Genomic DNA, 72,089 nt, shown 5'->3' with positions numbered 1-72,089 from the left:
AGCTTTAAATGGGGCAGTGAGTTTTCTGTGACTCTAGTAAGAACACTCCTTCAATGCCGCTGGGCATAAAAGTTGAGAGTTTGCATGCATGTTTTTTGAGCATTCACTTTAAGCACCACAGCTTAGGCTGTTCAACACTTTAAGTGGTGCTTAAAATGAATGTTCAAAAAACATGCGTGCAAACTCTCAACTTTTGTGCCCAGTGGCACTGGAGGAGCATTCTTACTAGAGGAATATGAAGGATGCATGTTCTAGCCCTTTGTTCCTTTGATGCCAAATTCTGCTGTTAGGATTGGGAGTGTGTGGTTAAATTACTGGTCTTGTAATTCGGACACCTGGATTAAAAAAAAGGCTAGCCTCAATAATGATAAACATAAAGCTATCAGATTGTTATAAAAACACATCTGGTTCCCTAATAACTAGTCTACATGTCTTATCTACCCTCTGGAATGGCCTGGAAAGACATAAGAATAAACCAGAACTAACTGACCAAGGCGCCAGATTTGGACAGAGCAGTTGCCTCCACCCAGTTCTCCTCAGAAGTCCTCCTCACAATCACCCAGGGTTTGGAGTCTAAATTGGAAGAGCTATCCAATAGACTGGTCAACAAAATCCTAATCTAGTCCTACTGATGTATCATACTAATACCTTTTAGCCAATGTCCCCAGGTTCTCAGTAATAATCCCTGTTCCATAGCAGACTGATCCACCAGAGATGGTGGCAGAGTGGTATACAATCGAGGATGAAAGCTCTTGGAAATCTTCAACATTGCTTCTGGACTCCATGAGGTTTCATGGGATCAGGTCAAACACTGCCAAGGAAACCTCCAGTTGATTACCACCAACCATAACTCCCTTAGCTTTTGATGTTTCTCCATATTGAAGAAACACTGAACAACAAAGACACAGAATGTATTCTGAACAGGGAACTTCAATGACCACCACCAAGAGTGGTTTGGTAGGACCACTATGGACTGAATTAGCTGAATCCTGCAGGACACAGCTGCCAGACTGGGCCTATCATAGGTCTGTGACAGGTGGTCAATGAACCAACATGAGGGATAAACCTAATTGACCTCATCCTCACCAATCTACATGTTACAGTTAGGTCTGCCCATGACATCTTTTAGAAGTGACCACCATACAGTTCTTGTAGAGGCAAAGTCTCATCTGCACACCAATGACACCATTCTATTGAGGGTAGGATGTTAGAAGATAAGAAATAAAAGCAGGACTAGGCTCTTCTAGACTCTCATGCCCACTCCATTTAATGAGATCGTGTCTGATCCTGTACCTCAGTGTTTCTTTCCCGCACTGACTTCAAGCACCTTGATTCTCTTAACATCTAAAATTGTATTGATTTCTGTATTAAATATTCTCAGACTGAACTTCCGTAGTCCCCTTGTGCAGAGAATTGCAAAGATTCATCAACCTGTGAATTAAAAACTTCCAGGATTTACATCCAGCAACAATGAAGGACTGGTGATGTATTTCCAAATCAGGTTGGGGTGTGATTTGGAGGGGAACCTACAAGTGGTGGTGTACCCTTGAACCTGCTCCCTTGGCCTTGTTGGTGGTGGATATGACAGTTATGAGGTGCTGTTGGAGTAGCCTGGCTGAGTGACTGCAGAGCAGTGCATTTTGTAAATGGAACACAGCAGTCACAGTGCCAGTGGTGGAGGGAACAAATGTTTAGTGTGGCCAATGGGGTGCCAATCAAATGGGCCACTTTATCCTGATGGTGTTGATCTTCTTGAGAGCTGTTGGTGCTGCACTGATCCAGGCATGTGGAGAGTGTTCCATCACACTCCTGACATGTGCCTTGTTGATGGTGGAAAGCTGCTTTAGTGCCAGGAGGTGAGCCACTTGCCACAGGGTATCCAGCCTCTGACTTGCTCTTGTAGACACAGTACTTATGTTGCTGGTTCAGTTTAGTTTCTGATTAATGGTGACCCTCAGTGTATTGATGGTGAGAGACCTGGTGATGGTAATGCCATTAAATGTCAACGGTGGGTAGTTAGACTCTCTCTTGTGGGAGATGGTCAGTGCCTGGCCCTTTTATGGTGTGAATGTTACTTGCCACATATCCTAAATATTGTCTGGGTTTGCTGCATACAGTTATAGATTACCTCGTGTGTTGAGGAGTTGTGAATTGTGAAATCATCAGGAACGTCCCCACTTCTGAAGGTTACCGATGAAGCAGATGAAGATGGTTGAACCTAGGAACTGCCCTGATGAACTGCTGCAGAGATGTCCTGAGTTGGGCTGACCTACAACCACCAAACTACAACCATTTTTCTTTATGTGAGGTATATCTCCAACCACATGAGTGTTTTACCCCAGTGCCCAGTGACTTCATTTTTACCAGGTATTCTTGAGGCTACACTCTGTTAAATGCTGCCTTTAAAGTAAGGGCAGTCGCTCAGCTTGCGTCTGGAATTCAGCAGCTTGGCCCATGTTTGGACCAAGGTTGTAATGAGGTCTGGAACTGAATGGTCTTGGCAGGACCCAAACTGGGTATCGGTTGATAGGTTGCTGGTGAATAAGTGGACTTGACAGCACTCTTGATGACAGTTTTCATCACATTTATGATGACTGAGTGCAGGCTATCTGGGTGATAATTAGCTGGGTTGGATTTTTGTGACCAGAGAAATACCTTGACAATTTTTCACATTGCTGCATAGATGCCAGTGTTGTAACTGTACTGGAACAGCTTATCCAGAGATACAGCTACTTTTGAAGCATAGGTCTTCAGTATTACAGCTGGGATGTTGACTGGTCCCATAGCCTTTGCTGTATCTGGTGCTCTCAGCCATTTCTGGAGACTGGCTTCAGGTGGGGATCTCAGGAGGAAGGCAAGATCAATCATCTCTTCAACACCACTCGCTGAATTTCATTGTGATTTTTCTTTTTGCAACCTTTTTCTCGTTGCAACCTTTCCTTTAGTACATGCTGGGTCATGCCATTGTTGAAGATGTGGATGTTTTTGGAGTCTCCTTCTCCAGTCAGCTGTTGAATGGACTAGATGTGTTGGATTGCAGAGCTTTGATCTCATCCATTGGTTGTGAGATTGCTCAGCTTTGTCCATTGTATGCTGGTTGTGCTGGGGCTGGGTTGAATGACCTCCAACAGTGACAACCACCTTCATGGAAGATATGACTTCAACCACTGGATTGTTTTTCCTGTGATGCCCACTGACCATTTTTATCAGGGTTCCCTGATGCCACACTTAATCAAATGCTTTCAATATCATTAGGCTGGCACCTCATCGTTTCTGGGTTTGCCTGGTGCTGCTCGTGGCATGCTCTCAGCACTTCTCACTGAACCAGGGTTGATCCGCTGGCTTAATAGTAATGGTAGAGTGAGGGATCTGCCAGGCCATAATGCTAAAAACTGTGTTGATGTACATTTCTGCTGCTGCTGATGGTCCACTGCACCACGTGATGCCCACTTCTGAGCTGCCAGACCTAGAACATAGGACATAGAACAGTACAGCACAGTAAGGGCCCTTTGGCCCATGATGATGTACCAAACTATATGAACACCTCCTTCATGATCAACCTAACCCTTCCCTCCTGCACAGCCCATAACCCTCCATTTTTCTTACTTCCATGTGCCTGTCTAAGAGCCTTTTAAATGTCCCTATTGTATCAGCCTCTACAACCACCTCTGGCAGTGTGTTCCAGGCACTCTCTGTGTAAAGAACCTATCTCTGATATCTCTGCCTGAACATTCCTCCTCTGACCTTAACTGGATGTCCTCTGGTATTTACTATTACATCCCTGGGGAAAAGGTTCTGGCTGTCCACTCTATCTATGCCCCTCATAATCTTATACACCTCTATCAAGTCGTCTCTCATCTTGTATCGCTCCAAAGAGAAAAGCCCTAGTTCACTCAGCCTTTCCTCATAAGACATGTTCTCTAATCCAGGCAGCATCCTAGTAAATCTCCCCTGCTCCCTCTCTAAAGCTTCCACATCCTTCCTCTAATGAGGTAACCAGAACTGAACACAATAAGTGTGATCTAACCAGAGTTTTATAGAGCTGCAACATTACCTCGCGGCTCTTGAACTCAATCTCCCAACTAGTGAAGGCCAACACACCATACTCCTTCTTAAACACCCTATCAACTTGCATGGATGCTAAGATCCCTCTGTTCCTGCACACTGCTCAGAATCCTGCCATTAACCTTGTACTCTGCCTTCATGTTCGTTCTTCCAAAGTGTATCACTTCACACCTTTCCAGACTGAACTCCATCTGCCAATTCTCCCTACAACTTTGCATCCTGTCTATATCCTGTTGTAACCCACGACAACCTTCTACACTATCCACAACCCCTCCAACCTTCGTGTTATCCACAAACTTACCAACCCATCCCTCCACTTCCTCATCCAAGTCATTTATAAAAATCACAATAAGTAGGGGTCCCAGAACAGATCCCCGCAGAACACCACTAGTCACCAACCTCCAGGCAGAATATTCTCCATTTACTATCACGTCTGCCTTCTGTGGGCAAACCAATTCCGAATCCACGCAGCCAAGTCTCCATGCCTCATGACTTTCTGGATGAGCCTACCGTGAGGAACCTTGTCAAAGGATTTACTAAAGTCCATGTACTCCACATCCACCCCTTTACCTTCATCTATAAGTTTTGTCACCTCCTCAAAAAACTCAATTAGGCTTGTGAGGCATAACCTGCCCCTCACAAAGCCATGCTGACTATCTCAGACTACTGAGTCTATCTCGTTTAGCATGTTCGTAGTGCTGCATAGCACGATAGGGGGTGTCCTAACAGTGAAGGTGGGACTTTGATCTTGGGGTTGCCCATTGGAATCCCCCACCTGGATAATATTTTGTGCCCTTGCTGCTTCCAAGTATTGCTTCTTCCAAGTATTGTTCAATATATGGGGAGGGGTAGGGGTGGGGGCTGACTCATCATACTGAGTGAGGACAGTAGGTAGTAATCAGCAAGAAGTTTCCAAACCAAATTTGAGATTTCATGGGGTCTGAAACTGATGTTGAGGACTCCAAGGGCTATTCCCTCCCACCTGTCCTGCCACCTCTGACGAGTCTGTCCTGCTGGTGGGATGTGACATAGCCAAAACTTGTGAGGGAGGGTTCTGGCACACTGTCTGTAAATGTGTCCTGCAGTTGTTTGATTAGTCTGACATAGTCTCCCAATCTAGTCACCAGTTCCCACCTGTTTGCGAGCAGGACTTTGTAGCGCTGACCAGGCTAGGCGTGAATTTGTTGTATCTGTATTTAGTACACAGGTTGACATCAGGTATACCTCTTGCTGCCTTGGTGAAGCAGCCAGCATAATCAAAGACTCCACCCAGCCAGGTTATTCTCTCTTCTCCCCTCTCCCATCAGGCAGAAGATACAGGAACCTGAGGGCACATACCACCAGGCTCAAGGACAGCTATCCCACTGTGATAAGACTATTGAACGGTTCCCTTGTACAATGAGATGGACTCTTGACCTCACAATCTGCCTTGTTGTGACCTTGCACCTTATTATCTACCTGCAATGCAGTTCCCTGTAGCTGTGACACTTTACTCTGTATTCTGTTATTGTTTTACCCTGTACTACCTCAATGCACTGTGTAATGAATTGACCTGTACAAATGGAATGCAAGACAAGTTTTTCACTGTCCCTCGGTACAAGTGATAATAATAAACCAATATCAATACCAATAATCTAGCCAGTATCATTCTTTCCCTGCTCGAATGCAAAGATAATGGTACAAATAGTACTTACTAAGCCACTTCAGAGGGCATTTAAGAGTTACATGTAAGCCAGACTGGGTAAGGATGGCAGATTTCCTCCCTTGGAAGTGGGTTTTTACAACAATCCAGTAGTTTCCATGGTCATCATTACTAAGATTAGTTGCTCTTTATTTTCCTCTGGATTTCAGATTGTTAATCTGAATTTAAATTTCACAGTTACCTTGGTGATATTTGAACTCAGGTCTCTGGTAGTTTCATCACTGCAATTACTGGTCTGGCAGTTTAATCACTGCGAGCCACCGTACCCTGTTGAGGCTAGGTTCAGAACAGATTTGGCAGCTCACACTTGAGCAAAAATGTTGCACACAAAATTGGAGGTGCAAGTGAATTGTTGCCTGGAAGGAGTGTTTGGATCCCTGGACGTTGGGAAGGGTAGAAGTGAAATGACAGGAATTCCATCGCCTGCAGTTGCATGGGAAGATGCCACGAGAAGGGGAGTGTCATTTGCCTGTCATTTTAATTCTCCAATCCACTCCCACTCTGACCTATCTGTCAGTGGCCGACTGCTTTGTCATAGTGAGGATGAATGTAAGTTTGAGGACCGCGCCTCATTTTCTGCTTATGCACATCGCAGTCTTCTAGACACAACATTGAATTCAATAACTTTAGGTACGTTGCTTTCTCTGTTTCAAACTGGCCTCTTTTGCTGTAGGTCATCCACCTGTAATATTTACTCAGGTTTTCTCTCTCCACTTTCATGGCTTGATTTACTGGGCATTTCCTAAAGTTCTGCATCTCATTGTGTTTATGTTCCTTTGCTTGTTTTTCTCCCCCTAACAGTTATTGATAACCCATCAATTGATAACTTCATCAACAGCTCATCAGCATGGCAACCCTGGCCTCTCCCTGTCAGAGATATTTTCTTTGTCCAATTTATCCCTTTCCATCTGTAACTTAAAATCAACTTGTTATCTCTCCTTCCCAGTTCTGATGAAGTTTTTTGGCCTAAAATGTTTACTCTATTTCTTTCTCTGGATGTGCTTGACCCAGCTCAGTGTTTTCAGCAGTATTTTCCATTTGTGCAACAGGATTCACAAAACAAAAGCAATAGCAAAAAATAAATCCTTTTTACTGAAACAAAGAAACAAGTTGTTAAAATAACTATTGTACATCTCTTTTTTTTAAAAAGCATCAGTTTAGTCTTTTACAATTGCATTAGATTCTTAAGGCACAGCTGGCAGCTTGCAATACTTCTGTGTCGCTAAGCATTTGCTGCAAGTTGTCAGAACCACAAACAGAATGTTCACAGTCACAACTCTGTGTGGAGCTGTGCAGTTTTCAAGGATATGTTCGTTCAATGTCTACGCTGTTGGGCTTATGTCTGTTTGAGGCTTTTGGGGCTGGTTTTGTGTGATGGGATCAGATTGGGGTAGGACCTTGATCTCCCAGTCTTTACTATAAAGCCATCATCTTGTATACTTCAGTGAATAATTTGGAGCTCAGCCTTGAGTTGTTATGGCCTTGAAATAAGAACAGAAAATGCTGGAAATACTCAACAACCAGGCAGCATCTATAGGGAGAGAAACAGAGTTAGTGTTTCAATTTATCAGAACTTTATCACAACAGGGTTTTCATCTGCTCACAGAGCTTGTTATTTTTCACCCCTTCAACCTCTTGTTAGGCTGAAATAACACTGAGGTTGTAATGAATGGCCTGCAGTGGAATGGAGGCAAGGACATTCACATCAAAGGCAAAGCCTTGGTTGAAGAGGTCTTCAAATTTCTTCTTTCAGCACTTGCTGATTGTCTCTGTCCATAATGATCCCTCCTCTTTTCTTGCCTCTGGTGGCGTTGGGTCCTTGGGCTAAAGATTGTCTTGACATGGCATGGTTGACAGTTACTTAATGGACCTTTTGTGCTTTTCTACACATTTTCTGTTCATTAAATTGCAAGATTTTTGTTGGACTTCTAGATCCAAGCTTGTCCAATATATTGTGCATGTACAGAAGTTTCCTCTAAGTAAATATTGGGAAGTTTGAATGCTTGGTCCCCTCTCTATGCTCTGTTCTTTAACTACCGACTCCATCCCTCTCCTGGAATTATATTCAAATCAAATTTCTGACCACTTCCCTGCTTCCCACTCTCAGTTGCTCTACTGCTGAAACCCTTATTCATAGTTCTCTTATGACTTGACCATTGCAATGCATCTTGATCATCTTAGTCCATTATGTCTGTGCTCATTGAATGTCGCGAGTTAAAAATGATCATAGATCACAAAATCACAAGACAAGGGAGCAGAATTAGACCATTCGGCCCATCGAGTCTGCTCCAAAGAAAAGAAAGGGAAAAAGAAAAAGAAAAAAGAAATGAGAAATTGGGGGAAATGTCTGCTCCATGAGCTAAAGGAAAAGAAACACTATTCCTTTCTAGCCGCAATTTCCGGCCTTATCCCCATATTCCTTGATACTTTGACTAATTAGATACCTATCTATCTCCTCCTTAAGTGCCTCCAATGATTGGGCCTCCGCTGCTGTACGTGACAAAGAATTCCATAAATTCACTGCCATCTGGCTAAAGAAATTTCTCCTCATCTCTGTTTTAAACCTGTACCCTCTAATTCTAACATTGTGCTCTCTGGTCCTGGACTCACCCACCAAGGGAAACAGCTTGGCCACATCTACTCTGTCCAGTCCTTTCAACATTCTAAATGTTTCTATGAAGTCCCCTCTCAATCTTCTGTACTCCAGGGAGTACAGTCCAAGAGCTGACAAATGGTCATCATATGTAAGTCCTTTCATTCCGGGAATCATCCTCGTAAATCTCCTCTGAACCCTCTCCAACATCAGCACATCCTTCCTAAGATATCGGGCCCAAATTCATCATTAGTAATCATCTAATGATTAGTAATCATCATTACTCTCAAATCCTTCCCCACTATAATGCTTCAAAATATCTGGGCTTTTGCAAATCCCCAGAATTAATCCCACCCCAATATGTTGGAATGTCTTCATCTGCCAAGTCTCGTGGCTCTGGAACTCACTCCCTAAACCTCTTCACATCTTCTCATTGTTGTCTACTTGTCACCTTCCAAATCTTTATAGATTATGGAATGGCTCCAATAGATTAGAGAATGGCAAGTGTGCACCACTGCATTATAACATGGAAAAATGTGAAGTTATTCACTTTGGTAGGATAAACAGAAAGGCAGATTACTAGTTAAATAGATTGGGAAGTCTTGATGTGCACAGGGTTCTGTAGATCTTGTACACCTGTCACTGAGAGCAAATATGCAGGTGTAGCAAGTAGTTAAGAAGACAAGTGGTATGTTGGCTTTCACTGGCGTTGAGGTTTTGTGTACAGGAACAAGGACATCTAGCTACAATTGTACAGGGCCTTGGTGAGACAACACCTGGAGCACTGCATACAGTTTTTTTCTCTTTACCTAAGAAATGATATAGAGGGAGCATAGCAAAGGTTCACTAGACTTATTCCTGGGATGGTGGGACTGTTGTATGAAGAAAAATTGGGTCGATTAGGTCTACATTCAATAGAGTTTAGAAGAACGAGAGGAGATCTCATTGACGTTGACAGGGCTTGACAAATGGAATGCAGGGAGGATGCTTCCCATGGCTCAGGGAAGAGGTCTGAAACTAGGGGTCACAGTCTCAAAATACCTGATAAATGATTTAGGATTGAGATGGGAAACTTCTTCACTCAGAGGCTGGAGAACCTGAGGTATTTTCCTCCACAGAAGGCTACGACACATATCATTGCTGAGTATATATGTATAAGAAGAAGGCAGATAGATTTCTAGACACAAAAGGCATCAAAGGAATGGAGCAAGAGCAGGAATATGGTAGTGAGATAGAGAATTGGGTAAATGGGATTAGTGTAGATGGGCAAAAACGTTGGTATGGATGTGTTGGGCTGAAGGGCCCATTTCTGTTCTGTACAATTCTATGATTCTATGAATCACTCATGATTGTACTGAAGGTAGAGCAGGCTTGACTGAATGGCCAACTCTTGCTCCTACTTTTATATAAATATATATTTCTATATACCCTCTCTTTCTTCAAGTTGCTTGTTAAGACCTAGCTTTTTGACCAAGCTTTTAGTCTTCCTGCCTGACATCTCTTTCTGTGGCTTGGTGTCAGTTTTTTTTGGAATAAGACTGGTATGTTAATAGTGTTGTATTATTTCAGATATTTGTTACGATTGTATAAGAGGAAATTGTTTTCAACCACAAGACAAACAACATTAATTAAATTAAATGTCCCAAACTGTTTCATAGAAAAGCTTCTAATAACAAAGGCTAATTGGTTGGGAGACCACAGATTGGCAGAAAAAGTCATGGAGGGAATTCAAGATCTCAAAAGCAAGGCTGCCAATGAAGGAAGAACTTTAAGAATGCACAAAGTCTTTGGGGATCTTTGGAATGTTGTATTGTTGGGGGGGGAGGGGTAGAGGGGTTGCAGGATTAGGGGAGATGCAGCCAAGGAGAGATTTGGAAGCTAAGATCAGAAATTTAAAATTGAATGTTTGCTGGACCACGAGCCAAAGTAGATCAGCGATTGCACGTGGTAGGTGAATGTGACTTGGTCCAAGTTAGGATTTGGCACCAGAGTTTGGTATTATGCAAGAATGACATTGGATTGTAGGGGTATGGCACCTGCTTGCCAGTATTGTGACTGGCAATACTAAGCACGTGAAAATGCCTAGAGAATATTTAAAAAATTGTAACACCATGGCAGGCACAGTAGTGTAGCGGTTAGCACAATGCTATTACAGTGCCAGCGATCCGGGTTCATTTCCGTCCGCTATCTGTAAGGAGTTTGTACATTCTCCCTGTATCTGTGTGGGTCTCCTCCGGGTGTTCCGGTTTCCTCCCACATTCCAAAGACATATGGGTTAGGAATTTGTGGCCATGTTATGTTGGCACCGGAAGCGTGGCGACACTTGCGGGCTGCCCCCAGAACACTCTATGCAAAAAGATGTATTTCACTGTGTGTTTCCATGTACTGTACATGTGACTAATAAAGATATCTTAAAGAAATAAAGATATCTTAAAACTGGAAACTATTAGAAAAGAATCTTCAGGACATATCTCCAAGACAAATGGGGCATGGAAATGAACACAAATGTTGAGATTCATCATATTCCTGCAGATCACTGCTTTCTTGGCTTTATGTTACCTTACAATCTCCATAGAATCCTATATATCAGAGCTTGCAATGAATGAAATTTATTGTGCAGGTCTCAAGAAGTCTCAATTCAAGCATGATTATCATTTTTATTTCTTTACTACATTAGCACCACAGAAGTAAATTTAATAATCATTGTCTTAACAAGCAGAGCAACAAAATTAAATTTGCAATCAGTTTCTTTAAAAATCCATTTGAGCATCAAACATTGCATTCAAGGTTATAACACCAAAGAAACCCTAAAGCTAACATTACAAGATAGTTTATGATCAAACAACAAATACTTCCCATTTTTACACACATCATTTAAATGTTGGATCCCATTACACAATAGGTTTAATTGCATTTTAATGTGTTTTACTGTGTTATATTGTATTCTGAGAACCTTTTGCAATTTACAGTTTAGTAGTCACATTTGATTAAATGGTACTTTTTGTTAAATCAAATAATTTATACTTATGTTCAACAAGAAAGAATTTACACATTGTTATCAGTAAATGATAAAAAGCTAATCCAGTGTTGGCTTTGGTCTGCTGGTTGCTGCATTTCTTTTATCTTTGCACAGTAATAAACCTAAGATAAGCTAAAAATCAGAAAGCTGAGATGTCAGCATTTAAAATGTTGCATTGTTTATAATTTTCCACATGCGGAATTACTGTTATAAATCTTACAACTTCAATCAAACAGTCTCTTCAGAAAGCTCTTCTTCATTGGTGTCCTTTTCAGTGTTGCTGGTGACTTCTTACGTGGGGATTTTATTGGTGTTCGCTTTATCTGCTTTATCTTGTGTGGAGTTTTAATTCCCCTGTCAATATAATGTTCATTGCAAAAGTACTTTATGTTCTCCTGAGAAAACTGAATTAGCTGCGTTTCTGTGAGATTCATGCACTGAGCATGTACCCAGTGTCCATCATCACCTGCATTCGAGCAGAAGATCATTGCAGGTTTATTGAATTCTGTGGAGTAATAAGGCACCCAGATCTTAATATTCACACTGCAGGTGGCACTGCATTTAATCCAGTATCCTTCTTCATCAGCATCATCCAAGTTTTCCACATCATCAGAGGGATCTGCTTCCACTTCAAAGTGAAATTCTTCTGAATCTTCAAATGTGCTGCATTCCTCAGGATCAATAAAGGACTCCTGGCTAGCAGACACTTGGCTTTCTTCTTTTGGCTGTCCAAAATTTGCGATATAGAAGTAGTTTGCATCTGGTGAATCCTGTTTTGTTTCTCCAGGAATTCCTATTAACACTGCACTACTTCCCATGTCACTGCCAAACCAGGTTTTGCTTGCTATGATATCATTAGTCCATGCTGGGGGTTCTTTTTCCAAAATCTGAATGTTATCATCCTCCAAAATGACGGTGTTACAAATCATTCGCTTCTGGCTCTCAGATTCATAACCACCAACAATGATGAATTCATCCTTGCCAGCTTGGGTCATGATTGCACTTGATACAGAGATACCTTCTTGCAGTATTGTACATTTCACACTTGGCTGGATGTCTGAAAGATCTACTTTTAGACTAAGCAATCTTGCAGGACGATTATTGTTTTTAATGGAATGACCACCTAATATGTAGATGGTGTCAATTTTTGAAATGGCAACATGGAATGAAAAGCCTTCTTCTACTTCTGGAAGCACGTGGGATGTGCAATGGCCAGTATTCATATCAATCAGGAAAACCTCAGGCAAACAATCCACTAAGCTGTTCCAGTTTTCTGTAGTTCTTTGTCCAGGAGGTTGGTAAGACCTACCACCAAACAAGACACATATAGTTTGTCCCTTGTTCTGAATCACATTGATGGTGTGGCCATATCTTCCTTTGGGAACATCTCCTTTTAGATTCTTTTCAGTGCAATGAAGAGATGTTCTCTTTTTGGCAGCATTGTCATAAACCATCATGATGTAGAGTGAATTAGGCAGTTCATTATTTGGAGTTCTCCCACCGTGAATTAAATAAAAAAGGCTTCCTGTTTCTGATGGATCTGAGTAATGAGTTATTGCAGGCCGACGCAATGGTGGGAGATAGCATGATTTAGATGAAAATGAAACAGGTTTAAGTTTCAGCTGGTGACCCTTGAGATGAAGAAGGAAAACACCTGTGCTGCAGGATCTCTTAGGCCAGCCTTTCTGTCCAAAAAGAAAGACTTCACTATGAAAATTCAGTAAGGAGAATCCTGGGTGTATAAGGTTAGTACTGCTGTTCTCTGAAACCATTTCCAGGGACATTGCTGCAGTAGATAGATGGCTGGACCTTTGAAGAGAAACTAAATGTAAAATCATGTTAGAAATGAAAAGAAAATGAAGGCATATTAATTATCAAGACTGTGATGACGCAGAACTGACTATGCTACAAAATTATGTGTACGGATACTGCTCTTTGGCTATCATTTTAATAATAAGCCAATAATTACTAACACATATTTTAAAATTGAATTATTTGGGGTTCATGCTTTCTTCATGTTAATTCATGAAAGCATCATACAAATTGACTTTTTAACAAATAGTCATTGCATACCACATTGTTACAACAATTCAGTTTCAATAAATCTTCATTCAGCCAACTCCAGACCTTTGGAATTCTAGCTCAGGATATTTTTTTCTGTTTTTGTGTATTATTCTTTTTTTGGAACATCACTGGGAAAAGATATAAAGGAATTTTCAATCTTTAGAGCCCAGTATGATTTGAAAGTCCATCAGCTGGAGATAATGGCCTAGAATTCATGGTCGCAACGAAGGCTGGAACAGGGAGAAGGGGCTGTTACGTAGAGATCATTGCTCGGCATTCCCAGGCATTACAGGAAGCAGCCCTTAGGCAAGTCCTGGGAGAGGAGTAAAAAGAACTGAGGTTGGTTTGATCAAGAGAAAGGAGAATTGATTGCAGGATGGTAAATCAGGAAGAAATTTTCTGGAAGGAAAAGTTAATTGGTGTCTGGCCTTAATCCAGAACTATCTCATGGTCTTAATCTGGAGCCAGGAGGAGCTGCATATTTATTGTCTGCTTGGGACTGAAAAGCTGGCAGGGCACCAGTAAATTTCTAGACCCATTTGTCACCTACTTATGTGAAAAGTAAAATCAGCTTGTTTGTATTAAAAATTGTCTAAACTTTGGAAAATCCATAAATTCAGATTGGTTTTACTTTAACATCTGCAGCCCTTTTCTCTTCAAAGTTCTTGAATATGCTGTTGCCTTACAAATGCCTCACTTAGCAACCTTAATATCGCTTCAATCAAGTTTAGCATGCCATAGTTGACAATTTCACAATTAACATCACAAATGACATTTTCTATGACTGCACCCATTTTACTCAAACCTTACCAGGGCACTGTTGGTATCAGTTCTTTTGGCCTCTGACGGTTGGTTATGAGTTTTTTTTTGTATTTAAACCTAATATGAACATTTAAACATCCACCAGCCAATACCTGAAGGCAGAACCTAGCTTCAAAACCTGGACATATCAGTTTTAACATTGTGCAACTAATCAACGTATGATGGAAGAAAAAGACTGTGATCCCAGTACTCTGTCATCCTTTAGGGTTATTTTGCAGTTTCTGTCATGGAACTGTACCATTCTCCTTCAATGACTTTCCATCCTAGCCTAAATGAGATGGATTACCTTCCCTTCTTTCCACTGTTAACTATCCAATCTACAAGAAAGGTTCCATTCTTGCCTTCACCTCAGTTTCTGAGGTCCCTTGAGGATCCATTTAGGATCCTCTGCTCTTCTTCAATATGCTACCCTTGATGGCAATTTTGCTGATGATGCAGGTTTACCTCTCCAGCATCTGGCTCAACCCATGCTCTGCGTTGTCAGCCTGCTTGTCTGACATCCGATTCTATTAGCTATAATTGTGACCGGATAAACAGTGGGAAAACCAAAACTATTGTCTTTATTTCCTACTACAAACTCCATTCCTGGCCAGCTGATTCTACCTCCCTCTCTAGGGCTGAATCCAGTTTTCCTAGTTTCATTTTCCTATTTCACCCTGAACTGAGTTTCTGATTTCATACTCCTCCATCTTTGAGGATATTTGCATCCTTCTCTGCAGTGTCAATGCTCTCTTCTCTGGGCCCTAGGCTCTAAAATTCCTACTCATCTCTCTATCTCTCTGGCTATCTCTTTCTCCACCTTTAAGAAAGGAAAAACTTATATTTACATATCACTGTTCATGAACTCAGAACATTCCATCCTGTTTTATTACCAATATAGTCCAGTTATACTTGTCTTTTCCTGGGAAAGTGGAACATGCTTAGTTTTAATCTTTTTTAAGTTTCCTCCCTTACAGAACTTTTTGAATCGTAGATGACTCCATTCATGTTTTTTTACTAATATTGTCCTGAATTGGAAAATTTTATCGACTTTGCTCAAGTTGTGCCTTTTTGTCATGTTCACATGATTCAGTTCCATCTCTTTTCTTCCCTTCCTCAAGTTCTCTATCTGCATGTCTCTGAAAAGGTAGTTGATTAGTATGTACTCTTTCCTGTAGCTACAAGGGCAATATTTGCTCTTGATCTGCTACTTGAAAGCTCCCTAGTTCATTTTTCTAGGTTTTCCTTCTCTAATGCATGTATTCTGATGACATAATTTTCCATGCTTTCTATATGATTTCCTTATCCCTCAGCTGAGGATTCCATTCAACATGATGGACAGGATCCCCACTTACGCCAATTATAATTTCCTATGTTTCTGTTTTCACTGCTTCTTCTCCTACCTAGAGCCACTATAGTTTCACATCCATTGCAGGTTGCTTCACTTTCAACAGATTACCATGTAACAACACTGCCATTTCCAGCAAAACGCTACCTTCTTCTTAGATTGTCCCTTAGGATTGAGGGTGATTTATTTCCACTCTGATTTATGGTTCTGAAGTGGTTAATGAGGCCTATTTTGGAACTGCAGACTCATTCACAGATGGGACAAGTGGTGGCTGATGGTGTAGATAGGTGGCTATGCTCTGTAATCCTATTTAAATGATTCATCTCTCCTACCTTCCCCATCACAGGCCCTTCCTTTTGTTCCTTCCACCCTCCTCTTCATTTTTCTCACCTTCATTAGTTGCTTAAAGCTGATGCCATTTATATCTTTTTTTCTAGTTATTACAAATATCAATTCGAAATGTTAATTTTGTTTCTCCCTTCATTCGTGGAAAAACAAGACCTGGTGATCATTTCCAGTATTTTCCGTTGTTATTTTTAACTTCACTTTTCTGTTACTCCTTTTACAAATACTGCAGGTACTGGAATTTGGAAATCTGAGAAAGCAAACAATACTGGAAATACTCGGTAGGCCAGATGACATTTCTGGAGAGCGTTTCAGGACGACTTCCAGGGCTTTCTGTTCTCATTTTTCATTTAGTCTCTATAGAGTATTTTTACAAATGGTTTTGGATACAAATAATGTCACATGGACTCAAAATGACACCTCAAGTTTCCTTCTCTTCCACACATTTGCTTCTGGAACTAAGCCTGATGGTGTATTTTTCTTGGCGGACCCATTTCTAACGAAAGGAAGGACCACGATACCTGATGGGACTTGCAGTTTCTGCTCTGTTGCTTCAGTGGGGAGGGCGGGGGAGAATAGACTACATCTCCCAGCGGGCACTGCGCCACGATTTGGCGTTGCCAGGGCCACGGGGCAGGAAAGGGACGCCGTGATTATCGGACGAGTGAGTAAAACTTGGTTAGAGTGGCGGCGCTGACGTTGGTCGGCACTGTTTAAGCAGTTTTGAATGCTTAAGATTGACCGTTTGATTCACTCTAGGAACGCAATTTAGTTTGGTTGATTTTCTGACGCGGGCCAACTTCTCGTCAATGTTAAGTCTGCAAAGGTTGAGCGACTTGCGCCTGTGATGCTGCCTAACCTCGCGTCTCCTCGTCCACCCCAACCCATGCACACTGACCCACAGCATGTATCGGTCGCACTCTGCTAGTTTAACCGCACTGTGCTCTGCAGAGGGGAGGATGAAGTGTGATTACAACCAAACGCACTACTTTTCATATATTTGCACAAAAAACGACGGATTCCTTAATATTTTGAAAGTGCTTAGAGTAATGGAAAAATCAATGACAGAAGTACAATGAGGATTTTGACAGCTTTAAAAGACATTACTATTACCTCAAAACAATGTTTGTTTATTTACATGGTTTTAAAAAAAGGACTGTTAGAAAGCCTGAAATGCTGAAAGATTTTAGTTGAATAGATGTACTTTGTAAAAGTCAATAATGAGAAGCCTGCAGGAGTTTTAATGAGATTGGCAATATGGCTTTTCTGTGTGTGTCTTTTTATTAGGCCCCTGTCTTGGTTGAGCTGCGGCATGGTCCTTTCTGAATCAGGGTGGTGAGTTCAAGTGCCTCACCTGACACTTGAGCACGTGGTCTGGGCTGGAACCTCAATGTTGCCCTCTCAGTTTTAATATTTGGATTTGTAGGATCCAGCTGGCTGAATCACTTATATGTTCCACTTTCAGCTGTTACTGACCTTTGAGCAATTTTGTTTACTTTCTGCTTATAAATCCTTCAGTAATTTGAAGTTGGGACAGAAAGTAGTGGAAATTAATGTTTTTCATTCAGTATTTACATATAATATCCAATAGTTGTTTAGTGCATTGGAAGCAAAAGCATTCAATGTTGCCCCCTCAATATTGGCACTAGATTTATGTGATATTAAAATAGTTCTAACCTTAAATCAAACATGAATACTTAAGCAGAGTTATATCACAATGCATATTGCTAATTTTAGTTTCACAGTTAACTTTATGCTGTTAAAGCAGAATTTACAATTTTTTTTACATGATTCTTGTGTTCAATGAAGTTGATATGCAGTGCCTTCAAAGTAATTCTGTTCAGTGTGTTACAGACTCAGTGAAAGTCCCTTTAAGATAGAGAGTGTGTGTGTATGTGTGTGTGGGGCGTGCTTACGTCAATAGAAGATAAAGGACGTAATGACGTTGTTGAAGAAGTTAGAAGAAGAAAGAGAGAGAGAGAAGGGAGAGAGACACCAGCCTGCTTGTTTTCTCTATCGATGGATGAGAAACAATAACTGTGTTTGCCACTGAAATCCATGTATGGAAGTTGGAAGTAATCCGGTGGAGTTCACTTTGTTGCTGACCTGTAGAAGGAAACAGGTATTTGTATGTGGACGACCACGGTTCGGATGCTTTTCGGGGTGAGGAAGTCACTACCGAGTAAACACTGAAGTGTCGTTTGGGTTCCATCGTGGAACATTTGGATTTCGTATGTACTCTCTCTATGTTTTTCTACATCTACATCTTATCTTCAGACAACGGTGGTTGTTGAAGAAGCCCTTGCTCATGTTTCACCTTATGGCTTGCGGAACTGAACTTTAAGAACCATTCCGGAACTGGGAGTTTTGGACTTTGTCACACACACACACGAAGAGTTTAGTTTTGGGGTTAACGTTCGAGGTTTAACATTTTTGAATTCTAACATACTACCATTTTTACTTTTATTTTACGTATTACCATAAGTAGTGATTAATAAAATAGTTTTTAACGCTGAATCATGCTCAGTGTGTTTCTTTTGTTGCTGGTTTGTGACAAAATTGGGGGCTCGTCCGGGATAGTTCCCAAGGTTAACGAGTGTCGTCTGGGATTGTACCCCAGATTGACAAGATTTGTTCGGGATTCAATCCAAAGATTTTTGAGGGAGGTCTGATAAATTCTTTTTAATTGGCTTGTGTGTGTGGAAACCAGCAGCAATGGATATTAAGGCATTTTTGGAGTCACCAACCCAAAAGGGATTGGAGGTGGCGAAAAAGGATGATTTGATAAAGATTGCTACAAGGCTAAACCTTACAGAAGTAAAGCAGTCTATGAGAAAGGCAGATATTCAGAGACTGATAGCTGGCCATTATGTGGAAAAGAAGGTGTTTGAGAAGGAAGTGTTAAAACAGTTTCCTGGCAGTGAAATAGCAATTTCTGAGGCACAGGTGCAGCTGGCAAAGATAGAAGCTGAACGAGAGCAAACCCAGTTAAAGATAGAAGCTGAACGAGAACAAACCCAGTTAAAGATAGAGGCTGAACGAGAACAAAAGAAACACACTGAGCATGATTCAGCGTTAAAAACTATTTTATTAATCACTACTTATGGTAATACGTAAAATAAAAGTAAAAATGGTAGTATGTTAGAATTCAAAAATGTTAAACCTCGAACGTTAACCCCAAAACTAAACTCTTCGTGTGTGTGTGTGACAAAGTCCAAAACTCCCAGTTCCGGAATGGTTCTTAAAGTTCAGTTCCGCAAGCCATAAGGTGAAACATGAGCAAGGGCTTCTTCAACAACCACCGTTGTCTGAAGATAAGATGTAGATGTAGAAAAACATAGAGAGAGTACATACGAAATCCAAATGTTCCACGATGGAACCCAAACGACACTTCAGTGTTTACTCGGTAGTGACTTCCTCACCCCGAAAAGCATCCGAACCGTGGTCGTCCACATACAAATACCTGTTTCCTTCTACAGGTCAGCAACAAAGTGAACTCCACCGGATTACTTCCAACTTCCATACATGGATTTCAGTGGCAAACACAGTTATTGTTTCTCATCCATCGATAGAGAAAACAAGCAGGCTGGTGTCTCTCTCCCTTCTCTCTCTCTCTTTCTTCTTCTAACTTCTTCAACAACGTCATTACGTCCTTTATCTTCTATTGACGTAAGCACGCCCCACACACACATACACACACACTCTCTATCTTAAAGGGACTTTCACTGAGTCTGTAACAAGTGACACCTGATATCTTATTATGCCAAATTGAGACTTGCTCTGGAGTCAACAATGAGAAATTACTGCAGCATAAAGATATTATTTTTATTTAAATTTCAGTCAGCATTTTGTCCTGTGGTTTTGGATGGGGCCTTCAGTCCTAATTGTATCTATTTGTTATTTTTTAACGTCAAATTTGAACAAAGTAGCACTATATTGATAATCAAAGAACCAGTGAAATTGTTTTTCCTCATTTTTATGGTTATTGATAAATGAGGCAAATTTAATATCATTTTCACCCGGTTAAATTGTAATGCTTATTTTGATGTGAAAATAGAATTTGACATTAACATTTAATCTTAACATTATTTATGCTTAGAATAGTCTTTACTTAAATTTATATCTAATTTGGTTTCTACTTACAGAGAGTTTGGTTACTTTTTATAAGAAATCTTTCAGGGTCTTTGTTTTTTCCTTACAGAAAATCAACTGCTAGTTAGTCGTAACTGTGGTTGTGATATAAACCAATGTAAGTTTTGGGCATGACCTCTCTATTCTTGCTAGATGTCTTTGTTTTGCCTCGATTTAGATGCAGATTAATGTTCAAGTTGTCCATTAGCCCAATGTATCCTGTTTGTTTGACCATTCTTTGTATAATTGATCTGTACAAAATTAAGAGAGGGTTCGACAGGGTAAGAAGGTCAATTTCTTTGCGCAGACGGTTCAGCCAGGGGACATAGATTTAAAGTAATTGGGCAAAGGATTAGAAATGAATTGGAGAAAGGTTTTTCCATCCAAAGAATTGTGATGACAAAAACTTCAATTACATTAAAAAAAATACCTGGAAGAACACTTAAAAAATGTATACCTACAGCCACAAGAAGTAAGATTACAGACTGAACTGGAAGCTGAGATTGAAGTAATTAACCTTTTTTGGCTGGCCTGGACATATTGAGCCCATTTCTGATTTGTTAATTTCTATGTTTCAATGAGCAATGACTGCATTGCCCAAGTAATACTCCAGGTGTAAATAACTTTTGGACTTAATAAAAGGAATGTGAAAAGCCTTGCCGAAATGCATTTAGTTCTTTTCTTTTACCTTTTGTCTGTTTCATCTTTACTAAATGTATTTCAAGTTACCATCAGCTTTTTATCAATAAGATGACAATTGGGACTTTCATTCTGCACTTTCTTACAATAAAACTACTACCGGTCCATTTGCACTTTGTTATTATTATAACCTATTATATTTTTAACATGTAGACCTTCATTGTCTTTAGATGTAGATATACTGAATACATACTGTTACTATAATATTCAACTTTAATTGCCTGCAAAGGAAATTACTTCTCCACAACACGTGATAATTATTTGAATTGTCTAATTTTCTTTTCAGTTTATACCTTTGCAGATGTACAATATAACATTAGCAATGTCATTTAACCTTAAAATTAATGGATATAATTAATTAGTATTTTTCTTTATTGTAGTCAGTTAACCTTAAAGAGACAGGCTGTTAATTTAAATTACTTGGCATCACTTAGCACCTTTTCTAAACCTCAAACGGTTGTAACAAATAAGTCAACAAGAATTAGGTTCCTTGAAAATATTTGTTCTGCATTAAGTACTGTAAATCTATTTTACGTGCAAGACAGCTGTTAATTAGAACAACCACCGTGACGATAATGTATGCTTGCCTTTAATACGAGCATAATACTGAAATAATATTACCTGTACAGTGCAAAGAATTGAAGAGACTGGAATTGCTTGCAGAATTCGAAGTTGCAGAACACTTGGTAAATAGGTAGTATACAGTCAATGGAGGATGTTTCTGAGAGCATTTACAGCTGGCGCAGATGATACCGAGCACTTCCTTGATGAGAGCAAATGGTGGTGCACAGCAGATGCTTCAATGACGTGGTGTGTTTCAAATGTGTAAGATATTGAATACGTTTATGTATACATTACTGTATAACTAATATTTAATTTTGTTCATTATTAGCACTTGTTATCTCCTGTAGAGTTATGAATTCCTCCAAAACAAATTCCCTTTGTGCAACTGTCTTAGTCTTAATTCAGAATGAGATTTAACATTGAGTCTTAAACATTGGGTGTTGAAGTTCTGTGTGTTTATGCCTATAACACCAGTACAAACTGTGAAGAATTAGCTAAATCAGCACAACACAACTGATGACTTTTAAAAGTGAATTATGGCCATGAACGTTTACACTGGTTTAATACTCAATTTGCCCAGTTCAGGTGTCACCCACAACAGTAGTTCTGCTCCCTTCAATGCTGACTCTGGTTTAGCAGCCTCATTAAATAGAAGGCATATTTTGAAAGTTTTTTTATTTTCAGTGATCTTAATTCTGCTTACTCAAAGATGGAGGACAGAAAAGCCTTATAATACTTATTTTTGGTAATAAAGCAAATTTCAGCAATGTACTCTGTTCCAAGCTACTGCTGCTGAAAAGGTCAGGAAATACGTTTTATAGGAAAAAAAATGCTGCTTACTTGTGCTATGGTTTGTGATTATTGCAAATTAAGAATTACTTGAACTGAAAGGTTAGTTGCACAGTATGGAACAAATTGTGCACCATTTTCTTGGTTATGACCAAAGCCAAATCTCTCTGCTAATTTAAAATGGTTTTTGCAAAATACTTCCCCCACCTCCTTCCAAAATGGTCTGTCGGTGTTGTATTTTACAGCAACTACAGCTGGCTTGCTACAGATCTCAGTAGTATTTGTAACAAACTTAACTTGGATGATCCTCCCAGCATTAGCTTGAGGAAACTGCTGGGAGGATTTACGACACTGAGGGCCTAAATGTTTAAGGGTCTTCTGTGTCATCAGCATCATGTGGGGCAAGCTCTGCCCACAAATTTAATATTTAAGGCAAACAGCTGGTATGTCACACCCCCAGACTTAGCCAGAACTTTCAAATTCAAATCTTTTAAAACATCCTGACTGTCTTTAAGACATTTTTGCATGTTGAACTTCAAGAGGAATCCAGTATTGGAGCACAGTCAACTTCCCAGTAATGAATTACTGATGATCCTTTGGGATTTCCACATTTGTACATGATTTTTGGCAATCCCGAAGTTCCTCTGTTATGCATGTAATGATGTCAGATGCTGACAGTTTTGCTGTTATAATCCTTAAAAATTGAGGCCATATTTTAACCGACAAAAATGTGGAGTAATAATTTTTAATATGTTTAGCAAAAATCTTTTCCTCATGGTTGGTATTACAGGTGCATCCAGTTTTAATATGTTCAGGTCCAATTTTAATATGTTCAGGTAGCAACGGGCGAAATTCTGAAGAAGGAATGATGGGTGAGTGAAACACTTATAATTAGACCTTGCTCTGTTTTTACTGTTGGAATCACTACTCTGTACCCACCATTGTTTCTGGCTTTTGTAGTACTGTGATAAGTCTATCAGCCCTTAGTTAACAGTTGCACTGTGGTTAATTATAATAGAAATAAAAATGACCCTCCTGTACAGCAGTTCCAAAATTACCATTTGCATGAAATGAAGCATTGAGATGTAATATGGATTCTTCAAATTATGAAGTAATTGGATGAGAAAATATAAAACAGGAGTGGGAGAAGGCTGTATGGGCCCCTCATTCTTGCTCAGCCATTCCATAACATCATGGCTAATCTGCTTTCTGGCCTCAACTCCGCCTTCCTGTCTGACTTTCCCCATTGCTGTTTTTTTCCATGTGGCTAAATACGCATCTGTCACAAGCTTTGAATGCATTTAATAACTCAGCATTTACAGCTCTTTGAAGTAGAAAATTCCAAAAGCTTTCAACTGTTCAGAAGAAATTCAGCTTCATTTCAAGGGTGTTCGTTACCCTGAGGCTGTGCCCCCTAATTCTAGATTCCCCTTGAAGGGAAACAACTTAGCGGTTCCCACCTCCCCCGCCCCCCCCCCGAATCTTATATTTCCTTTCTAAGGAAAAGATGATGAATTGGTGCTTGCTGCTTAATGAAAGAAAATAGGGCAGAATATTTCTGGGATCTTCACCCTACATTGCAGCTTGTTGTGCTTTTTTGAGAATCCTGTATATTTAAAAAAAAGTAGACTAGCATAATAGAGGAGGAGCATGTGAGTAAGGACAGAGGCAGAACTCCTATCACAATTTCCTCTGACTGCTATCATTGCCGAACCAATGGAGAGATGTTTGAAGAAGCATGACATAAGGACTTCTTTCAAAACTCCACCTCACTGAAGATTTTATGAGATTCAAGGGATTATGTGGAATAGTCGAAAGGTGTTGCAGCAAGATAATTTTTTCTTTCAAGCTCTAACCAGCCTCTCAGTTCTGCAAATGTTTAGTGCTTGATTTTCAGGTATAGGGTTCAACCATAGGTTAGGCTTGTGCTGAGCATCCTGGGCTTGAGCCCATTGGCTTTTTGGGGAGGGAAGTTGGGCTGTACTTCTACAGACTGCTACATCAGTATGAGTGATCAATTCAAAACTGTTTGGAGAGTGAGGACAAAGGTTGGAAGAAATTGTTTCAGGAAAGGGTTGCTGAAACATGCAGTTTTTAAGCATGGGAAATATCTGTGACACAGGATATTGCAAACTTTACAGAAAACTTGATAAACATTTGAAGCAGGTGAAAATGTACAAGTATGGAAAGAGAGAAAGTAGGGAAGTGAACTGGCACAACATAGTTGTCTAAAATCTTTCTGCCTAGGATTCAAAGATTTTAAAAAAGAGACAAAAGCAAAGATAATTTAAATTGCTTACCTTTTTTCCTTACGATGTCTTACAATTATTCAAAATGATTTTTTTTAGTAGAATGTTGTTTCTCTAGCTCATTTAAAAATGAACATACCTAGTTTGATCTGGTGGCTTGTATACTGTCCTTACAGGCTAGAGTTTCTAATCCACTCTGGGTTTGCAGAAAGTATCAGAACTGCCTACTGCTGTAGCGAAGAATTTGACATTGCACCACACAGAACTTGCTTCTGTGAATTACCTCAAATGTACCTACAAAAAATGAAGAAATACAATTTTAAATCTCCTGGTTTGTACTATACAATATTTGTGAACTAATCACTAGGTTGAGGAATAGAATATTTACTATTCTGTGATATTATTAATGTAAAGAACATGCACTGACTTTTTTCTAATCACCCCACCTTCTGTGTATTGTACTTTGCCAAACATTTCATCTTATTGTGGTTGTCACTGTGTAAAACTTTTTCCAAGAAAAGGAGTTGACAGATGCCTATGTTTCATCAGTTCAAACCACAGAATAAAGAGAAGCTCTATGATCTCTTTAATTTATCACTTACTAAGCCCCTTTCCAGAGATTTTATTTAGTATGCTTGTTGCTTATAATTGCTTTATTAGGTTTTTAATATTATTTCTATCACAAATGAAGTCCTTATATATTAAAGGTAATATGATTGCTGTTCAAGTGTATGTTACAATGTGAGATAAGTTCATTGTAAGAAATATTTTGTTCCCAGAATAATCCAAAGGATCACCATAGGCTAAGGGACAAAAAGGGCTAGAAATATATCCCTGCTGGAAACCACTTGCTAAAATGGTGATGTGCTGATTTGACTTAATGCTGCTTTTACCTTCTGTAATAACAATCATTAGCATTAGTTCATAACAGAGAGCAGTATAGTTTTTAAGAGAAAGGTGGTTAAGCAAGCAGAGGAAGGTATCAATTAACGAAAGGAGATTGGCCACGGCTTTGTATTCACTGTGCCAGAATTTGATGAAAAAGTAATGATGCACATGCTATTAATGAATTTGGTTGAACATGACCTGTATTTTTTAACAACGTGCTCATGTTGATTGCAATCCACTGGTAAGGAATTGATACATAAGACTGATCAAATAAAAAGGCAGAGTTCTGAGGTGTAAAACTTAGAGTGTCATAGTAAGTGAAGATCCAAATTAAAATTACCTTGATATTTATCAAGGTGACAAAGTGGTCATGCCATTTGTAAAATAGATTTTAAAAAATGTTGTCGGTGGTAGGGAAGATATTGACCTTGATTTCGCTGTTTTTTGTCAGCAGTTCAAACTCAAATACAATCCTTGAATTTGCAAACTTGCTGGCCAGACTCTGAAGGCTATTTCCTGGCTGCACTCTGCTGTTAGACTCCCATGAAATCAATTGATGGGGAAATCTGCATTTGGATCATGCCCAGCCTAGATCGGGTACAGGATCTGTAAGTCTGTTCATTTGAATGGGGATTTTAGGGCTGTAAGAAAGAAAGGAAGGAATAAAGTTTTTTTTGGAAATAGTTAAAATAATTTCTGAATTCCAGTGATATTTGAAGCCATTGAAAATCTTGGCATCCTTGACAGTTGACAGATCTGTGTGCAAGGGTTCCGAAGGAGCTTTCTGACCAGGGTTGTTCTGGTACTCCAATATCATTCCATTAGGTCGTTTGAGGCCCGTTCATCACTGTGGGCTTCACTGCTCAGTCCGGGACCAGGGGATTTGGCTTTCCAGATGCAGTGAAGGTACGTTTTGTGTAATGAAGAAAGCAGACAGTGAGTTCGGGCTGCAGACACTATTTAGAAAAACCCAGATCATTGGTTGATACAGTAGCACAAAGTTGATTTATTATTATGGCATTATAGGGAAAAATTAGCTATGTAGACACAATTAGCTTAGTGACAGGAAGCAAAGCTTGAAGGCAGATGGATGTTTTTCAGAAAGGGAGATAATTTGCAATGGTGTTCTTTAGTGGTCCGTTTTGTATGTACTGGATGATGCATTATTGTTTTAAGTGACTTTGTGTTGACTATAGCAAAAGTTACAAAACTTGGCCACATATTTTTTGATTTAAAATTTCTTGAAGAAAGTGGAAACTTTAGGATGACATTGACAAAATAGTGAAATGGATAGAAATATGGCAGAGAGTGTAGAGAAATGGGAAGATGATATAAGAAGATGGTTCAATGTTGTAGCATGATTTTAAAAACCATAAATGTTAGAGACCTTTATGACATATACATAGATTCTTAGAAGTGGCAGGATAAAATGATATGGGGCAAAAAAAGCATGTGGGTTATTTAGGTTTAAAAACATCAATCACTTATTTAGTTTCAGTTTATGGGTAGTTCTGGGCATCACCAAGAAACTTGGAAAAGCCCTTAAAAGCCTACAGAGCAGGCTTATCATTGTGTTTTGCAGTGAGGGAGATAACAGAGATGGAAATGTTGATTGGAATTTAGTGTATGCTACTTGGAAAAAGTAACGTTGATGACCATAATCTGTTTCCAAAATTATAATAAGAGTAACCAGCACAGACTTCAAAATGGAGAATCATGCTTGAATAATCTTGAAGAAGCAATAAAATAAGTGGACGAGAGTAGCAGATGTTATTGGGTCAGTTAGGTCCTGGCCTGTTGCATGCCATGGTCTCAGTGTAGTTCACTGATGTAATTTGCTATTGATCTAATTGCACTTTAGTGAGCGAAGTGCAATATGCAGCATTCTTGTGCGTAATCATACAAAACTGATGTTTGCCTTGGTTCACTAGTTGCCTTTGAGTTAGAAGATCAAAAGTTCAAGTAACATTGCTGATATTACATTGATAGTACCATGCAATTCTAAAGAAATGATACATATTTATACCCTCTCAGGTTGACACAAGATTCAATGCCACTATTTGATGGGGAGAAAGTTGTGCTGATATGTGCATTGTCATTAAAACTGTTTACCTGTTGCTATTCATGGAATCTGGTTGCATATGAGATCCTCATCCTGTGTGTAGGAGTGGCACAAACAGACAGGAAAGTATTGTGGGTGTAAAGGTGACTGAGGACTTGATGAAGGGAAAAATGTATTCATATTTTCCAAATCATAATATGTTCTTTTATATTCAAGGGATATGGGCTTTGCAGGCTCAGCCAGAATTTAATTGCCCATCCCTAGTTGCTGTTGAAAAAGTGGTGGTGAGCTGCCTTCTTGAACTGCTGTAGTCCTTGAGGTGTGGGTATACCCACAATGCTGTTAAGGAGAGAGTTCCAGAATTTTGACCCTGTGATAATGAAGAAACAGAGATATATTTCCAAGTCAGGATGGTGTGTGGCTTGGAGGGCAACTTCCAGGTTCCCATGCTTTTGCTGCCCTTGTCCTTCTAGCTGATGTTGGGAATTAAGAGGAATTGTGGGTCAATAAGATCCCACCTTTGTGGGTGGCACAGCTGGTAGAGCTGCTGCCTTGCAGTTTCAGCGACCCAGGTTCAATCCTGATTCCCAGTGCTGTCTGTATGGAGTTTGCACGTTTTCCATGTGACTGTGTGGGTTTCCTCCAGGTGCTCCAGTTTCCTCCCACATCCCAAAGATGCTCATGCTGGTAGGTTAATTGGCCCAAGTTTATAGTGAGTGGTAGATTCTGGTGGGAGTTGATGGGGCGGGGAGGGCAAATCAAAGCAGGGTTTGAGTAGGATTAGTGTCAATGGGTACTTGATGGTTGATGTGGACTCAGTGGGCCACCTGAAAGTTACCATGGTGCTTTTTTGAAGAGGAGTAATGAGTTCTCCCAGTTTCCTGACCAGTATTTTTCCTCCTCAATGAGTAGAACTAAAGCAGGTTACTGCACCTCAATTGCTGTTTGTGGCATCTCTTCCTTGGTAGAGACACATTTTAGGATATCATAGAGGATGAAAAGCACAATTATAACTGCAAGTTCTTCATTCCTTTAGAGGAAAATTGCTTTTGTATAAAAATAGCACAATAAAACATCATCAAATAAGCTGATTTAGCTTAGTTTGCATTCCCACACAATTACAGTCACACTGCAAAAAATAATTTGATCACTTACTTGATAACATATGTGTTCTCCGGGGGATCATTTTCACTTCTGGATGTCAGTTACTACATCAACAAATAAATTGTGTAATTAATCAAAAGGTATTACCTACAACTTTTTCAGACAAGTTTTAAAAATACTGCAGCAGTTCGTATGTATCCCAACTTAGTTATCAATGGTAGAAGTCAGAACAATAGATATGAATGTTTCCTGTTGCCAAACCACCAAGTTTTGCATAAATCATTGAGATCGCCTTGTGTAAACATTCTGTACTGGTTCATTCACGATCCCCCAGAGAACACATTTGCAGAAGTTGGATACCTGCACTGTTACAGATTTTAACTGTTTTGTTTTTAAATGCTTTGTGATGTAGCATCCTGGTTTCATTGTTAAAAAGCAATTAATTTTGAAAACATCAGCTGTATTCAAATTCATGACTTTCTTTGTGAGTTTTTTTCCAATTAAAACACTGAAAATTTGTTTTATTAACTATTTGATTTTATCTCTTTTAGGAAATCATAATTACAAAACCGGACAACAAATAATATTTTCAATAAAAATTCTGTAAGATTTTCAGCAAGATGATAAATTGGTTTATTATTGTCACATGTACCGAGGTACAGTGAAAAACTGGTCTTGCGTACTGTTCATACAGATCAATTCATTACAACAGTGCATTGAAGTAGTAAAAGGTTAAACAATAACAGAATACAGAATAAAATGTTACAGGTACAGAGAAAGTGCAGCACAGATAGACAATAAGGTGCAAGGTCATAGTGAAGTTGATTGTGAGGTCAAGAGTTCATCTTATTGGACTAGGGGACTGTTCAATAGTCTAATAACAGCAGGATAGAAGCTGTCCTTGAGCCTGGTGGTACATGATTTCAGGCTGTTGTATCTTCTGCCTGATGGGAGAGAGGAGAAGAGAGAATGTCTGGGTTGGGTGAGGTCTTTGATTATGCTGGCTGCTTTACTGAGGCAGTGAGAAGTGAAGACAGAGTCCATGGAGGGGAGGCTAGTTTCTGTGATGTGCTGAGCTGTGTCCACAATTCTCTACAATTTCTTGCGGTAATGGGCAGAGCAGTTACCATACCAAGCGGTGATGCATCCAGATAGGATGCTTTCTATGGTTCATTGATAAAAATTGATGAGGGTCAAAGGGGACATGCCAAATTTCTTTAGCCTCCCGAGGAAGTAGAAATGCTAGTGAGCTTTCTTGGCTGTGACATCTATGTGGCTAGACCAGGATAGGCTATTGGTGGTGTTCACTAACGGGAGCATGTGCACTGCCCCATGAAGTCAATGACCAGTCTTTTGTTTTGCTGACATTGAGGGCAAGGTTGTTGTCATGTCAGCATGTCAGTAAGTTCTCTATCTCCTTCCTGTACTCTGACTCATCATTTGAGATGTTGCCTACTACAGTGGTATCATCTGCAAACTTGTAGGTAGAGTTAGAGCAGAATCTGGCCACACAGTTGTGAGTGTATAAGGAGTAGAGTAGGGGGCTGAGGACCCAGCATTGTGGGGCACCAGTGTTGAGAATAATCGTGGTAGAGGTGTTGCTGCCTATCCTCACTGATTGTGGTCTGTTGGTCAGCAAGTCGAAGATCCAATTGCAAAGGGAGGTGTTGAGTCCCAGGTCTCGGAGTTTGGAGATGAGTTTGCTTGGAATTACAGTATTGAAGGCGGAGCTGCAATTAAACAATAGTCTAATGTAGGTGTCTTCATTGTTCAGATGTTCCAGAGCTGGGTGTAGGGCCAGGGAGATGGCATCTGCCGTAGACCTGTTTCAGTGGTAAGTGAATTGCAGTGGGTCGAGGTTGTCTGGGAGGCTGGAGTTAATGTGTGCCGTGACCAGCCTCTCGAAGTACTTCATGATGGTGGATGTCAGAGCCGCCGGGCAGTAGTCATTAAGGCACGTAACCTTGTTTTTCTTAGGTACTGGGAGAGTGGTGGTCTTAAAGTAGGTGGGAACTTCAGATTGAAGCAAGAAGAGGTTAAAAACGTCTGCAAATACCCCCCTCAGCTGATCTGCACGGGGATCTAAGGACATGACTAGCAACGCCATCTGGGCCAGATGCTTTCCACAGGTTCACTCTCTGGAAGACTGAACTTGCATCTGCATCGGTGACCGTGGGTTTAGGTGCATTGGAGGCTGTCAGGGCAGGTGGTGACATTCCAATCCCCTTCTGTTCAAAACGGGATAGAATGTGTTAAACTCATTGGGAAGGAATGTGCTGTTGTCGGCGATACTGCCCGACTTTGTTTTGTAGCCCGTTATAGCATGTAAGCTCTGCCACGACTGACGGCTGGTCTGGGACTCTATTTTGGATTGGTGTTGTCTAATGGCATATTTGATAGCTTTATGGAGGTCATATCACAATTTCTTGTAAAGGTCAGAGTCACCTGATTTGAATGCCACAGTCCTAGTCTTCAGTAGGGAGTGGATCTCCCGGTTCTTCCTTAATAGATGAGACTGGGGAATTAATAATGGAAAATAGAGACATTTCAGAGATTCTGAATAATTATTTTGGATCGCTCTTCACGGTAGAACAATAAAATCATCCCAATAACAATGGATAATCAGGGGGCTTTAGGGACAGAGGAACTTCAACAACCTTTGTCACTAGAGAGAAAAGTACTAGGCAGGCTAATGGGGCTAAAGGTTACCAAGTCTCTGGACTGGATGGTTTGTATCCTGGGGACCTTAAGGAAGTAGTTGCAGAGAGATATGATGTGTTGGTTGTAATATACCAAAACACCCTGGATTCTGGACAGGTCCAAGAGGATTAGAAAACTGCAAATCTGATGCCACTATTTCAAGAAAGGAGGGAGGCAGAAAGCAGGAAAGCCAGTTAGCCTATAGTTTACTAACATCTGTCTTTGAGAAAATATTGGAATCCATTATCAAGGATAACGGCAGGGCATTTAGAAAATCATAAGACCATCAATCAGCTATTATGGTTTTATGAAAGGGAAATTGTGCTTGATAAACTTGCTGGATTTCTTTGAAATTGTAATAAGCAGAGTGGATGAATGGGAATCAGAAGATATATTTATATTTTCAGAATGCATTCAATAAAGTACTACTTAAGATGTTACAGAACAAGATAAAGAGTGCATAGGGTTAAGGATAATATTATTGGCCTGGATAGGGATTAACAATGAACAGAAAACAGAGAGTGGGATAAGTGGATCATTTTGGGGTTGATAATCCGCAACTAGTTGGATGCCACAGGGATCAGATGTGAAACCTCAACTATTTACAATCTATGTTAATGATTTAGATGAAGGGACCAAGTGTAGCCAAATTTGCTGATGATTCAAAGATAGGTTAGTTAGCAAATTGTGAGGATGACACACCAGAGCTTGCAAAATAGTGTATATACAGTATAGGTTAAGTGAGTGGGCAAGAAGTTAGCAGATGGAATATAACGTGGAGAATTGTGAGGTTATCCACTTTGGAAGAAAGAATGAAAATAATCAAATAATTACTTAAATGGACTGAGACTACAAAATGTCATGGTACTAAGGGATCTGGGGGTCCTAATGCATGTAACACAAAGGCAAACAGGTGCAGGAAGTAGTTAGGAAGGCTAATGGTGTGTTGGGTCATTGAAATAATGGAAAATGGAGTTTTGATGCCAGCTTATAAGATCCCACTGCTATTTCACACTGCACTCGGAGCACTGCATATATATTTGGTATCCTTATTTAAGGAAAGACATACATGCATTAGAGACAGTAAAGAGAATGTTCACTAGGTTGATTCCTGGAAATGTGGGGTTGGTGTATGAAAAGAGGTTAAGCAGGTTGGGCCTATGCTCATTGGAATTTGGAGAATGAGTGGAAAGCTGTTGAAATATATCAAATTTTTAAGGGGGATTAACAGGGTAGATTCTGAGAGGTTGTTCCTTTTAGCACAGATATCAAGAACTGGGGGCACAGTTTCAGATAAGGCATCACCCATTTAAGATCAAGAGGAATTTCTTCTTAAAGTGTTGTGAATCTTTGGAATCCTGTACCACAGAGAGCTGTAAAGACAGAGTCAAGTTGAAATCTGACAAACACTTGAACTTTAAGGATGCCAAGGGGTTTGTGGAGAGAGTAGGAAAATGGTGTTGGGGCCAAGATTGGATCAACTGTGATCTCATTGAAGGTGAAGGCTTGAGGAACCAATTGGCTTAGTCCTGCTTTTGCTTCTTGTGTTCTTATTTTCTGTCTGTAGCAATGTTTATAAATTAGACCTTCTTACTTCTCAAAAATTATCATTAGCTTGTGTATCTAATGTACAAATTATTCAAATTAATAACATTTGTTTACTCCTTTGTTATCCCTCTTGTGTACTACAACGTATTCTGGTATTTAAATTTCAGTTATGTTTGGAGTAGTTCCCACTCAGTGATTATGAATTGAAAGAATATCAAGTCAATAGATTGAATTGTTAATAAATGAATTACTCATAATCTGTGCAAATGTCAGCCTTGTTTAGTCGGTGGCACCTTTGAGTCTTTAAAGCTCTGGTTTAAGGTGACATAAGCTTGGCACTGTCCATTTAAAAAGTGCTGTAGTGTTGGAAGTATTATTTCTTAGAAACCCTGGAGCTTGTTGCTCTATTCAGTTTAATCATAGCTGAACCATATCTTTAGTCCAGTGCCATTGATCTATTATTACTTATAATACCTTACTTAACAAAAATTTAATTATCTCAGTTTTGAAATTTTCTATTAAGCTAGTCTCAGTAGTGTTTTGATGCCAAGGTGTCCAATATCTGAGGTTGGAAAGTGAAATTGATGTAAAAGTTCAACCATGATTTATCAAATGAAGAAGCAGGCTCTTTGAATTGTATGGCCTATTACTTCTTTGACTTCCTTTCCTGACATCACCTTTGATTGGCACAGCTCTAATTTTAAAGTTATACCCTCTGGAGTTTCCCATTGGAGGAAGCACAGTATCTACACCTTTAAATATCTCAGACACATCAAGCAGATCACCCTCCCAATCTTTACTCAAGGAAGGTGAGCTTGAGCTGTGCAATCCATCTATATCTTTCTGGTAAATCTGTATGTACTACCATTGTGTCCTCTCTCCCTCTCAACTCTCCCAAGTCCAACATTGCTTAATATATCCTTCCTGAGATACAGTGCCCAGAACTTAACTTGATACTCAGAATCTGATATTATCTGTACTTTCATATAACTGTCACATATAATCCCTTTCCTTTACCTTCCAGCTCTCTGGAGATTCTGAAGATAAAGGCTCTCAATGGATCAGACTTTTTTGTATTTATTCAGTAGTTTTCATTCAGTTGTGTACATCAACATAAATATATTTTCCCATAATTCCTGAATTCCCACCATTTAGAAAATAATAAGTCCCGAATGGATTGCCCACATATCCAGTTGGATGTAAAATTTGGAGGAGCAGTGTGTTCTTCTGCAAGAATGGCATCAAAAAGGGACCAACTAATCATTCATCGAAGTTGCAGTTTGTGAGACCTTATTGTATCCAAATTGACTCTACATTTGCTCAATAAAAATGCCTGCAATGTAGTCGTAATGTATTTGTTCTTGCCTTGCCTTAGGTTTACTTAAAATATCTGTTTTTTGTTTATATTTGATATGAAATTATTGTGTGTTATATCTTGTACTACACTTCCTTTTTATTCCAGAATAATGCACAAGATGTACTGTTGTTTATGATCCTGACAGCAATGGAGAAGGAAGGAATAACCTGTGATGCTTTGGAAAAGTTTTGCAGGAGCCATGAACAAACATATGAGGAATTTCTGGAATCATTTATACACCTTAGAAGAGGTAAGCAGCTCTGTCAATATTGGATAAAAACCAGAATTTCTTTTATTCATTTACAGGATGTGGGCATCACTGTCTATGCCAACATTTATTGTCTATCCTTAACTTCTTCTGAACAGAGTGGCTAATGAAGACTGTGTACTGGAATCTCAAATAGGCCAGATAATGGGACTTGTATTGGGCCTGTAAATGTCATGGTTTGCCCAATGTATTGGTCTAAGTTTATCAGAGCTTTGTTGCTGGGGATGTTAGCATGGGAGAGGACAGCGATGTTGGGTTGCTTATCCTGCCAATGAATTTGGGGGATTTTGCAGAGGCAGTGCTTGTGATATTTTATCCAGTACATTGAGGCGCCAACTGTTGACCATCCAGGAGTGCAGGGATCACTGTTCTCTGGTAGACATGAGTTTTTCCTCATTTGACCAAAGGCATTGGTGAATTTCATCACAGAGAGAGAGAAGCTTCTGAGATATGGGAAGCAGTCCATGTTTTCCAGGGTCTTATGATGAGTTTTTATTGTCTGAGGCTAGTGGAGACAGCAGAGACAGGTTGGTAGAGGTCCTGTTGAGGGTAGAGCTCATCCTCTCATACGCTGTTAATGAGTCGATGACGGCTTGGAACTTGGTCTACCAGCATGCACAAATACACACATTATCTGCACATTGTATCTTTACTACTGAGGTTTAGGTTCCGGAGTGAGCTGTGGACAATCTCCCGTTAGTTCCAAAGATTACCTTCACTCCTGTAGGAAGTTTGTTGGAAGTGAGGTGCAACATTGTCGTGGGAAAGAGAGAGAAAAGTTTTGGCACGACGCTGTGGCCCAGCCTGAGATTGGCTCTGTTGTAGACTAATTGATTGGGACCCTGGCTTTCATGCTGTCATGAACCCAAAGTAAGATGGAGTTGAATTTCTGTGGGTAGCTAGATGTGAGGAGTGTGTTCCACAGTCCCTCCTGGTGGAAAAATTCAAAGGCTTTGGTAAGGTCAGAAAGAGCCACATATAGAGGTTGCTGCTGCTCCCTGCATTTTTCTAGAGTTATGCATGAAGATCATGCCTACAGATGGATGGAATCCATACTGTAATTCAGGAGCAGCTCTTCAGCCACTGGGAGGAGACAGTTCAAAATGACCCTGACAATGTCTTTCATTGGAGGGAGACTTCTCTGTGGTTATCCACATCCAGACTTGTCTTCTTTCTTGAAGATGGTTATGAATCTGGCATCTTTTAGCTCCCCTGGTCTATCCTGCTCTTTCCAGATGAGAATGAGATTGTGAATTCCTGTCAGAAACTCTTTATCGCCAAATGTAATGGGGTGACCAGAACTATACACAATACTCCTAACCAAAATTTTGTACAGCTGCAATGTGACTTTCATGACTCTTATACTCAATGCCCCGACCAATGAAGGCAAGCAGGTCCTGTGATGCCTTTCCCACCCTATTTACTTGTGTTGCCACTTTCAGGGAGCTATTGACTTGGACTCCAAAACCTCTCTGTACATCAGTCCTCTTAAGGGAGCATTAGCTTGCATTAACAGTCCATTAGCTTTTATTTTGCTTCATTTTTTTGGAGCTGTGCTTGAGATTTATTGGTCTTCAAAAATGGGCATCTAAATACCTCTCTTCGTCCGCACTGAATTTCTAATCGTACTGCACTTTCCAGGCTGCTATTGGAGAAAATATAAATATTTTACAACTTGCAGCATACTGGAGGTTATGAGGGACTCGTCCCAAGGAAAACTGAATTTGGTTTCCTCTTTCATAAGTGGCAGAAGGCAAACTGAGTATGGAGATTTTCTAGGTCAATGGTGCAACAAAACACTGACTACACCAATATTGCATTGAGCAATTCACACTAAAATCCTGACACATATAGAACTTCACATGATTTAGAGTGTGGATTAAGAGACCTGCCTGCTTTTTCTTCACATAGATTATTCAGTGAAAGATACGTTATTGCTTCTAGATACAACATAATGCCAAGCTTTATGACTTATGAACAAAAGTAGTTTTTAAGTTTCTCTGTAAGTGTAATGGACTTTTTATTTCCAGAGGACATGAAGAAACAAAATGCAGCACCTCCTGACATTGCGGAGATATCAGAAGATGCTGGAAAATACCTAGATATGAAGGATGTACTGACACACTCTCTTGAGAAGGGAGGACAATCACTTAAGGATGATAAAGAGGCAAGTTTTGAGCCAGAGATACATAGGAGTTATCTAAACTTATTATGTTACATCTCTATTGATTTCTATCAAATATTTTATGCAGAGGCATATAGGCACATATGCAGAGTTCTTTGGCATATAGGAGAACATAAGAACATGGGCAATAGGACGAGTAGGCCATTTGGCCCTTTGAGGCTGCTCCACCATTCATCGAGATCATGGCTGATCTTCTGCCTCAGTGCCATTTCTTGCACTATTCCCATACTCCTTGATTGCCTTACTATTCAGATATCTATTAGTCTCAGTTCTGAATGATCTCAAAGACTGAGCTTCCACAGCTTCTTGGGGTAAAGAATTCCAAAGATTCACCACTCTGTGAAGAAACTTTGCTTCATCTCAGTTCTAAATAACCCTCCTTATGCTGAGAACGTGATCCCTGGTTCTAGACTCCTTGGTCAGGGAACAACCCTTCTTGTATCTAGCCTCTCATGCTCTGTAGGAAATTTCTAAGTTTTAGTGAGAACTCCTCTCATTCTTATAAATTTGAAAACAGGCCTAATCTATTCAGTCTCTCTTCTCATGGCAAATTTGCCATCCCTGGAAGCAGTCTAGTGAAACTACGCTGCACACTCTCAATGGCAAGCACACGGTTTCACATGTAAGGAACCCAAAACTCCAGGTTCAGTCTCATCAAAGCCCTATAAAATTGCAGTAAAACTTCCTTACTTCTGCCTTCGAACCATTTCTTAGTCTTCCCAACTGTGTATATATCTGCATGTTAGCTTTCAATGACTTGCGTTCAAGCATGCCTTAGTCACTTTGGAGATCAATGCTACTCAGTCTCTCACCATGTAAAAATTGTGTTGCTTTTCTGTTTTGTGCATTAAGCAGATGATGTAATGTTTTTCCATATTCCATTTGCCATGTTCTTGCCCAGTCACTCAGATTATCTTTATCCCTTATAACCTCTTTATATCCTCTTCACAATCCCACTTAGTTTATCATTGACAACCTTGGAAAAATGGCTTTTAGTTCCCCCAGCCAAATCATTGATACAGATAGTGAAAGCTGGGACCCAAGCACCAGTCTTTGCAGCACACCACTAGTCACAGTTTGCCAACCTGAAAAGGATCTGCTTATTGCCACACTTTGCTTTCTGTATAATAGCCAATTCTCATTTCTGTTCTCATTGTTGACCAGCCCCTGTATGGGACCTTATCAAAAGCCTTGTGAAAATCCAAATATATCAAATAATAGGTAATTTTCCCATTAACTATTCTACTAGTCACATTCTCAAAGAATTCCGGCAGATTAGCCAAATCTGACTTTCCTTTCATTGGTCCATCTTGACTCTGCTCAACCCTTTTATTCTTTCTGAGGTGTTCTGTTATGGACCTTCTCTTATAGATTGCAGCATTTTCATAACTAGTGACATTATTGATCTAATGGTGGGCCCCTGCTTTATCTTTCCCTTCCTTTTTAAAATCATAAGATCACATTTGCCATTCTCTAGTCTACAGGAACAATTCCAGAATCAGTAGGACTTTAGATAATGATAATCAGAGCATCAACTTCTCTATAACCACCTCTTTCAAAGCTCTGGGAAGTACATTATCAATTCCTTGGGATTTATTGACTTTTAAACTCATCAATTTTTCTAGTAGGATTTCTTGATTAATACTTATTTCCTTCAATTCCTCATTCTTGTTATACTTTTGGTTCTGTAATATTTTTGGCAGGAGTTTTGTGTCTCCTGTGAAGACAGACACAGTAGTTATTTGACTTCTCTGGCACTTCCTTATTCCCTCTTATAAGTTCTCCCTTCTCTAATGGACACGCATTTGCCCTTATTGGCCTTTCCCTTTACATACTTATAGAAGATTTTAGAGTCTGTTTTTGTTTCTTACTAGTCTGCTCATATATTTTATCTTATCTTCTTTTAATCAGTTTCTTGGGTCCAAACTGTGTTCTAAAATGGTCCCAACTCTCAGGCCTACTGCTATTTCTGGCAATTTTATCAACCTCTTCCTTTGATTTAATGCCATCTTTAACTTCTCCTCTTAGCCATGAATGAATCACATTTCCTTTTGGTTTTTCTGTCTTAAAGGAATTTTTTTTTAGTTTATGCATTATTTCCTTAAATGCCAGTTATTGCCTGGCAAACCTTTCAATTTACTTTCCCAGTTATCCATAGTCAACTCTCCCCTCATACCTTCATAGTTTCCTTTGCTAAGATTTAAAACTCTAGTCTTGGAGTGAACTACATCATTTTCAAACATAATATAAAATTCTTTATTGTTATTGTCACTCTTCTCCAAATATCCCCGTACAACAAATCAATGACTTTTCATCAAGTCATTGACTTGAAATGTTAAACTTTGTTTCTCTCTCCATAGAGGCTAGCTGACTTGCTGGATATTTCCAGCATTTTCTGTTATTTATTTCAGATTACAAACATTTGTACTATATTGCTTTTTGACTTGTGCTATCTAATTATTTTTAAGAATTTATTCCCAACCATTGATCCACCTTATTCAGCAAGTTGACATTTCCCCAACCCTAACTTACCACAGTCTGTTTTTGATTCAATGACTGCACTAAATTCTAGTTCATAGCTAGATGACAGGACTCTCTTGAAGTTTCCTTTCCATCACAATGATACTTTGAAAGTAATAAGTAGTAACAGGGCATTTAGAAAACAGTAATAGAATTGAGCTAAGTCATCATCATTTCTTAATAGTAGATCACGCCTAATAAATCTGTTGGAATTTTGGAGGTTGTAACTAACAGATTAAATAAGGGTGAACTAGTTAATGTGTATTTGGACTTTTAGAGGTCTCTGACAAAGTGCCACATAAGAGAGTCCACAGTATTTGGGTAATATTGAGGACATAACATAGAGAGTAGGGCTGAACAGGTTGGAAGTTGTGACCAGTGTGGTGTGACAGGGTTCAGTGCTGCGATCCCAGCTATTTACGTTTTATGTCACTGACTTGGATGAGGGGATAGAGTGTAATATTTCCAACCTTGCTGGTGATACAAAGCCAGTTGGCAGTGTGAGCCATGAGGAAAATGCAGAGAGGACTTCTGAGGGATGAAGACAGGTATGTGAATGGGCAAGGATATGTTAGAATATATTGTGGAAAATGTAACATAATTTTGAGAGAAAAAGATAGACTATTTTGTAAATGTCAGAGATTGGAATGTGTAGATGTTTAGAGGGATGTGGGTGACCTTGTACACAAAGTTAACATAGAAGTATAGCAAGCAATTAGGAAGGCAAATGCTATATAAATCTTTACTGCAGGAAGATTGGAATACGAGAGATGTTGTTCTCCATTTATATAAGGACCTGGTGAGACTGTATCATATTGTGTACAGCTTTGGTCTTCCTTCCTTACGAAGGATCTACTTGTGATCGAGGGAGTGCTTATTTTCATCAGATTCATTCTTGGGCCGGCAGGTTTAATGGATGAGGAGAGTTTAAGCGGACTGGGCCTACTCCCTTGAATTTAGAAGAATGAGAGATGATCTCATTGAAACGTTCAACTTTCTGAACTGAGTCATTGTGGGACTAATGTTTGCCTGGCTGATGGGTCTAGGACTAGGAGTTAGAATCTCACAAAAAGAAGTTGGCCATTCAGGACATGGATGAGATGTAATTTCTTCAACAGAAGGTAGTGAGGATTGTGGAAGCTCAACTATGTTCAAGACAGAAGATACATTTTTAAATGTTAGGAGAATCCAGAAAATGGAATTATTACATGAAAATGACACTGTCTTATTGAATGGTATTACTAATGGCCTACTCCTGCTATTTCATTACCTATCTTAAATGTTGAACTGCTCCAATGTTAAAGTTAGTGTCAGCTGTCAGCTGGGTACTTGAACACCTGCTAAAGGGGGATCACTACGATCTTCCTTGTTATCAGTTAGGGTTTGTGGCTGCCATCAGTAACCTTGACTAGATTAGAGCGATAAAGAACTTCTTTCACCAATGGGACCAGGTCTGCTCTGCCTCAATTCTGGCTTTTATCACTCATGGCACATCCCAGCACTGCTTGATCAGGGTCCTCTTGAGATTCCTGAAGGTCAGCATTTATGGATCTGGGGGCTATTCCCATCTATGTGCTAGCATGTTGCATTTGAGATATTGTGCTGCAGTGTTGCCCAGAAGTGGAGATACAAGAGACTGAAGATGCTGGAATCTGGAGCTATACACAGAGGAAATCACTGGGTTAGGCAGCATCTAGGGAGGGAAGTGGGCAGTCGATGTTTCAGGTCGAAACCTTTCATCTGGACTCATCTGGCAGTCCAGCTGAAGGGTCTTGACCTGAAACATTGACTGTCCATTTCCCTCCATAGATGCTGCCTGATTGCTGAGTTCCTCCAGAAGTGTTTGATTCAATGCTGAGCTCCTCTTTAAGATCTGGAGGCTTGGAACTGGTTGGAGCTAGTGGATTCCCGGGCTATGAAAGGTGTTCATGAATTTACTAATGCATGTGCCTTAGTAGATCCTTGTGATGTGCGATTCAAGTATGCATATGTTTTTGTGAGGTGTGATGGAGGCTTTTGCCTCTTCTGCTGTTTTGGGTAATTCCAATCAATTCTCCCAGTTAACTTAAATCTGTATCCTGTTGTTACTGTCATCTCTGCTAAAGGAAATGGGTCCTTTTTGTTTACCCTATTAAAACTTGTGTGATTTTGCACACCTCAATTAAATCTCCCCTTTAGGCACAGTAGTGTAAGGGTTAGCGTAACGCTATTACAGTGCCAGCGACCTGGGTTCAATTCCGGCTGCTGTCTGTAAGGAGTTTGTACATTCTCCCCGTGTCTGTATGGGTTTCTTCTGGGTGTTCCGGTTTCCCCCCACATTCCAAAGATGTGCAGGTTAGGAAGTTGTCTGCATGCTATGTTGGCACTGGAAGCATGGCGACACTTGCATGCTGCCCCCAGAACACTCTACACAAAAGATGCATTTCACTGTGTTTCTATGTACATGTGACTAATAAAGGTATCTTATAAAAACAGCCCCAGTCTTTCCAGTCCATATGGTATCTGCTAAACAGACCAATTGCAATGGGATCAAATTCTAATTTTAACTGGAAAATGCATCTGTGCCTTAATGTCTGAAATATCACATTTCAAGCATATGCATATCAATAATTTTGCTAACAATTCATTAGATCTGGATAAAAATAAATATGCTCTTATTTTTCTTAATTTCACTCCTGAGAAAAGACAGCAATAAGACAATATTTTCCCAACAATTTTAGCATTCATCTAAATATTTTTCAAATTTAGTTTGGTAATATGGCATCAATGTGAAGGACAAAACATTCATGTAATTACCTAAAGACACTGACGCATTATCAAAGTATGTTATCTTTAACCATCAAATTAATTTTCACCCAGATGGTGGTGAGGTCTGGAACTAGTTGGCCTTAAACGGGGTAGAGGTGTAAGCCCTCACGGCACTTAAAAAGTATTTGAATGTGTATTTGAAGAGCTGTAACCTGCAATGAGTTGCCTCCTTTCTCAATATAGTTTTACTGTGATTCTGTGCAATATATGCTCTTAGTATTGATTTCCTTGAAATAAAGCCTGGCTGTTAAAGGTATTACGTTGATTCTTTTAAAAAGTGAAACATTGCATATGACAGAAAACACTTTTTTAATGGAACTTTAATGATCACAGTCCAACTAAGTAACTGTTCAGGCTTTCCTCATGTGACATGCTACATACTAGCTTGTGTTACTTGTAACAAATGTTTCCTGTTTTTGCTAACCATATAGAACAGTTGTTATTTTGTTAATGGTAGAGTGAACAGAATGCATTTATTTCATAGTGTTTGGAACAAAATATATTCCTTATTGTATTTTTTATTAGCATTTTGCAGAACTTATTAGAAATGTTAAATAATGTTTAAATTAAGAGAGAGAATTTTGAAGTAATGCTTTCTGCCCACCATATGATTGCTTCTTCCCATAATGTGAGTAATGTTTTATTCCAGAAACAATCAAATGCATTGCAAAGGACAAAGTCAACCTACTTGCCAAATGAGCTGTTCCCTTTGTATTTTTTGATCTTTCACTTTACTCATTCATTACCCCAGGACAAACTGGCCACCTAGGCTGCTTGTTCAGGGTTAGTGTTGAAAAGTCACCTACAGCTTTGCTAGTACAGTCATGCCCCCTACAGTCAGATCCATAGCGGGGTGTGGCTCGAAGTAGGCTGCTTTGGTAAGTTAAACAGCACAGTGCGATGCATTCATTCTGAACAATTTGTGACCTTGTTTGACTAAACCTACAGGCAATAAGATTAGTGTCTATCAGTAATGAGTTTGATTTTTAAAGGTTACAATTTGCTGATGAAAGCAATTGCAAAATGATTACTAAATTATGGTTTTATATCTATTATTTATCACAATCCACAAAATATTACAATTTTTTTTGTTTGAAAATAATGATGAAGCTAAAGAAATTGGTTTTGTGGTTATCTGTGAGAATTTTTTCCAGTTTCTACCATTTTTGATAGTGCTAACACTTTGTGTCATAGGGCACTACAGCACAGAAACCGGCCCTTTGGCCCATCTAGTCCATGCCACCTGATCTTCTGCCTAGTCCCATATAACTGCACCCAGACCATATCCCTCCAAACCCCTCCCATCCAAGTACCTATCCAAACTTCTCTTAAATGTTACAATTGAACTCGCATCTACCACTTCTGCTGGCAGCACACTTACACCACCCTCTGAGTGAAGAAATTTCCCCTCAGATTCTCCTTAAATATTTCACCTTTCACTCTAAGTGTCCACTAGTTCTAGTCTCACCCAACTTGAGGGGAAAAAGCCTGCATGCATTCACCCTACCTAAACCCCTCATAAAGTTGTATACCTCTATAAGATCCCCCCTCATTCTCCTGTGCTCCAGGGAATAAAGTTCTTACCTATTCAACCTTTCCCTATAACTCAGGTCCTCAACTCCCAGCAACATCCTTGTAAATTTTCTCTGCACCCTTTCAAGCTTATTGATTGTTATCTTTCCTGTAGGTCGGTGACCAGAACTGCACACAGTACTCTAAATTCGGCCTCACCAATGTCTGGTACAACCTCAACATAACATCCCAACTACTGTGCTCAGTGCCCTGATTTATGAAGGCCAAAGTGCCAGAAGCTCTCTTTACGACCCTATCTATCTGTAACGCCACTTTCAAGGAACTGTGGATCGGTATTTCCAGGTCCCTTTGTTCTACTGCATGCCTCAGAGCCCTACCATTCATTGTGTAAGTCTTACCCTGGTTTGTCTTCCCAAAGTGCAACACCTCACACCTGTCTGCATTAAATTCCATTTGCCATTTTTCAGCCCATTTACCTAGCTAGTCAAGATCATATTGCAAGCTTTGATAGTCTTCCTCGCTGTCCGCTACGCCCCCCCAATCTTGGTGTCATCTGCAAATTTGCTGATCCAGTTTACCACGTTATCATCCAAATCATTAAAATAGATGATGATCGACAACAACCTATAGAATTGTGGTTGAATCTAAAACAGATAAATGAACTAGAAGGCCTAAAAGTTCTTCCATCATGCTATAAGGTGCTACTAGTTGCCTGTTGCACACTTTTCTTATGGAGTTTACAAAGAAAAATAGGGTGAGCCCAGGACCCAGTTCTAGTCCTGGTGTTGGGAAAGGGAAGGATCCTGATGCAGGATTTCGACCCGAAACGTTGACAATTTCTTTCCTCCCACAGGTGCTGCATGACTCGCTGAGTTCCTCCAGCACGTTGTTACTCCAGATTCCAGCATCTGTAGTCTCTTGTGTCTCCAGGCCTGATCAAGTCAGGGCTTGATCAGCTGGGGGTGGGAACGGTAGCTGGAGATCGGAGCTTGTGGCAGTGACGGAAGGTGGTGGCCTCTGGAAATTAGAGAGGGTAGTAGGAGATTCTTTGGGAGTTTTTAGGGGCCTTGTGCAGTGTTGCCTGCAGATTTGAACCTGATGGAGGTGAAAGTTGGCAATTGGAGCCTTGGAGCATGAGAAAGATTGACAAGGAAGCATGGGAAGCCATGTGGTGGTGGGTGGGTTTGAAGAATCTGAGGTCTGAGGGGAGAAGGTAGGGCTTAAGGTAGATTAAAAGTAACCTACCTGTATTGGGTTCCCTGTGCTGGGACGGGATCTGTTTAATAGACATCCTTTAAGTTACAGAAAAAAATCAGTGCTATGCTGCTGTATTCCAGATCAACATTTTTTTTACTGCATTGCTATGTGCGTCAGAATGAATTAAATTTTACGGATGATTCTCGTCAATTTGGAGGTTTCACTCCCTCATTTCCATTTTGTTAAAAAGCCCAAGTGAATGGGTTTAACAGATACAGGAGTGTGATGCCTACATTTTATCTCCCACGTATGGCAGATGAACAGATGTTACAAAATGTGAAACCCAATCTGCTAGTATTATTTCCAGTTTAATCATAAAAGATCCCACTAGAGATGTGAATAAGAGGTTATAATATTTAAATCAGGCTCTTTTGCTTGGATTTTGAGATCCATTTGAACTTAATGGGTGTGAGCTTTATTGCCCAGGGCTTAGGAATGTCAGCAACTGAAGTGAGATGGTGGCTGCCAGCTCCAGCTGTTTGAGTGTTTTTCTAATATTGTTTATTGACCAGGACGTGCGTAGAGCTGTTTCCTGTCTCCTCAAGCAAACCTATTATAATTTCTCCTTCTCTGCAATCTTCCAGTTTTCCCCTGCAATTTCTTGGCCTTCTGCAATGGCCTCCTCTGTTCCTCATATCTGTGCTTCAAATTCCTCCCCCCCCCCCCCGACACCCGTTGCTGGATATCATCTACAATGAATGCTGGCTGTGGCCTTTTACAGGTATTTTACTGTCAGGCTATTGGCCGCCTTGCCAACCTATCCAGCTGCCAGGAATGAAAAATATTCTTGTGAAGTGCTGCTATTAAATCTGGCTGAATCTCAACATCTTCCAAACATTTCATAGTTTCGCAGTCACTCCTTCCATCTCCCAGTAAAATATAAGAACTCAACTTCCAGGAAATAATCATATTTTTAACATTGTTTAAATGGCTCTTTTAATATTGTTTAAATAGCCTTTGGTATTTGTAGAAGAAGGGAAATGTTTTATTTGTTTACCCCTTGCCTCTCAGACTCTGTTCCTATTCTTTCTGGGAATATATCTTTCTTGGAACATTGTAGAGTAAATGCTGGCTACTTCATAATATGATGTAGTAATGCTTTCTTATCAGGTTTACTCTGTTTTGCAAACTTCATGCTGTAAATGCTTAATTTATGGTACTGTACAGTGAGAAGAAATTTTAATAGTTGATTCCAAATGAATTTAACAAGTTTATGGTTTGCTTTTAAAGATGTCCATCACTAAAGTTTTTTAATTAACATTTTGTTTATCTTTAACTCATTTAAGGTAGAGAATTATATTGACATTGAAGACTTAGACAGTGGCAAAGGAAGTGAACAGCAAAGTGGCACTGGTAGGTACTTAGTGTAAGCTGTAATAATTTAAACTGGATAAATGAACTTAGCAGAATGAAGACTATTTTCTGGTGCTATAATCTATTCAATTCTTGCTATTTTTTAGCATACATTTTCAGGTTCATTTCTCAATTTTATACTTGCTGAAATAGTTTTCAGTCGCTAGAATAATTTCAAATCCAGTATATGGCAGTTCAACTTTACAAGTTAGCAATATTGTAATTTGTCATTCATTATTGAGAATTTAAATATTGTTATTGGTTTATTATTGTCACATGTACTGAGATGCAGTGAAAATTTTTTGTTTGTGTGCCATTCTGTCAGATCATGCCATATATAAATATATTGAGGTAGTAAAAAGAAAAACAATGCAGGATACAGTGTTGTAGCTACAGAGAAAGTGCAGTGCAGGTAAACAAATAAAATGCAAAGGCCATAATGAGGTAGACTGGGAGAGCAAGAGTTCATCTTGACCATATGAGAGGTCCATTCAAGGGTCTGATAATAGCTGGATAGAAGCTGTCGTAGAGTCTGGTGGTACATGTTTTCAAGCTTTTGTATCTTCTGCCTGATGGGAGAAGGGAGAATGACTGAGGTGGGAGGGGTCCTTGATTATATTGCCCATTTTCACAAGGCACCGAGAAGTGTAGACTGAATCGATGGAGGGGAGGCTGGTCTGTTTGATGCACTGGGCTGAGTTCACAACTCTCTGCAACTTCTTGCAGTCTTGAGCAGAGCAGTTACCATACCAAGTTGTGATGCATTAGGATAGGGTGCTTTCTGTGGTGCATCTGTAAAATTTGGTAAGTGTCATTGAGGTAAGTGTCACGCTGAATTTCCTTAGCCTTCTGAGCAAGTAGAGGCATTGGTGTGCTTTCTTAGCTGTGGTGTCCACATGGCTGGACCAGGACAAATTGTTGGTGATATTTACACCTAGGAACTTGAAACTCTCAACCATCTCCACCTCAGCACCATTGATACAGACTGGGGAGTGTTCTCCACTGTGTCCACTCAACTAATATAAACACCCTTAACCAGTTAGAATCATATTGCTTTGAAGGAGGCCATTTGGGCTATTTTGCATGCAAAAATTGACTTTCATTTCGTAGTCCATACTTCATTGGTATTGGTTTATTATTGTCACTTGTACCGAGGTACTGTGAAAAGCTTGTCAAACAGATGGTACAGGTCAATTGATTACACAGTGCAATTACATTGAGTTAGTACAGAGTGCATTGATGTAGTACAGGTAAAAACAATAACAGTACAGAGTAAAGTGTCACAGCTACAGAGAAAGTGCAGTGCAATAAGGTGCAAGGTCACATCAAGGTAGATCGTGAGGTCATAGTCCATTTCATTGTATAAGGGAACCATTCAATAGTCTTATCACAGTGGGGTAGAAGCTGTCCTTAGGTCTGGTGGTATGTGCCCTCAGGCTCCTGTATCTTCTACCCGATGGAAGAAGAGAGAATGTCCCGGGTGGGTGGGGTGGCTACAACACTATATTCTGCATTCTGTTTTCCTTTTTACTACCTCAATATATTTATATATGGCATGATCTGACAGAATGGCACACAAACAAACAATTTATAAAATATTAAATAATTTTTTCTTGAACCATTGTCTCAAAATGCATTCCCACCGTTGACACATGGTTCATTCTTTTCTGTTTTTAAACAGGGCTGTAATACTAAGAGGAAACATAAGAGTAGGAACAGGGCATTTAGCCCCTATTGCCTTTTCTGCCGCATTATGATACTTGTGATGTAATTTTCTGTATTGACCTTTGTTTCTGGTCTCAGTTTCTTTTGATTCACAAGAACTAAATACAAAACTCTTATTTCTTTATCATGACCAGATCAGCTCTACAGTATGAAATGAATTTGGTATAACGTTGTTCTTAATAATTATATTAGACCTAATTCAATCTGGTACCAGTGCAAAATACTGTCATTGATCACTAACCATTTTCACATATTTGCTTGCAAATTCTTCTCTTTAAATTGTGTGCATTTGAGGCCTTCCATTTGCAATTATGAATATTCAGGGACTTAGTTCAAATATTTTAAAACAATATGGACTTCTTTTATTTACTGAGCTAAGTATGGTTATGTCTTTATTTTTCAACTGCAGAAAGTATCTTATTGACCTTTGTATTTGAATGCAAGTTATTCATGATAAGATTAATGATGATTCTAGCAACTGCTACCCAGGGACAGTCCCTGCTGTGCCACAGTTGCCTCAGACGGGCTGTTCTGCATCAGTGCAGCTCATTAAACTGCAGCTGGGCAGATAAGTAGCAAAACAGCAGACACCAATAATGAATACACTTAATGGCTGAGGAATTGAGGCAATACTTTAGTTGGGGCATTATGACAAAAGCATTGTTCCAAATAAAAGCTGGAAACAAAATAAATATCAATACTGCATTGGATTTATGTAATATTTCCTTTGTTGAGAACTTTTGCTGGTTAGACCTTGAATAACTGCAGCCTTTTCCAATTAGTACAAGAGTAATTTATTGAATGAACGAATTAAAAGAATTTCTAGAAAATGGGCAGTCGTGTCATAGCTGAAATTTATTGTCATTGTCTAATTGTGGCCTTTTTTTCTTGAACTATTGTTGTCTATTATGTCATGGTGGTAAATATGTCATGGTGGTAGACAACAGTGCTAAGTAGATAGTTCCATGACTTTGGTCTAGTGATATTGAAGGAATGATATATTCCCAAGGCAGGGTGTTGAGCAATTTGGAAGGTGACTTGAAGGTCTTTCCACCACCCATAAGGGATAAGTCAGAAACATGATGGAATTCTCTAAGTTGCCTGGATGAGTGCACTGCCAACAACTCTCAAGAAGCTTTACTCCATCTAGGACAAAGTAGCAGCACTGGGCTTCAAAACAACTGTTACTCACCCAAACTACATTGACAGCACCTTCCAAACCCACAACCGCTACCACCAAGAAGGACAAGGGCAGTGGGTGCATGAGAAATCAGTCACCTGCAGATTTCTCTCCTAGTTGCTCACCATCCTGACTTGTAAATATATTGCTAGTCTTTCATCATAGCTGGGTTTAAATCCTGTCCAACAGCACTGCCTGAGTACCCTCTTCGTAAGTACTACATCAGTTTAAGAAGGCAGCTCACCCCCATCTTTATGTGGGCAGTTAGGAATGGGCAATAAAAATGATACCCTCGTGTCTGCTGTCCTTGAACTTCTAGTTGAAGTATAGGAAGAGCTGTCAAAGAAACTCCTTGGTGAGTCGCCAGCAGAGCACATAGTAGATGATACCCATTTCGGCCATAATAGAAAGGGTGGGTTTTTGGATTGCTATAATCCTGGTCAAGAAATCTGCCTTGTGCTGGATGAAAATGAGCTTCTTGAATGGTGCTGCATCTGTACACATTCAGGCAAGTGAAGACTATTCCATTAAATTCCAGACATCTGCCTTGTACATAATGAAGTCAGAAGTTGAACCAGTTGTGGTAGTATATCACCTGATCTCGTAGCCAGAGCATTTTTGTGGCTGATCTGTTCAATTTCTGTTCAGTGCTGATGTCTAGAAGGTTGGGTGTTTTTTGCAATTGTTTTTTAAGGGGAAGTAATGAGTTGGAGTTGGTCGTTGTGTAGTACTGGGTGTTGGGTACATTGGGTGTTTTTTGCAATTGTTTTTTAAGGGGAAGTAATGAGTTGGAGTTGGTCATTGTGTAGTACTTGTGTAGCATGAATATTACTTGGCACTTATCAGCCTGATGTTCTTCAGGTCCTGGTCTATATGCTCAAGGACCATTTACCCCCAAACACTACGCACTACAACTTCACTCTGACCTAATAGTGGAAGGAATGCCTTGAACGCTGCCCTCGTTTAGAACGTGCAATCTCACACAGTTGGGTACTTGGTGCTTTGAGTGTGTTTGCTTTCTGCCTGGTGACTTGCTGTGTGTAGAGGCCACCTTGAAGAAACCCTTTATATCTGCAAAGTGTCAATTTCTCAGTTGGTGGCTGAAGGTGTCATGTAAGGAAGTGTCGTTTTCCTTCTTAGCCACTGTTGCCTGGCTGAGTAGATATTCTTGGCTATCAGAAAGAAGAAAAACACAAAGATAAGATCATAAAGAGAGTAAGCAGCAAGCAAGAGATATGTGTGTGCATTGTCAGCAGTTTCTAAATCTGATAAAAAGGGCAAATAAGATCCGAGAAGAAATATTGGGTCTGTATGTACTGTTATCTTCAATGACCTCTGCACCATTGCTGGGCATGCTCAATGGCAGTTGCACCAATAATTCTAGCAGTATCTCCTCCAAGCTAGTTTGACCTCTTCACTTGCTGGTAGCTGCTTCACTAGAGGGAGAGGCTGAGAGGGGCAAAGAGAGAGATGTGTACAAGCTGTAAAATGCAGGTGTATATAAATTTTAAAGTTGTGACTGATGCACATTGTTAGGTGAGTGAAGAGGGTGTATACATTGGAGGAATGAATTAGGGAGAATTGTTGAGAATTGGGATTTGATCACTGACCTTGACAGCATCCATGAGATCATTAAACATTGTGCACTATGTCCATGTCCTTTGGACCCCTCTCCTGGCATTGATCTCAAGTGCAGACTTCTGTAGCTTCACTATTTTTATTTGGATTTGGACCTGTGGGGTGTCCTGGTAACCTATGATTCAAGTACTTTTCTCTTTCTCTTGTGAATAAGGGTGTTCAGAGTCTTCAGTGTCTTCACTCTCTTTGATGTGCTCTCATCTTGCCCAATCTTTGAATTGACTCTCACCAGCTGTTGCAGACATCACTTCACTTAAAGTAGCTTTCTTCAAATTGGTGCCAGCCACTCATTAAGTTTCACATGGTGGCTGTACACAAAGCTATTACAGCATGTTTAAACAGTTTTATAGTTGAAATCTTGATGAAATGGTGGGAGCAGAGATTTTGTATTCACCTTGCACTGGGTCATAGATGTAAAGATATCTTTCTATTGTTTGAGGAAGAGCAGGGTATTTCCCTGGTATCTGTTGAGACACACCGCTTAAACTAATCTTTCCCCCATTGCTATTTATGGGGCTTATGCAGAGTGGTTTCCATGTTTTCATACATATACTTTAATTTTTTTAGCTGTGAAGAACTTTGGGATGTGATGGAGGTGGGCTTGTAAGGATGCATGTTCATTCTTTACAAATATTATTTTGTAGTTAACTGTGAATATCTCTTCACATAATGAGCCTATAATTTTTTCCTCAATCTGTATGGGAAGATGCTGCACATTTGCTGATTAGTAAGACTAATAAATGGCCAATAATTGAGACTAATGTTGTGGGGGACTGCAACGGTGAGTAGAGTCCTACTACTTTAGAGAACAAATGTGATTGATATTGGCATTATTGTGTGACTTGCACACCATGACACAGTAAAACTCATTCAACAAAATTCTGTTACTAAATATTATAATGTGGTATTGAAGGAATATCAGGTAGTTCAAAACCAAACTTAAAACTGAGATGCTGGTTACTTTCATAATTTGAAGGCACTGTATTTGGTGAATTCAAAGTGTAAAAATAATCTGTGCAGGGGTATTGCTAGTAATTCCACATATGTTGTGCAAGGAAGTTGATGATGGGCATTTTTTATGACATGTCAGTGATGCTCACAATGCAGGGATAGTTGTGAGTTCATAGGCTTTAATAAAAGATTTATTAGGAAATAGTCTTCAAAATATTCCAGTAATGCACAGACATTTAACTAAGTTTGCTTAGACATTTTCACTTCCATCTCAGTATAGCCACATTTTGGCTGCTCAAATATTTATAAATATTATTAGCATATTATTAACTGCCACTGTCCATTGAATCTAGGAGGAGAAGTACTCCCAGGTAAAATAGAAGAGGAGATTCCTGCAAATTATTCTCATTGTGAATATAAATACACGACCCTTGACTTCAAAGTGTATCCATGTGTTGAAGAATTTAATAACAAAGCACATGACCAGGTATGCTGATTATTTAAGACATTTGAAAAATATTTTGGAGGCTTTATGCCACTGCAAAGTAGCTACATTGCTGATGCCCATCGATTATATTTTCTGTGATCTGCTGATTACTGTCTCGATGCTCAATTTGGACATTGTTCAAATCCAAAATGCATTTACTTTTGTTTACTTGAACACGTCAAATCCAAAATACTTTGTAGATAATTGTCCTATATTCCCAAGACCTTTCAAGGATTTTATTTCTTGCCGGCTCGTTGACACTTTAGTTTTCAAATAAGATAGTTTCTGCTAATTTGTAATGTAAGAGAAAAATAAGAGGAAAAAGCAGTCTTTGTGTTTCTGTTTGCAGTCTTACATGTTGCCTGATAGGGTGGTGGAGGCAAATTCATTGGGGGCTTTTAAGAGGGGCTTGGATGGGCACATGAATGAGAGGAAAATGGAGGGATATGGGCATTCTGTAGGTAGGAGGGATTAGCTATGTCAGCACAACATTGTGTGCCGACGGGCCTGTTCTGTGCTGTACTGTTCTACGTTCTTTATCTATTTCTATATGAGTGTTGTAGTTGGCAAAAATATATAGACATTAATGTGATTCCTAGAAAGTTTCAGTCATCAATTTAAAAACAAAGAGGACTTTTGAGCAGGTTGTAATTTCATAAATGTATCTTTTCTTTACTGTAAGTACTGAGCATTGTTTTACATAGATTCAGAGCGTAGCAGATATTCATGCATCCATATTTTCCACTTTGCCACATAGTATAAAATCCTGTGGCAGGTAAATTGGTTTATTATTATCACATGAGGTACAGTGAAAAACTTGTCTTGCATACTGGCTATACAGATCATTTCATTACAACAGTGCATTGAGGTAGTACAAGGTAAAACAATAACAGAATTCAGAATAAAGTAGACAATAAGGTGCAAGGCCATAATGAGGTCAAGAGTCCATCCTATCATAATAGGGGACTGTTCAATAGTCTTATAACAGCAGGATAGAAGCTGTCTTTGAGCCTGGTGGTACGTGCTTTCAGGCTTTTGTATCTTCTGCCCGGGTGGGGGGGGGGGGGGGGGGGTGGCGGGGGGAGAAGAGAGAATGTCCGGAGTGGGCAGGGTCTTTGATTATGTTGGCTGTTTCACCAAGGCAACGTGAAGTGTAGAGAGTGTTCATGGAGGGGAGGCTGGTTTCTGTGATGTGCTGAACTGTGTCCACAACTCTCTGCAGTTTCTTGTGGTCACGGGCCGAGCAGTTGCCAGAGTAAGTGACATTAGAGGAAGGCCACGTTTCCAACCATAATTTGCCAGCATGAAATCTGCTTTATTTTTCATCAGGTGTTCACAGATGAAGTCCAGCCTTTCACATTGGATGAAGAATTTGATTATAACTGTGTTTATTTCAAACCCAAGTATACCGAGGCTGAACTTAAAACTCTTTCTGCCTTGTCACAACAGCGAAGAGAAAGTGGAGAATATAATGCAGCAAAATTGAATGATTCTGTCTTATAATGCAGTTGTCATTTTCTGGTGCAGTCTACCAGGCAGCATGACTTTCTGTTTCAAACAGTTGTTACATTTGAAGCAGAATATGGTAAGGAGAACTTTCTAATCCCACAAAAACTTCTACTAATTGAAATCATGCAGTGAAATGTTAACAAATTTCATATTTTTTAAATGACATTTGTTCTTATTTTAAATCATGAAATTAGATAAAGATATAAAGTGACTTTGATTCATTTGTGTTATTTCTTTATCTGTATTACAAAGCATTATTTCATCCCATTAGAGATGTTATAGTTATTATAAAATACAATAGATACCAGTCCACTTTCACTCGTACTCAATAATTGGGATTCATGTATAGAATGAGGGCATGTTTGCCCATCTCTAATTGTCTGTGACAAGACTGTGGAGGTACTGCCTTGAATTGCCATAGTGAAGGTCCACCATTGGTGCTGATATAAAGTAACAGGATTTTAACACAGTTTTGATTAAGAAACAGTGATTTATGGGCAAGTTGGTTTAGTGTATGACTTGGAAGTAGTTGTCCCATGTGCCTGCTGCCCTTGCCTTTCTACATGGTAGAACTTCAGAGTTTAGGAGATGCCATTGAAGAAATCTTCGTGATATATTCTGCTGTTATCACAATGGTGATGAGAATAGTGACTGTTTAAGGTGCTTTGTGCATACTAATCAAGGAGGCTTTTTTGTTCTGGATGGCTTCAAGCTTTATTTTGCAGCACGTCTGGAGTATTCTATTGCATTCCAGACCTACCTTGCAGAGTGTGGAAAGGCTTTGGTGAATCTGGATGTGAATCACAGATCAGAATACTTGTTTCTGCCCTGATCCTGTAGCCATGGTATTTTGATACATCAATATTCTGGTCTGTAGTGGCTCCCATGACATTGATGATGGTGGATTCAATGACAGAAGTGCTGTTAAGTGTCACAGGGAAATAGTTAGTTATCCTTGTGCTGGAAGTGATCATTTCCCTGTGTGCCCTGGATTTTGTTTGCCACTCAGTAGTGTTGCATGTGACACAAACTAATTCTTTGTCAGTGCTCTTGGAAATAGAACTGTGAACATTCCTATTTCTGATACACTGGAAGAAGAGTCACTGATGAAGCAGTTGAAAATTGTTGGACGTTAGATATTGCCATGAGCACTAGTGTCCTAGGGCTGGGATGTTTGGTTTCCATCAACTATAACAACCTTCCTGTGAGCTAAATGAGGCTCCATCTAGCAGAGAGATTTATCCCAAGCCCCAATGATTTCAATGTTAGTTGCTTCCCTCAGTAATCGGAAGGGCATTTTGTCTGTTCCAAAGCTATATTGAGGTTTGGAGCTAAGTGATCCTGATAGAATGCAAACCAAGTAATGATTTATTGATCACATTGTGATACTTTTGCTGAAATCTTCTGTTACATTGCCATTGATTGAGAGTAGACTGATTGGGCTGAAATTGGACAGATTAGAACTTTCCCAAACACATCATAATCGTACAAATTTTAACTTTGACCACAAGACACAGGAGCAGAATTAGGCCATTCGGCCCTTTGAGTTTGCTCTGCCATTCGATCTTGGCTGATTTATTTTTCCCTCTCAACCCCATTCTCCTGCCTTCTCCCCGTAACCTTTGATGCTCTTACTAATCGAGAACTACCAAACTCCGCTTTAAGTATACCCAGTGACTTGGCCTCCATAGCCGTCTGTGGCAATGTATTCCACAGATTCACCACCTTCTGGCTAAAGAAATCCCTCCTCATCTCTGTTCTAAAGGGATGTCCTTCTACTTTGAGACTGTGTCCTCTGGTCTTAGACTCTCCCACTACTGGAAGCATCCTCTCCATGTCCATTCTATCCAGGCCTTTGAATATTCGGTAGGTTTCAATGAGATTCCTCCTCATCCTTCTAAACTCCAGTGAGTACAAGCCCAGAGCCATCAAACGCTCCTCATACGTTAACCCTTTCATTCCCGGGATCTTTCACGTAAACCTTCTCTGGACCCTCTCCAAAGCCAGCACATCCCTCCTTAGATATGGAGTCCAAAACTGCTCACAATACTCCAAATGTGGTCCAACCAATGCCTTATAAAGCATTACATGCTTGCTTTTGTATTCTAGTCCTCTTGAAATGAATGTTAACATTTGCATTTGCCTTCCTTACTACAGACTCAATCTGCAAGTTAACCTTCAGGGAATCCTCCACTAGGACTCCCAGGTCCCTTCACACCTCCAATTTCTGAATTCTTTCCCTGTTTAGGAAATAGTCTAAGCCTTTATTCCTTCTACCAAAGTGCATGACCATACAATACACTTCCCTAGGCTGTATTCCAATGGCCACTTTGCCCATTCTCCCACCCTGTCCAAATCCTTCTGCAGACTTCCTGCTTCCTCAACATTACCTGCCTCTCCACCTATGTATCATTTGCAAACTCGGCTGCAAAGCCCTCAATTCCGTTATACAGATCATTAACATATAACATGAAAAGTAGCGCACCCAACACTGACCCCTGCAGAACACCACTAGTCACCAGCAGCCAACCAGAAAAGGCCCTCTTTATTTCTACTCTCTGCCTTCTGCCAGTCAGCCAATCTTCTATCCATGCTAGTACCTTTCCTGTAGTACCATGGGCTCCTATCTTGTTTGGCAGCCTCATGTGCGCTCCTTGTCAAAGACCTTCTGAAAATCCAAGTAAACAACATCCACTGAATCTATTTTATCCATGCTGCCTGTTACTTCCTCAAAGAATTCCAACAGATTTGTCAGGCAAGATCTCCCCTTAAGGAAACCACGCTGACTCAGCGTATTTTATCATGACCTTCCAAGTACCCCAAAACCTCATCCTTAATAATGAATTCTAACATCTTACCAACCACTGAAGTCAGGCTAACTGGCCTATAATTTTCTGTCTTTTGCCTTCTTTGTTGAGTTGATGCCAATGCAGATGCTGGACTGGAATAGTTTGATTAGAAATGTGCCTCTTTTTAAGGCATAAATCTTAAAATACTACTGCTGAATGTTACAGCTGATGGGATTTATTGTATTTGGGCATTTTTTGATATTAAGTGGCATGAATCAAACTTCTGTGATGACAGCAAATTCAAGCAGAGGCTGAGATAAAATATCCATCTGATATTTCAGGCTGGAGATGGTTCCAAAAGCTTCAATCTTTTGTACTTGTGCCAGCTGTTAATGAGAATAGAGAGGTTTGCAAAATTCCCCTTCTTCAAATCTGATTAGGTGTTTAATTATCTACCAATGAAAAGATTCATTTGTTTTGGCATTGTACAATGTGTGCAATAAAGTGAGTTGACTAATGGAACTTTACAGTACATTAGTAAGACTTGTTTTACACTATTTTGTATGTTGCTGAATATTTGGAAAATTATGGAGTCGTATAGCACAGAAACAGGCCCTAAAGGTCATCATGTCCATGCTCACCATTGTACTTATCTATACTGGTCCCATTTACCCGTGTTTGGTCTTTAGCCTTCTATGCTTTGGCAATTCAAGTGCAGCTTCCTTCAAACTAGATAGAAGCAGCAGGTGGATAATGTGCCACATGGAACTTGAGCTTTGTTGATCAGTATTGCTTTTGTTGCAAATTATTATTTATTCTTAATCTTAGGCAAGTTTCAATTGGATTTTTACTTCTAATTTGCTCATTCAATTTTACTATTTTTGTTCTTAAGATTAAATAATTATTTGTTCTGTTCACTTTTATTCACTATCAGCTTGGTAAATAAGTTTTTTCTTATTTGTCTGTATTTCAAACTCAAAACAACATTTAAGAATGGCGACTTAATTGGATGAACAAATTGGATAATTCTTATTCTGGAGTTTTAGATAAGCCAAAATATATTTGCATCTTGTATTGTATTTGTTTGTGTTTGATAGCATACCGAAGGAAGGCAACTTTGTGTTAATGCACATGAAGGTTTGCTTGTGCTAAAGAAATTTCCAGTAGCTCATAATATTTTCTTATAATTGGAGGACATCAAAAATAGTAAAACATCATGCTCATTATTTCCTTACCCATTATTTTTATTTGAAGTGTATTTTCACAACTTTTTTGTAAATCATATCCTCAGGTTTTCAATAGTGTGTTTGTTGACCATTATATATATTAAAAAATCACTGCAGATCATTTCCATGTGTGGTTGCATTTGCCAACAAGTGGGATTTGGACCACCTTGATTCAATTAAAGAAAATGAGAAGGAGGTATTTATAGAAATGCTATTCATTCCAAGAGTAGTTGCCAGCTCATTCTTCTAGAAGTTAGAATCTAGTCTTCATTTCAAATATTTGTTGGATTAATTTGCGGAAACATTTGCCTGTGATTTCCAACACTGTTGACCTTGACTCTGTTAGATCTGTTGAAGGCTGACTCAGATCTCATAGGTCAAATAGTAATTAAAGGATTAAAATTTTGGAGATGAAATTTGGCAAAGATGTTGAGAAATGTAGAAATTTTAAATGTGATTCATTGACATTTGTTTAGGTTTTGGTTTCTGAAAATAGCCTTTTGTTAATGTTCCTATAAAGTTATTTGAGCATACCTCTGTGGGGCTGTGCTTCCTGTGTTGAAAGTGCAGTGTTTTTGGAACTCGCATCAGAGAATTGATGTCACCACGTGAACCTCAGTTCACAAGTTATCTTTAACTGTTAAGGCATGGTTATCATGGGTTTCATTGTAATCTTGATTGGAACTTGTTTATCTTCTGTCATTTATTATATCACTTTTACATGCCTAACTTGAGAAATTCAATGATGAAATCAAACACTTTGGTACCATTTGTGCAAAACTGAGAGCTGAGAGTTTTGGCGAGTGAAGACTGGCAGCCAGTGATAAAAGTTGCAGAATCATATAGCACAGAAACAGGTTTCTTGAGTCCATGCCGACCATCAAGCACCTATTTACTCTAATACCATACTAATATCTTTTTATTCTCCTGACTTTCTGATCAACTCACCCCTTGTATGCCTTTGGCTTGTGGGAGAAAAATTACATGCAAACTCAGACAGCACCAGGGTTGAACCTGGGTCATTGCAAATGTGAGGCAGCAGCTCTATTGGCTAAACCACTATCCCGCCCCTTTCATAAGGGTTTGGATAGCATTGTGACTAAGGTGGAGCTGAGACAAACATCATTTCAGAGCCAGAAGTAAGCCATTTTGACACTGGTCAGGAAAGGGGATTTGAAGTTCATCTGTGCTCTGGATTGAAAAAGAAGTCTCAGTTTCCAGCCTCAGAGCTAGTATCCAGGGATGGAGAATTGACCACATGCCATTTTGTGGGATTTGCCAGCAGCTGACATTAACAGTTATGGCCTACCCCATAGAGAGTTGTCTGATCCAGAACCTAATACCATTCAGACAAGCTGACAACATGGAAATGGGTATGGAGTTGAGATATAGCTGTGTGTTGTTTGCATTTGTGCTGAAGCTGATCCTCTGTCTACAGGCATCATCACAAAGAGGTGCACACCAGCTCAGTTATTTGATTTTAAAATGAGGTTACACAAACTGATTAACAAATTTAAGCTGGTTAATAGCTTTTGTCCTATTAATTCTCAAAGGTGGTAATTCATTCTCAGACAGTGGAAAATGTGAAACAGGAAACAGGTACTTTGTTCATTAAGTCCACAACTTGCAGACAGATCCTACCATAAATCCTACCCTATTCCAGCAGGAAATCAGTCCTTGATCCCCAATATTCAAGAAATGATGCAATAATTAAAATTCTTAATGTTTAAGAAGAGAGAATTCAAGGAGTGCAGATATTTAGGAGCTTTGTAAGGTTGGAAGGATTGCAAAGCTAGGGAGGGTCCAGACCATGGAATGATTTGAAAACATAACCAATGCCATGATTATAAGAATATTATTTAACAAGGAGCTAATGTCAGCGAGGGAGCAAGAGTGATTGGTGAGTTTGATGTTATGAAGACACAATGACAATTCTGCACTATTGCTGTAGTGCAAATTGCACCAAATAGTTTGGTAGCCTGTATTTACACAGACAACAAATAAACTGAAAATGAGAGGAGAAAGATCCAGCAGAGCATTGGGAGCTAGGGGTTGGTTGGGAGAACGAGGTGGTACCAATGGAGTTTCGGGAGCCTAAAGTCAGGTGGGAGAGCGAGGAAGTCCAGATGGAGCTTCAGCAGCTTGGAGGCAGGTGAGTTTCCAATCCTCTGGAGATCAGGAACACGAAGAGCTGCTGGTTGAAAGAATGGATACGGCAGAGAATGAAGAAGAATTATGAACCCTGACACATTTGGGAAAGTGAGGCCCAGAGCTGTGGAAAGAGAAAGGGATGGAAGGTACTGACACATGGCAGAGATGGTAGAGCATAGGACACGGAGGGAAAACCATGGGGAGAAGTGGTGAATTGAATGCTTGTACCTGAGATACAAACTAAGAGGCCTGGAAACAGAGCTGGAAGCCACATGGGAAAATGTGACAGTGAAGACAAGTACTGAGGAAGGATATGTGGCAGTAGTAGTGAGTCGTGGTTTAAAAAAAAACATGGTTAAGGAGCCGGACAGCAGTGGAAACCACAGAGGGGGAGCAGTGAGAGAGGGTCTCATAGAACTCTTGTTGGAGTGGAGAAGAAAACCTCTTCAACGTTGGCCTACCTTGAAGAGACTGGAATAGTACAATGGAGATACACGAGACTGCAGATGCTGGAATCTGGAGCAACAAACAATCTGCAGGATTTTGACCTGAAATGTCGACAATTCCTTTCCTCCCACAGATTCTGTACGACCCACTGACTTCCTCCAGCAGATTGTTTTTTGCTCAATATTCCAGCATCTGCAGTCTCTTGTGTCTCTAAACTGTAAATAGGGAGAGGGGTACAACAACAGTTATGATATGCCTATATGCACATTGCAGGGATGTTTATGAAACAGAAAACTGGAGCATTTCAGAGTGAACTTGACAACTATGCTTGACCATCTCTGCCTTGAAAGCTGTAGTAAAGTTACAGTCATATAAATATATTGTGTGTTTTCTTCTCTCAGCCAAGAATGAGCAATGTATATCTATATTGTACTGAAATTGTAGATTTGGTGATCAGATTTACAAATGTAATTTTTTAAATCTTTGTTTTATTTTACCACAGTTCACTTTCATGAGCAGCTGCTACATTGCAGAAACAACAGCATGTATTTTGATTATAAAGCATAATTTTATTGTGACTGCAAGCAGAGTACTAGATAGAAAGGAATTTGCAGTTAAAAGCATTGTGGCTAAGATTTTTGTACCCCTGATAGTTTGTGCTGTTAAATTTTGCAGTTTTTCATTAAACTGTATGCAGAGTTGTAAGATAATTACAGATGGTTCAAGCTTGTATTTGAAACAAAGAAGCCTAAAGCCAAAGAAAAGACCACATGAGTTTCAGTTAAGTGCACCGCAAAGATGTATATGTGATTATGGGCTTTCCCACTCCAAGCAGCTCAGAAGTGGGTTTAAGTGACAGTTGCCACAGGTGGGCGAAGGTATAGCACATGTGGTAAGAATTACCTCAAATTGAGAGTGTTCCAATGTGATTGGATCATTTCTAGGCCATTCAAAAAAAACTGCGTCCAGCAATGTCAGGTGCTCACTGTTTTGCATGTTAAAGCTTAACATGATTTTTTCGAGCATTGTTAGCTTTTTGCAAAAGTATTTCTTGAGTCGAACAAAACCATCTAAAATATTAACATAGATCCTTTGCAAATTCATATCCTCAAGTGTTTTGTAGGTGCAAAGTAGCATCCATCAATTTGTGAGATTTGGTGTTTTTAATATGGTTGGAATGGGTTCAGTTCCTGGGATATCATGGCAAATTTCCCAAAATTCCCACAGTGAAATCTGGACATGGGCAGTCTGTTAGGATTTTATTAGTAAATTCAGCAATGGGATCGTAGTGCAGATGGGTATGGGGCCACAGGAATGAGGGAAAACAAAAGGGGAGGGGGAAGGGGGGAAAGAGAGGGAAGGGGTTACTGGAAGTTAGATAAATTGATGTTGATGCTGTCAGGTTGGAGACTACCAAGGCGGAATATGAGGGGCTGCGCCTCCAACCTGCGTCTGGCCTCAACGTGGCAGTAGTGGAGGCCATGGATAGACATGTCAGTGTGGGAGTGGGAAGTGGAATTGAAGTGGCTGGCCGCCAGGAGATCCTGGCTGTTGTGGCGGATGGAACGAAGGTGCTCGACAAAGCGGTCACCCAATCTGCATCGGGTCTCCCGATTATAGAGGAGGCTGCACCGGATACAATAACTGACACCCTCGGGTTCACAGGTGAAGCGCTGCCTCACCTGGAAGGATTGTTTGGGGCCCTGAATGGTGGTGAGGGAGGAGGTGTAGGGACAGGCGTAACACCTTGCATGGTTGCAGGGATAAGTGCCGGGAGGGTCATAAGTGGGGAGGGACGAGTGGACAAGGGAGTTGCAGAGAGAGCAATCCCTGAGGAAGGTGGGGTGGGGGGGGGGGGGAAGACGCACCTGGTGGTGGGATCCCATTGGAGGTGGCTGAAGTTGTGATGTTTTGGAATGCTAGGTTCGTGTGGTGGTAGGTGGGGACATGTGGAACCCTGTCCCTGTTATGGCGGGGGTGGGGGGGGTGTGGGGATGGGGTGTGGGCAGACGTATGGGAAATGGAGGAGATGTAGGTGAGGGCTGCATTGATGGTGTGGAAGGGAAACCCCGTTTACTGCAAAAAGAGGACCTCTCCAATGTCCTGGAATGGAAAGCCTCATCGTGGGAACAGATGTAGCGGAGGAACTGGGAGAAGGGGATGGCATCCTTACAAGTGACAGGGTGAGAAGAGGTGTAGTCAAGGTAACTGTGGGAGTCAGTGGGTTTGTAAAAGATGTCGGTGGATAGTTTGTCTCTGGAGATGGAGACAGAGAGATCAAGAAAGGGGAGAGGGCTGTTGGAGATGGACCAAGTAAATTTGAGGGCAGGGTGAAAGTTAGAGGCAAAGTTGATGAAATTGATGAGCTCAGCATGGGTGCAGGAAGCAGCACCAATGCAGTCGTCAATGTAGCAGAGGAAGAGTTGGGGAGCGTTCCCAGTGTAGGCTTGGAACATAAGACTTTTCCACGTAGCCAAGGAAAAGGCAGGCATAGCTGGGGCCCATGTGAATGCCCATGGCTACACCTTTGGTCTGGAGAAAGTGGGAGGAGCTGAAAGAGAAGTTGTTGAGGGTGAGTACCAGTTCTGCCAGACGGAGGAGGGTGGCAGTGGAGGGGAACTAGTTAGGTCTGTTGTCGAGAAAGAAGCGGAGAGCCTTGAGGCCTTCCTGATGGGAGATGGAAGTGTAAATGAAGAGGGGCTTATGATTACAATTAGGTCCCAAACAATGTTCAGTTAATCTAAGGAGTGACTAATTTTGTTGATTGAGATTAGTTACAGTATTTAAAAGCCTCCTTGAATTGTGTAATCTTACTTTCCCCGAAGAAGTTATTTTTTAAAGGACAATTTTGCTAGTTAATATATGGAAATTTGAGATAGGTTAGCATTTATTATGACCTGTTTATTTCAACTGAATTTGCATAATCACTCAAGGCAGACATCATTAAAATACTGAGAAAATATATGATGAAATTATATTGCATTGCTTTCAGTTTTTGACTTGATTTTGAAAATGGAGAGTAATATCTTTAGAATAAGGCCCTCTCACATGGCAAGAACACCATGTGTAGATAGACTAAAAACAGGCCCATGAGCAGTCATGATAAGAGATTGGAAGAGGGGTCCAATGTTGATTTATCGAGCAAACAGTAGAGGAACTACTGAAATAGTACTGAAAAAGTAGGAGATCAAAGAAGCAATGAGTTTTGATGAATAAGCTATTTTATGTACAGGCTGCTCTGTATTGTATTTAAATATTCACATGACATTTTACCAGACTCCAGTATAAAGTATTTAAACAGTTAAAGAGACTCAGAGAAGATGATGAGAGAGAAAAGAGAAGGAAAATAAGAGTCAGCCATTTTTGAGATATAAGCACACAGAGGTTCAAAATTCTTGTGTGACTGCTAAGTCCTTTGCCAGGTGCTGCGATGATGTGTATTTAATCTGTTAAAACACATGCTCTGTAAATATTTGCTTAAAAAGATACTGTTACAATATTACAGTATGGCATTTAAGAATTCCTATCCTTTGCAGCAGGTCGAAGCTTACAGAGAGATATTGATAGGATGCAGAGCTGGGCTGAGAAATGGCAGATGGAGTTCAATCCGGAGAAGTGTGAGGTGGTACACTTTGGAAGGACTAACTCCAAGGCGGAGTACAAGGTAAATGGCAGGATTCTGGGCAGTGTGGAGGAGCAGAGGGATCCAGGGGTTCATATCCACAGATCACTGAACGTTTCCTCACAGGTGGATAGGGTAGTTAAGAAAGCTTACGGGATGTTTGCATTCATAAGTCGTGGGATCGAGTTTAAGAACCATGAGGTAATGATGCAGCTCTACAAAACTCTGGTTCGACCACACTTGGAGTACTGTGTCCAATTCTGGTCACCTCATTATAGGAAGGATGTGGAAGCGTTGGAGAGGGTGCAGAGGAGATTTACTAGGATGCTGCCTGGATTAGAGAGTATGGATTATGAGGAGAGACTAAAGGAGCCAGGGCTTTACTCATTGGAGAGAAGGAGGATGAGGGGAGACATGATAGAGGTATACAAAATATTAAGAGGAATAGATAGAGTGGACAGCCAGCGCTTCTTTCCCAGGGCACCAGTGCTCAATACAAGAAGGCATGGCTTTAAAGTAATGGGTGTGAAATATCAGAGGGAGGTTTTTCACCCAGAGAGTGGTTAGTGCATGGAATGCGCTGCCTGGGGTGGTGATGGAGGCTGATACGTTGGTCAAGTTCAAGAGATTTTTAGATAAGCATATGGAAGAACTTAAAATAGAGGGATATGTGGGAGGAAGGGGTTAGATAGTCTTAGGCGAGGTTTAAAGGTCGGCACAACATGGTGGGCTGAAGGGCCTGTATTGTGCTGTATTGTTCTATGGTTCTAAGGTATGCAGATATTGTTTATATCAGGCTTATTATTATTATATCATGTTTAGCACACCTAGCAGCTTTTGTGAAATCCTTCCCAACAATTTCCACATTCTATTTTCTAAACAATATTTGAATATATGACTCATTTTCCATATTTTTGCAACCTTTTGTCACCTGATTGTAATTCCACATTTCATAAACATTACTGCAAAATGATTAGATTATACCTTGGGCTTCAACAGTGACACTTTCATCCTATTTGATTAATTCTGTTAAAACTCGTGCTCTGTAAATTTTTGCTCAATAAGATACAGTTATAATATTGCAGATGCCATTGTTAACTGCTTGTTGAATATCAATATTAGCAAAATCTTGAATTAAACAAATCTTATACTGTGACTAACTACATCCCAAAGCAGTTGAAAAAACATACAAATAACTTGTTTGAAATCTTCCCCCTTTTCCTTTGATCAAGCATAAATGTCTCCTGCAGCCCATTATTTGATTGCATCACATGTCCAAAATACATCAATTTCTTTTTGAGGATCATGGCCCTAAAGGAACAAATAAGAATAACAAGAAATTTAGTGAACATCACTGTTAGGGAACAACCAGCCTTAGTAAATGGAGGTTGAGTAAGTAATGATGTTCATAACGATTACATTTCAAGGATGTCACTGGTCAATTATATTCAGCACTTAGGTGTCAGGCAATTGCATTATGGACATCTGCAATTTTGTTTCCTTTGTACCGTTAGCACTTGCACTTAATTTCACTATGCACATCTTTATCTGTGATTTGAATTGCTGATGTTTTTAAGAGGCCAGTTTTTACACAGTAAAATTAAGATTTGCAAATACAGATGCAAATTTGCTTTGAAAGTATCCTGAGGGGTTTATGATTAAAAGTTGCAGCATTGTTTTTCCATTGTTCATGAGTTTTAGTTTCACAAATCCAAATTAAACATAATATTGATTTCGACATGACTTTGTCATATTTTCAAGACATTATACTGTCGGTTTGTTTATTATCATTAAAGAAAAACAATAATGAAGTTGTATTTTTTCTCTTGTACCTTTCTTATGTCCACCTGCACCAAAATCTCCCATTCTTCCCTCAGTACAGGCTGTTTACTACCATAAAATCTATGCTACTGTTTGGTAGGGAATGGCTAGCTTAATTATTTTGATGATGATGATGATATATCTTTATCAGTCACATGTACATTGAAACACGGTGAAATGCACCTTTTGCGTAGTGTTCTGGGGGGCAGCCTGCGACTGTCGCCACGCTTCCGGCGCCAACATAGCATGCCCACAACTTCCTAACCCATATGTCTTTGGAATGCGGGAGGAAACTGGAGCACCCGGAGGAAACCCACGCAGACACGGGGAGAACGTACAAACTCCTTACAGACAGCGGCAGGAATTGAACCCGGGTCGCTGGCACTGTAATAGCGTTACGCTGACCGCTACACTACCGTGCCTGCCCTTTTGTCTCTGATCAATGGTTATTGACAAAAGTCACAAGTTGTACATGATTAACTGAATCATCTGTTACTAATGTGATACCCTCCATCTAGTGGCATAGAAGAGAACTGAAAAAACTTGTGTATTTCTCAATGTTGCATTCAGATTCTTAGATATTCATTTATATTTTATTGGTTTCTGATTCTGTGCATTAGTTGGAAATGCATTACTTCGTAAAAATATTCATTATAAACATTAGTCAAAGATGATGTTTTCAACTTTTATAATCCGATGTCGCTTGTTATCATTCTTGGCCATGACACTTGATCATTGTGCTTTACTTCAATACCTCCACTGCTGTCCATGTGCATTGTTCCCTCTTGGTTCCATTCACAGCCATTATGATGCAAACATTCCATCATATCCAATGGCTTTTCTTCTGCTTGAGGTGTATTTTTCACTGGTTATTTCACCAATTATCTCCTTTCTTTTTATGATATCATGAATCTGTTTTCATGTGTGTGTCGATGACCGTTAACCCTGAGTCCTAAGGATATTACAGCACTTTGCTCCAACCTAACTGACTTGGTGATGTACTAAAAATTAATCTTAATACAATTCAAGTCTTTTTTTGATTTCTTTCTAAACCTCAAATTACTGTCTGACCAGATCTAAGTTTCCTCACCCACAATCAGTCTTCTATTAGGATTAAGTTCTTCCACATTATTACTCTATTTTTTGCTTTCCTTTTTCTTGTTCAAGTCAAGCCCAGGCCTTCATGACCACAAAATGTCTCATCCCAAACAGCCTACTGATTTGTGTTTTTTGTTGTAACTCTCCAAAAGTTAAAGGATTTCCAAATTCCATAACCAACTCTGAAATGCTTAGTTTTTTTATGGTGTTAGTTTTGCTGCCTTCAAAGCTGACTGACTTCCACAGTTCTGTAAAAACTGCACTGGCAATCTTCACACACGTTATCTGAGTAATTGCCTCAATTCTTGTGTGCCAACCACATATATATTTAATATTATGTTACTCTTTGTTACTATGGTGACGATACTCCAGAACCAAGGTCACTGAAATCCCCGTATTCAATCTGCAGTATTGCAAATAACGTTGGCATTTGTGTGTGTGCTTATGGGCTGACCTTCAAGCCGTCATTGACTCATTCACTATGGCATGTGAGAGAATGTGCCTTATGCTCAACATCTGCAAGACAGAAGTCTTCTACCGATTTGTCCCTGCTATACAACGCTGCCCTCCAACAATCAAGGTTCACTGGGAGATGTTAGAAATGTGGATAGCCTCCCATATTTCAGGAAGCAACTTTTGGCAAAGCCAGATGTTGCTGATAAAATTTACCACCAACTTTAATGTTCTGGCACAGGTTTTGATTGATTGAGAAAAACAGTGATGAAGATCAAGACCTTGAACCTAGAACATAGCTCACGGTCTATCAGCAGCAGTGATCCTTGCCCTCCAATATGCTTCTGAGAGCTGGACTACCTACAGTAGGCACCACAATGCACAGGAAAGATTCCACCAACACAAATTATCTTTGTAGTGACTTTTAAAGATTTTGCAGAGACAACATTGGTGTCCTCTTCCAATCCAATGCCCCCAGCACAGAGGATCTAATTATGCTAAGTTGGCTCCATTGGGCAGGCCATGTCATTGGTAAACCTGACACCAGATTCCCAAAATGGATGCTATTCTGAGCTCTGTCACAGGAATAGATTACAAAGCAGACAGATGAAAAGATTCAAGGATGTGCTGAAAAAAATACAACATCCCCAGTGACTCTGATAATCTCTGGCACATGACATTCAGTACGATATTAAGAATCTTGAGTACATGCATTGGGAGCAAATACAAGCTCTGAGCAAATGAGGGAAGGAGCCCACCTCCTTGCCAGTCTTCTATCTTATCTGTGGATGACTCCACATTTCTTACATTGGCCTCGGAACCTACAAAATTGGAGTGGAAGCAAGTCCCCCTCAATCCCAAGGGACTGCCTAAGAGAGAACATTTTTAACTCCCTTTAATTGTGTCTCTCCAAAGTACTCTCAACACAAAGTGCTTTGTTATTTCTTCAACATGCAAGGAATGTTACATAAATGCAAGTTGTAATCTTTTGACTGGAATGCATAACTGTAATATAGCCCACACCACATTCAATAGGTTCAAAAATCAGCACCTGTCTTTTAGATTTATTTTTGAATTACATCCACTTGCTGTTTTATTGTAGAAATATTGTAGCCGGGCATCTGGACAAAAGGATTTAGTTTGTGAAAACACAGGACATAAAATGACTTGGCACATACAATCTTTTTTTCAATATTGGATGAAACAGCGTTCATGTGTTTCACAGATCCAACATTCATGATTGTAGATAGTACAAAACTAGGAGAATTTATATTAGATAGACAAAATATTTCATAATTTAGCCTTTGCTACTCCACTTGGTTTAGCAAGTGTTGGCTGCCAAGGAGCAAGATATTAGGGCATTCTCTGGAAATTTATTCAAAGCAGAAGTGAACTGCTAATATTTCTTGCAAGCTTTTGCATTTAAGCAAAATGTTGAGGTGCAACACCTCTTACATAATCTGCCAAAAACAGCTTCTATTGTGTGTTTCTAAACATAATCAAGGAGGGCTTGGATGCAGTTCTTTGATGTAGAAAACGGAGGTTAGGAAGCAGTGTAGTTGTTGGTAATTAAATGTTGGATTGATAATTTCCCATTGTTGGACTATTTCCTGTGATGAACATCAACAATCAGATGAAGTTGTAGCTTTGTGAAATCATGCTGAGCATATCCTTCCCATCACTAAGTGCTCATGTGCTAATGTAAAAGCTATGTATTCAAGTACTAAGAATATTATATTGCACAATGTCTAAGAAGTTGCCAAGAACAAAAGCAATTTGTACAGCACTTTTAATCTGGTAACACAGACCAAAAGATTTAACAGAGGTATTATAAAATAAAATTTTGCTGAGCTATAAAAGGAAATGTGAGGAGCAAAAACCTATCCAAAATGGCAGATTTAAGGAGTGCATTAAAGGCAGAAAGCGAGGCAAAGAGATTAAGGAAGAGGATTCCAGAACTTAGAGCCTTATCAGCTGAAGAAATGGCCACCAATGGTACAGTTAAATTTTGAGATCAATAATAGATCAGAGGTTGAGGAGCACAAACATATTAAAGGGCAGGAAGGGCTGGAAGAAATTAGAGGTGGGTAGGATTGAGGCCATAATCATATTTGAAAATAACAGAGAATTATTAAATCAAGGCACTGCTTTACCCAGAGCCTATGTACATTAGCAATCATAGGTGTGGTGGGTGGACCGACAATGATGTGGGTTCATCCAAGGTCACCAGAGTTTTGGATTTGTTTGTGGTTACAGAAGGTGGAATAAAGGAGCTTAGGCTGGTGGTAACAGTGTCACGGGAAAGGCTTTCAGCAGAAGATAGCTGAGGTTAGGGTAAAGTCTGATGGTGTTCCAAAATGTGGTCCATAGCTGCTCCTAGGGCCTCATACATCACTAAGGTTGTGTACAGTTTGCCTCTGGTGTAGACACTTGGCAGTCAGGAGAGAATAAAATTGGTGACTGGAACAGAGTTTATACTTGGGACTGAAAATAATAGCATTGGTCTTCCAGTATTTAGTTGAAGAAAGTTTTGATGGCTTCTGGATATTGGGAAAGTAAATTGACAATTTAGAGAATGTGGAGATATTAGGAGAAAAGTATGCCATAATTTGAAACATGGTGCCAAGGGGCAGCATCCAAATAAGAATTTGGACCTAGGAAGGGTCGAAGGATCCTGCAAAGTGTGGGGGTGGGGGAGGCCGGTAGGGGGATATCTCAGGCTATGACTGGATAGGTAAAAGTGGAGCCAGGTATTGAAAGATACTGGAAGAGATTGGTGTATCACAAGAGGTAGAAGGGCCAAGAGGGATGAGGAGGTGTGAACTACCTTTTTCATCAATGGATTAAGATGACAATTAAGTAATTATTTTAAAGATTTAATTAATGCAACATTCACCCTAATTATGGATTAGATTGCATAAAATTGTATTATTCAACACACTGTTTTGATTTCTTTTCACACTGATAAAGAAATAGAGTTCTCTAATTTTCTAAAATCAAATCTGAATGAAACCATTCTAATACTAACTGTAATAATGAGTGACTAGGCATTTATGATTTAAATGTTATTCTATACGATATTGAATATGGGGTAAACAAAATATAATGGAGAGACAAATGACTCTGATAAGATAAAAGCAATGCATGAATTTACAGTGAATTCCCAAAGAAGTTACCAGGACTGGAGGGCTTGAGTTATAAGGAGAGACTGGATAGGCTGGGGCTTTTTTCCCCAGGAGCATAACAGGCTGAGGGGTGACCTAATGGAGGCACATAAAATCATGAGGGGCATAGATAAGGTGAATGGTCACAGTCTTTCTCTCAGGTAGGGAGGTCTAAAACTACTGGGCATAGGTTTAAGGTGAGAGGGGAAAAAATGAAAGGGGAGCAGAGGGGCAAGTTTTTCACACAGAGGGCGGTGGGTATATGGAACGAGCTGCCAGAGGAAGTGGTTGAGGCAGGTACAATAACAATGTTTAAAAGATATTTCGACAGGTACATGGATAGGAAAGGTTTAGAGGCATATGGGCCAGAATCAGACAAATAGGACTAGATCAGGTGGGCACTTTGGTTGGCATAGACAAGTTGGGCCAAGGGCCTTTTTCCATGCAGTTTTTAACTCTGACTAAATTGTCCAACGTTTAAAAGACACTGTAAGCATATTTCTGATAAGTGCAAAAAGCATCAAGGCAGCATGCAAGAACACAAGAAATTAGGAGCAGGACTAGGTCACCAGGCCCCTCAAGTCTGACCCGCTATTTAATATGATCGTGGCAGATCCATACAGATTAACTCCTCTTCTGTGTCAGTCCCCATAATGCTTAATTCCTTGATCTTCCAAATATTTATCTATCTCCACCTTAAATATTTTGAATAATCCCCACCACTCTCTGGAGCAGAGAAGTCCAGAAATTCCCAACCCTCTGAGAGAAGAAATTTCTACACAGCTCAGTTTTAAATAATTGGTCACTTATTTTGTAACCAAGTTCCCAAGTTCCCCTTCCCAAGTGAAAACTAATGATATTGGGAAAATTCAGTCACCCTCACATTAACCAGGTTTTATTAGAGTACAAGAGGGTACAAAAATACTAAATTGCATTCAGGAGAACATTTTTTAACCAGTATGTTGCAAGCCCAACAACAGGTAGGATAGGCTGGTATTAGTCTAGATGCAATGAAGAAGTATTATTGGGAGAGCAGTGATCAGATGCATTTTAAAATAGTTTATATAAATACAATAATATATTGCTTTATATTATACTATTATATTATTATTACTTATTATATTGTTTATATAATATAAACAATAATTAATTGTTTAAAGCTTCTCCTCACTTACATTTTCTATCCATTTTCAAAGGAATGGGACCACGTCAGATATGCCAGCTATGGTGGGAAATGGACTGTCTGGTCCAGATGAAGGGTCTCGACCCGAAATGTTGACTGTTTATTTCCTTCCATAGATGCTGCCTGACCTGATGAGTTCCTCCAGTTTTTTGTGTGTTGCTGTGGATATCTTATTTTTAGTTTCTTACCAAATAGAAGAAAGCCATTTGGCCAACTCTCGGTCCAATTCTGTCAATCTCATTCCCCCACTTATTTCCTTGCAACCTAATCTCTCTCAGATGCCCATCAACTCAACCCTGATTCTCCTAGACCAGGGGTAATTTACAGTAGCCAATTAACCCACCAACTACACATATTTGGGATATGGGAGTAAACCAAAGAACTCAGGGGAAACAGTAGGCACAAGGATAATGTGTACTGGAGGACAGGATCGAAGACAGGTCACATGAGTGGTCAGGCAGCAGCACTACCTGCTGCCCAACAACGCTACACTAGAAAGACTACATTTGAAGTTTTCATCAGACTCTGACAAGCCACCAAAACTTGGGATTGATCTTTAGATCTTCAGCTGGATGTCACAGGGGCTGGCTGCTGCATCTTACTAAAACATAAATATATGAAAAATAGTAAATCAGACTTTCCACAAAGATGTCTTCTGATGCTAGTCGATAAACTTACAACTTACAATGAAAT

The 72,089-nt window shown here is 39.8% G+C and overlaps 2 protein-coding genes across 2 annotated transcripts; one reads left to right on the top strand and one right to left on the bottom strand.

Annotated features, from left to right (window-relative positions):
* Positions 1-11,603: 11,603 nt before the first annotated feature.
* Positions 11,604-13,163, bottom strand: rag2 (recombination activating gene 2). Its single transcript, XM_052029390.1, has one exon. The coding sequence runs from the start codon at positions 13,161-13,163 to the stop codon at positions 11,604-11,606; it is 1,560 nt and encodes a 519-aa protein (XP_051885350.1).
* A 3,150-nt stretch (positions 13,164-16,313) lies between these two features.
* LOC127577969 (intraflagellar transport-associated protein-like) lies at positions 16,314-57,430 on the top strand. The gene is made up of 6 exons (XM_052029677.1): positions 16,314-16,601; positions 34,134-34,278; positions 36,327-36,463; positions 45,886-45,952; positions 51,800-51,933; positions 53,263-57,430. The coding sequence occupies exons 1-6, from the start codon at positions 16,314-16,316 to the stop codon at positions 53,434-53,436; spliced, it is 945 nt and encodes a 314-aa protein (XP_051885637.1). The 3' UTR covers positions 53,437-57,430.
* The last annotated feature ends 14,659 nt before the right edge of the window (positions 57,431-72,089 follow it).

Source organism: Pristis pectinata, chromosome 14, assembly GCF_009764475.1.
Source record: "Pristis pectinata isolate sPriPec2 chromosome 14, sPriPec2.1.pri, whole genome shotgun sequence".
In the NCBI taxonomy this organism is placed as follows: domain Eukaryota; kingdom Metazoa; phylum Chordata; class Chondrichthyes; order Rhinopristiformes; family Pristidae; genus Pristis; species Pristis pectinata.
The sequence above is the reverse complement of the archived record's forward strand: the minus strand, read 5'-3'. Positions and strand labels throughout refer to the sequence as shown.

Excerpts from the sequence above, each read along its gene's own strand:
- rag2 (XM_052029390.1), bottom strand. The coding sequence starts at position 13,163 with ATGTCCCTGGAAATGGTTTCAGAGAACAGCAGTACTAACCTTATACAC.
- LOC127577969 (XM_052029677.1), top strand. The coding sequence starts at position 16,314 with ATGGTTTTGGATACAAATAATGTCACATGGACTCAAAATGACACCTCA. Across the intron at positions 16,602-34,133 it reads ACGCCGTGATTATCGGACGA|AATAATGCACAAGATGTACT; the intron begins GTGAGTAAAACT and ends TTTTTATTCCAG. Across the intron at positions 51,934-53,262 it reads ATAACAAAGCACATGACCAG|GTGTTCACAGATGAAGTCCA; the intron begins GTATGCTGATTA and ends ATTTTTCATCAG.